Source organism: Hordeum vulgare, chromosome 2H, assembly GCF_904849725.1.
Source record: "Hordeum vulgare subsp. vulgare chromosome 2H, MorexV3_pseudomolecules_assembly, whole genome shotgun sequence".
Taxonomy (NCBI): Eukaryota; Viridiplantae; Streptophyta; class Magnoliopsida; order Poales; family Poaceae; genus Hordeum; species Hordeum vulgare.
In genome coordinates this window covers 528341045-528413133 of record NC_058519.1, presented here as the reverse complement: position 1 = coordinate 528413133, position 72089 = coordinate 528341045, and the positions used below count along the sequence as shown (strand labels likewise).

At 44.6% G+C, this 72089-nt stretch overlaps 1 protein-coding gene and 1 pseudogene across 1 annotated transcript; one reads left to right on the top strand and one right to left on the bottom strand.

Moving 5' to 3' along the window:
• Positions 1–36480: 36480 nt before the first annotated feature.
• LOC123428600 lies at positions 36481–37765 on the top strand (annotated as a pseudogene).
• Positions 37766–39363: 1598 nt separating this feature from the next.
• Positions 39364–43860, bottom strand: LOC123427012 (eukaryotic translation initiation factor 4B1). Its single transcript, XM_045110941.1, has 3 exons — positions 42449–43860; positions 40267–40650; positions 39364–39690 (listed from the first exon to the last, which is right to left on the bottom strand). Exons 1-3 carry the CDS (start codon positions 43645–43647, stop codon positions 39666–39668), a joined length of 1608 nt encoding a protein of 535 aa, XP_044966876.1. The 5' UTR covers positions 43648–43860; the 3' UTR covers positions 39364–39665.
• Positions 43861–72089: the final 28229 nt, after the last annotated feature.

The following is a 72089-nucleotide window of genomic DNA, read 5'->3' as shown; positions in this document are numbered from 1 at the left end:
CCTTCTCGAATCGCAAGAGAGAATGGAGAATTTTTGAATAGCCACTAAGTCACCTCAATGGGGATATGTATCTCCCCAACAAGAAAATCATACTTCAGCTTGACACGAGGAATAGGCCATTCAAAGCTCCCAATAAGAATCGATGAAGTCTTTTCGATAGCATTGAGGCAATGTACTTGATATCGTTTCTTCGGAAAGTGCACTGTGTGCTCATTACCGTTGACATGGAAAGTGACATTGCCTTTGTTGCAATCTATAACAGCCCCTGCAGTGTTTAAAAAGGGTCTTCCGAGGATGACAGCCATGGCATCTTCCTCGGGAATATCCAAGATAACAAAGTCTGTTAAGATAGTGGTGTTAGCAACCACAACAGGCACATCCTCGCAAATGCCGATAGGGAAAGCAGTTGATTTGTTGGCCATTTGCAGAGAAATTTCAGTGGGTATCAACTTATCCAACTCAAGTCTATGATAAAGAGAGAGCAGCATAACACTAACACCGGCTCCAAGGTCACATAAGGCAGTTCTTACGTAGTTTCCTTTAATGGAGCAAGGTATAGTGGGCACTCTGGGATCACCAAGTTTCTTAGGAGTTCCACCTTTGAAAGTGTAATTGGCAAGCATGGTGGAGATCTCAAGATCTGGTATCTTCCATTTATTAGTCACGATATCTTTCATGTACTTGGCATACAGAGACATCTTGAGCATATCAGTTAACCGCATTTGCAGAAAGATGGGTCTTATCATCTCAACTAAGCGCTCAAAATCCTCATCATCCTTTTTCTTGGATGGCTTAGGAGGAAAGGGCATAGATCTCTGAACCCATGGCTCCCTTTCTTTACCATGCTTCCTAGCAGTGAAGTCATTCTTATCGTATCTCTTAGTTTGTGGGTTATCAGGATTAACCGTAGGTTCAATCTCCACATCCTCATCATTGCTAGGTTGAGCATTATTATGAACATCACTGTCCATATTGTCACCAGGTTCATGTTCATCACCAGATTGTGTTTCTGCATCAGACGCAGAAATATCATTAGGTTCTTCAGGTGTGATAGTATTTGGTGAACTGGCATGTAGGTTTCTATCATCCTTCTTCTTCTCCTTAGGATGACTAGGTGTATCACCATTGATTCCTTGAGAATCTTGATCAATTCTCTTAGGATGACCTTCAAGATACAAAGGTTCCTGAGTCATTTTGCCTCCTCTAGTAGTGACTCTGACAGAGTTGTCATTTAATTCATTGAGCAAGTCATTCTGAGCTTTAAGTACTTGTTCTACCTGAGTAGTAATCATAGAGGCATGTTTACTCAGAAGCTTCAGATCATTGACATTTCTGTCTACACAAGCACTTAAATGGCTAAGCATACGAGTACTTTGTTCCAAGTGTCTGCTAACATAATCATTGAAACTCTGTTGTTTGGCAACAAAGTTGTCAAATTCATCAAAGCATAGGCTAGCAGGTTTGTCAAAAGGAATATCACTCTCGTGAAACCTACGCAGAGAATTCACTTCTACTACTTGTATCGGGTTATCGAGACCATGGATCTCTTCGATAGGTGGTAGATTTTTGACATCTTCAGATCTAATGCCTTTCTCTTGCATAGATTTCTTGGCTTCTTGCAAATCTTCAGGACTGAGGAATAGAATACCTCTTTTCTTAGGAGTTGGCTTAAAAGGTGGTTCAGGAATAGTCCAAGCATTATCGTTGATCAAGATGTTATTCAGTAGGGTCTCAACTTGTTCTATAGTTCGTTCCCTAAAAACACAACCGGCACAACTATCTAGGTGGTCTCTAGAGGCATCAGTAAGTCCGTTATAGAGGATATCAAGTATCTCGTTCTTCTTAAGAGGGTGATCAGGCAAAGCATTCTGTAGCTGGACGAGCCTCCCCCAAGCTTGTGGGAGACTCTCTTCTTGGAGTTGAGCAAAGTTATATATTTCCTGCAAGGCAGCTAGCTTCTTATGGGCAGGGAAATATTTCTCACAGAAGTAATAGACCATATCCTGGGGACTACTCACACATCTAGGAGCAAGAGAGGTGAACCAGGCTTTAGCATCATCCTTTAGAGAGAAAGGAAACAGCTTAAGGATATAGTAGTGGCGGACCTTCTCCTCACTAGTGAAAAGGGTGGCTATATCGTGTAGTTTGGTAAGATGGGCTACGACCGTCTCAGACTCATAACCGTGAAAAGGATCAGATTCGACTAGAGAGATTATCTCAGGATCGACAGAGAATTCATAATCCTTATCGGTGATAAAGATAGGTGAAGTGGCAAACTTCGGGTCGTATTTCATCCTAGCTTTCAGAGATATTTCCTTCCACTTGAGAAGTAATTTCTCAGCGTCATAGGCATCCTTACACGCAAGAAAATCCTCAGCTATCTCTCCCTCCATAACGTAACCCTCAGGTATATCAGGCAATTCATATCTAGGAGAGCTAGATCTAGCAGGAGCAAAAGCAGGTTCTATCTCAATAGTATCGGCAGTTTTAGAAGCATCACGAGCATTGGCAGTAACTCTAGCAATATGAGCATCAAGGAATACCCCTAGTGGCATATCAGGCAAAGTAGCATCTCTAGCAGTATCAAGCATAGAACCATCAGGCAAAATAGCATCTCTTGCATCATCAGGCAAAGCAGTATCAAGCATAACATCTTTGGCAGTATCAGGCATAGCATCTCTAGCAGTATCGGGCATAGTATCAAGATTTCTAGCAGGAGGTTATGTCGCAAACTTACTCATAACTGAAGGTGAATCAAGTGCAGAGCTAGATGTCAATTCCTTACCTCCCCTCGTAGTTGAGGGCAAGACTTTGGTTTTTGGATCCTTCAGATTCTTCATAGTGATCAGCAGATATAAATCCCAAGTGACTCAGAGAATATATCAATACCTCCCCGGCAACGGCGCCAGAAAAAATGTTGATTCCATGACAGCAGACATTCCCCTGCAACGGCACCATAAGAATGCTGCTAGCACTCTCCGGCAATCGAAACTAGAAGAATGTTGTTGACGGCCCACGAGCGCGTGGGATCGCAGCAGTTTTCGAGGGTAGAGTATTCGACCCAAATTTGTTGATCGCCAAACAGGAGGTGAGAGGATACTCTCGAGTATTAGCAGCTGAATGTGTCAGATTCAACCACACCTGAAAGATCAGTATCTGCAAGCAAAGTAGTAACAGTAAAGTAGTATGATAGCAATGGTGTCAGAAACGATCTATTGACGGCAGACTATTCCTAACTGTCGTATCAATGGCGCCAGAAGTTGCCCCGTTGACGGAAATTGTTTGTTCCCGTCAATGACCAGCGAATAAAAATTGTAGCAGGTAGCAGTAGTGTAACGAGTAGCAGCAGTGGCAAGGAACAGCAGTAGCAAGTAGCAACAGTAGCAAGCGACAGTAGTAGCAACAGTAGCAGTAGAGCAAGACAAGTAACAGCAGCAGAGCAAGACAAGTAACAGCAACAGAGCAAGACAAGTAACAGCAGCAGTAGGACAAACTCATAGGCAATGGGTCGGTGATTTGTTTGGATGATATTCATCATGCAACAGTTATAACACGGAGAGATATGTGGCTAGCTCCCGTTCGTCAATGTGATGTACGCATGCATTCCGTGTGTCATCATACGTGCTTAGGGAAAAGAACTAGCATGACATCTATTGTCCATCCCTCCCGTGGCAGCGGGGTCCAAAAGGAAACTACGGGATATTAAGGTTCTCCTTTTAATAAAGAACCGGACCAACGCATTAGCACTTGGTGAACACATGAACTCCTCAAACTATGGTCATCACCGGGAGTGGTTCCTGTTATTGTCACTCCGGGGTTGCTGGATCATAACATAGTAGGTAACTACAACTTGCAAGATCGGATCTAAAACACACATATGTTGCTGACAACATAATAATTTCAGATCTGAAATAATGGCACTCGGGCCCTAGTGACAAGCATTAAGCATGGCAAAGTAGTAGCAACATCAATCTGAGAACATAGTGGATACTAGGGATCAATCCCCGTCAAAACTAACTCGATTACATGATAGATCTCATCCTACTCATCACCGCCCAGCGAGCCTACGAATAGATTACTCACGAACGACAAAGAGCTTCATGGAATTGGAGAGGGAACAAGGTTGATGATGACGATGGCGACGATTTCCCCTCTCCGGAGCCCAAAACGGACTCCAGATCTGTCCTCCAGATGAAGAACAGGTTGTGGCGGCGCCTCCGTATCGCAAACGCGACGAAATATTCTCTCTTGATTTTTTCTGGGACGAAAGTGAACTTATAGAGCTGAGATTGGGGGCGGCAGAGCCACGTGGGCCCCACAAGCTTGCCATCCCCCACCAGGGGGGTGGCGGTGGCACGACTTGTGGCCCACTGGTCCACCTCCTCCGGTGGATCTTTGCGCAGGTATTTTTCAAATTTTCCAAAAGTATTCCTTGTAAATTTTCAGGACGTTCTGAGAACTTTGATTTCTGCATAAAAATAACACCAAGGCAATTCTGCTGAAAACAGCGTCAGTCCAGGTTAGTTCCATTCAAATCATGCAAATTAGAGTCCAAAACAAGGGCAAAAGAGTTTGGAAAAGTAGATACGATGGAGATGTATCACACATACTAATAGATCTTACATATTTGGAAGCAATTTTTATTTCTTGCACCGATGACAACTTACTTGAGGGATCTTATTCAATCCATAGGTAGGTATGGTGGACTCTCATGGCAAAACTGGGTTGAAGGTTTATGGATGCACAAGTAGTATCTCTACTTGGTGCGGGAGTTTTCGCTAATATGAGGTGGAAGCAATCGTTACATGCTAAGGGATCTCTAGTTATATAACATTGTTCAGATCCAAGCAAACACAATTCATTATGTTGTCTTCCTTGTCCAACATCTACTTCTAAACATGCAATAGTTTAGTGAGTGTTCACAATCATAGATGGGGCCCAAGATGATATACTTATATGTGAACCTCTCTTTCTTTATTACTTCCTATTAATTGCAGCAATGACCAAGGTCTACGTTTGTCCACCCACAACAAGTTTCAATCATCATTCTTCTTATATGTGAAGCCATCACTTCCCATAAGATCATTACATGATCTTTCATGCTTTTGTTCTTTCATCATTCTTTTCTTTCAGATCATGGTATGAAGCAAGGCCCTTAACTAAAACACTATTTATTATATGACTCACGAACTTGAATACATCGGGGGTGACACCAAGCAAAACTCAAGCCTAAAATACTAAGAACTTTATTCTACTAGAGAAAGATAAAACCAAAAAGGAATGAACTAAGAAAAGGTAAAGGCAAAAGATGTGATGGTGATACGATACTGGGGCAACTCCCCTAAGCTTGGCACAAGCCAAGGGGATTGCCCATACCCATGCTTAGTTGTCTTCCTTTGGAGGTGATGGTGGTGGAGTTGTTGCAGAGGTCTTGAACTTGTTTAATTTCCTCTTGAGCATAAAATTCTGCTCCTTCAGATTATTAATTTCCTCTTCAAGCCTCAACACCCTTTGGCATAATTCCTGCTTACTCTCCTACAAAAGACGAGAAGGGATAAACAAAATCTTAGGCTTGTTCCTTGAGTCGGGGAGGCTTAACTTTTTGAACTCCACGTATGTGTCTCCGGGTTGGGGTAGAGGAGCCTCCTCTTCATCGGAGCTTGTTCCTTCCTTCCCCTTGGGATCATAATCTTCTTCCTCATCAGTGGTCCAACCATAGTGATCCAAGTCCCCATAGATCTTGGGATTAGCAAGGTAATCGGCCACATAGCTCTCCCCCTCTGAATCTTGAGATGACATCTTGCTTTAAATCTGCGGCAGAAAACAAGCTCGAAACGAAAACAAAGGAAATTTGCGCGATACGAGGGTCACACCTTTCGAGAGAATATATAATGATTTTTTTCGACCAGAAGGAGTACTCCGCAAGAAAACGGAGTCCGAGAGGCACACGAGGTGGTCACAAGCCCCCCAGGCGCGGCCAAGAGGTGGCCCGCGACTGGCAGGCTTGTGGCCTCCTGGTGCACTTTTCGGACTGCTTTCAATTTTTCTATTTTTTCAAAAATTCCAAAACGGAGAAAACATCCTACTGGAAAAGTTTTGGAGTCTGTTTACTTACCGAATCACATACCTCTTCGTTTTCGGAGTCTGGAACAGGCTGATAAATATCCCTTATGTACTCCTCCGGAGTTATGCTATTGATATTATTGCTTTCAACATTTATGGGAGTACCTCAGATATAATGCTTGATTCTTTGCCCATTTACCACTCTCGGAAAATTACCTTCCGTATTGTTGATCTTGATGGCACCGGAACGATATACTTCCTCAACAATGTAAGGACCTTCCCACTTGGAGAGAAGCTTGCCTGCAAAAAATCTTAAACGAGAATTATATAGCAAGACATAATCACCTACATTGAACTCACGCTTTTGTATCCTTTTATCATGCCACCTCTTAACCTTTTCTTTGAACAACTTGGCATTTTCATATGCCTGAGCTCTCCATTCATCAAGCGAGCTAATGTCAAATAACCTCTTCTCACCAGCAAGTTTGAAATCAAAGTTGAGCCCTTTGATTGCCCAATAAGCCTTATGCTCTAGCTCAAGAGGTAAATGACATGCTTTACCGTATACCATTTTGTACGGAGACATGCCCATGGGATTCTTATTGGCAGTTCTATAAGCCCACAGTGCATCATCGAGCTTCTTAGACCAATTCTTTCTAGACCTATTGACAGTCTTTTGCATAATTAGTTTAATCTCTCTATTGCTTAGCTCTACTTGACCACTGGACTGAGGGTGATAGGGAGAAGCAACTCTATGGTTGACATCGCACTTAGCAAGTGTTTTACGGAAAGCACCATGAATGAAGTGTGAACCACCATCAGTCATTAGATATCTAGGGACTCCAAATCTAGGGAAAATAACTTCCTTAAGCATCCTGATAGAGGTGTTATGATCAGCACTACTAGTTGGGATAGCTTCTACCCACTTAGTGACGTAATCAACAGCAACTAGGATATGAGTATGCCCACTGGATTTTGGAAAAGGTCCCATATAATCAAAGCCCCAAACATCAAATGGTTCAATGACAAGTGAATAATTCATAGGAATTTCCTGACGTTTACTGATATTACCTATTCTTTGACATTCGTCACAAGACAAGACAAACTTACGGGCATCCTTGAAGAGAGTGGGCCAATAGAAACTTGATTGCAATACCTTGTGTGCAGTTCTAACTCTCGCATGGTGTCCTTCGTAGGCCTCGAAGTGACACTTCTGTAGGATATGTTCATGTTTAGGTACACAACGTCTAATAACACCATCTACTCCTTCCTTATAAAGGTGAGGATCATCCCAAAAGTAATGTCTCAAATCAAAGAAGAATTTCTTCTTTTGCTGGTATGTGAAACTAGGTGGTATATATTTGGCAACGATATAATTTGCATAATCAGCATACCACGGTGCACTACGTGAAGCATTGATGACATTCAGTTGCTCATCAGGAAAGCTATCATCAATAGGTTGTGGGTCATCAAGAACATTCTCCAACCTAGACAAGGTATCTGCTACTCGGTTCTCAGCACCCTTCCTGTCGACAACATGCAAATCAAATTCTTGTAGCAAGAGAACCCATCTGATAAGTCTAGGTTTAGCGTCTTTCTTTTCCATGAGGTACTTAATAGCAGCATGATCAGTGTGAATAGTGACTTTGGAATCAACTATATAAGATCTGAACTTTTCACATGCAAACACGACTGCTAAAAATTCCTTTTCAGTAGTAGCATAGTTCCTTTGGGCACTGTCTAGAGTTTTACTAGCATAGTGAATAACATTCAACTTCTTATCAACTCTTTGCCCTAGGACATCGCCAACAGCATAATCACTAGCATCACACATGATTTCAAAAGGTAAGTTCCAATCAGGTGGTTGAACAATAGGCGCAGTTATCAAGGCCTTCTTAAGTATTTCGAAGGCTTCCTCACAATCATCGTCAAAAACAAAAGGAATATCCTTTTGCAAGAGATTGGTAAGAGGCCTAGAAATATTAGAGAAGTCTTTAATGAACCTTCTATAGAAACCAGCATGACCAAGGAAACTTCTTATACCTTTGATATATGTGGGGCATGGCATTTTCTCGATCGCATCAACCTTAGCCTTATCGACTTCAATATCTCTTTCAGAAATTTTATGTCCTAAAACGATGCCTTCATTAACTATAGAGTGGCACTTCTCCCAATTCAAGACAAGATTGGTATCTTTACATCTCTGCAAGACTCGATCAAGGTTGCTGAGGCAATCATCAAAAGAAGACCCGTAAATGGAGAAGTCATCCATGAAAACCTCAACAATCTTTTCACATAAGTCACAGAATATAGCCATCATACATCTTTGAAAGGTAGCAGGTACATTACATAAGCCAAAAGGCATACGTTTGTAAGCAAAGGTACCGAAAGGGCAGGTGAAAGTGGTTTTCTCCTGATCAGATTGTGCAACTGGTATTTGGGAGAAACCAGAATAACCATCTAGAAAGCAGAAGTGTGTGTGTTTGGACAGTCTTTCTAGCATTTGGTCGATAAAAGGCAAAGGGTAATGATCTTTCCTAGTGGCCTTATTCAATTTCCTAAAATCGATCACCATCCTATAGCCAGTAATAATCCTCTGTGGGTTCAATTCATCTTTATCATTAGGGACAACGGTAATACCTCCCTTCTTAGGGACGCAATGCACCGGACTCACCCAATCACTATGAGCAACAGGATAGATAATGCCTGCTTCCACGAGCTTTAGTATTTCTTTTCTTACTACCTCTTTCATCTTAGGATTTAATCTTCGTTGATGATCAGCAACTGGTTTGGAATCAGGATCAGTTTTAATCTTGTGCTGGCATAGAGTGGGACTAATACCCTTAAGATCATCGAGTATATCCAATAGCAGCATGGTGCTTCCTCGGAGTTTTTAATAACTTCTTTTCTTCATGCTCTGAGAGGATAGCACTAAAGATAACAGGATATATCTCTTTTTCATCAAGATCAGCATACTTAAAAGTATCAGGCAACTGTTTAAGAACGAAGACAGGATCACCCTTTGGTGGGGGTGGATCTCCAAACAGTTCAATAGGCAAGTTATTCTTAAGGACAGGATGTTGTTCAAAGATAACTCTATCTATCTCATTCCTTTCATCAATATGCATATCATTTTCATGCTCAATCAAGCATTGCTCTAAAGGATCAGTAGGAGGCACAACAATAGAAGCTAGGGAAATAATTTCATCCTTACTAGGCAACTCTTTTTCATGAGGTTGTCTACCAAACTTGGAGAAATTGAACTCATGTGACACTCCTTCAAAGCCAACAGTGACAGTTTGCTTTTCAAAGTCAATATGAGCATTGACAGTATTGAGGAAAGGTCTGCCAAATATGATGGGACAAAAGCTATCATGAGTGGTAGCAAGAACAAGAAAATCAGCAGGATACTTCGTTTTACCAGACAAGACTTCAACATCCCTAACAATTCCCAAAGGGCAGATAGTATCTCTATTGGCAAGCTGAATAGTGACATCAATAGGTTCCATCTCGATAGGTGCAATCTCGTCTTTAATTTCATCATATAGAGATTGAGGTATTGCACTAACACTAGCACCCACGTCACATAAACCATGATAACAATGATCTCCTATCTTAATAGAAACAACAGGCGTGCCAACAATAGGCCTATGTTTGTCTCTAGCATGAGGTTTAGCAATTCTAGCAGCATCTTCACAGAAGTGAATATTATGGCCCTCAACATCGTCGGACAGGAGATCTTTGATAATAGCAATGCTAGGTTCAACTCTAATTTTCTCAGGGGGTGTAAGTGTTCTAATGTATCCCCTACGTATCACAGTTGAAACTTTAGAATGATCTTTTATCCTAATAGGGAAAGGTGGTTTCTCAATGTAAGCACTAGGAACAATAGGATCATTATAAGCGATGACTTTCTCTTCAACTGGATTGGGTTTAACTACATTGACTTCTAAGGGAGGACGATATTTAAACCACTTCTCTTTAGGGAGATCAATATGAGCAGCAAATGGTTCACACAATGAAGCTACTATCTCAGAGTCAAGTCCATATTTAGCGCTAAAATCACAAAAAGTATTTGTTTCAACAAAGGATTTAACGCAGTCAAACTTGAGATTCATACCTGACTCCTTACCTCCATCAAACTCCCAATCTTCAGAGTTGCGTTTAATTCTTTCCAATATATTCCATCTGAAGTCAATATCTCTCTTCATAAAAGAACCGGTACAAGAAGTGTCAAGCATGGTGCGATCATCATGAGAAAGCCGAGCATAGAAGTTCTGAATGATAATTTCTCTCGAGAGCTCATGGTTGGGGCATGAATATAACATTGATTTAAGCCTCCCCCAAACTTGAGCGATACTTTCTCTGTCACGAGGCCAAAAATTATAAATATAATTCCGATCACGATGTAATAGATGCATAGGATAAAACTTTTGATGAAATTACAATTTCAAACGGTTGTAGTTCCATGATCCAGTATCATCACATAGCCTATACCATGTCAATGCTTTATCCCTCAAAGATAAGGGAAATACCTTCTTCTTGACCTCATCCCCGGGCAAACCTGCAAGCTTAAATAAACCACAAACTTCATCTACATAGATTAGATGCAAGTCGGGATGTGATGTTTCATCTCGTGTAAAAGGATTAGCCAGCGGTTTCTCAAGCATACCCGAAGGAAATTCATAACAAGTATTTTCAGTAGGTGCAGCAGGTTGAGGAGCAACTCCTTGTGCTTCCGTTCGAGGTGAAGATACCCCGAACAAGCTCCTCAAAGGATTAGTTTCCATAGTAAGAAGTGACAATAAATTTCAGCACACTATATAAATGTTTCCTTACCAAAGGCGCTTCACTCCCCGGCAACGGCGCCAGAAAAGAGTCTCGATGACCCACAAGTGTAGGGGATCTATAATAGTCCTTTCGATATGTAAGAGTGTCGAACCCAACGAGGAGCAGAAGGATTTGACAAGTAGTTTTCAGCAAGGTATTCTCGGCAAGCACTGAAATTATCGTTAACAGATAGTTGTGTGGTAAGATGATTCGTAGCAAGTAGCAAGTAACAATAGTAACAACGGTGAAGCGAAGTGTCCCAATCCCTTTTGTAGCAAGGGACAAGCCTGGACAAACTCTTATAGGAGGTAAAACGCTCCCGAGGACACATGGGAATTTCTGTCAAGCTAGTTTTCATCATATTCGTATGATTCGCGTTCGCTACTTTGATAGTTTGATATGTGGGTGGACCGGCGCTTGGGTACTGACCTTACTTGGACAAGCATCCCACTTATGATTAACCCCTCTCGCAAGCATCTGCAACTACGAAAGAAGAATTAAGACAAAGTCTAACCATAGCATTAAACTAGTGGATCCAAATCAACCCCTTTAAACTAGGGTTTAAGCTTCTGTCACTCTAGCAACCCATCATCTACTTACTACTTCCCAATGCCTTCCTCTAGGCCCAAATAATGGTGAAGTGTTATGTAGTCGACGTTCACATAACACCACTAGAGGAGAGACAACATACAACACATCAAAATATCGAACGAATACCAAATTCACATGACTACTTATAGCATGACTTATCCCATGTCCTCAGGAACAAAAGTGACTACTCACAAAGCATAATAATATTCATGACCAGAGAGGTAATGAGTAGCATCAAAGATCTAAACATATAATCTTCCACCAAGTAATCCAACTAGCATCAACTACAAAGAGTAATTAACACTACTAGCAACCTTACAAGTACTAATCAGAGTCGCGAGACGGAGATTGGTTACAAGAGATGAACTAGGGTTTGGAGATGAGATGGTGCTGATGAAGATGTAGATGGTGACGAGTCCCCTCCGACGAGAGGAGTGTTGGTGATGAGGATGGCGATGATTTCCCCCTCCGGGAAGGAAGTTTCCCCGGCAGGATCGTCCTGCCGGAGCTCTAGATTGGTTGTGCTCAAGTTCCGCCTCGTGGCGGCGGCGATTCCTCCCGAAAGCCTCCTCTTGATTTTTTCTGGAACGAAACCCTTCTTGTAGCAAAAGAGGGGAGCCAGAGGGCCAGTTGGGACTCCACAAGCCCCCTAGGCGCGGCCAGGGGGAGGCCGCGCCTAGCAAGCTTGTGGCCTCCTGCTGGCGCCCCTCTGGTACTTCTTCGGGCCAGTAGTTTTTATAAAATCCAAAATAAATCCTCATTGATTTTCAAGGCTTTTGGAGTTGCGCAGAATAGGTATCTCAAACTTGCTCCTTTTTCAGGCCAGAATTCCAGCTGCCGGCATTCTCCCTCTTCATGTAAACCTTGCAAAATAAGAGAGAAAAGGCATAAGTATTGTACCGTGAAGTGTAATAACAGCCCAAAAAGCGATAAATATCAACATGAAGTCATGATGCAAAATGAACGTATCAGGGCTCCTCCTCTCGAACCCTTTGGGTTTGGTGATGACTTGTAGGAAGAGGATGATGAGGAGGAGGAATGGGAAGATGAGGAGGAGGTGACCGAGATAGAGGAGGTGGCATTCACCGCCGTTGCAAGACCCACCGTGCGCTCGACAAACTATAGCGAGGACGAAGATATTCTCTTGGTTCTTGCTTGGGCACATGTGGGGTTGGATGCAAGCACCGGTACCGATCAAACCGGTAAACGCTATTGGCAACGCATAGAGGACGTCTATTGCAAGATCAAGCCGAAGACCGGTGGGTACATCCATCATAGTTACCGGTCGCTTCAAGGCCGGTGGGAGTTTATGAAGCCCCATTGTGCTCGTTGGAGTGCGGCAATGGACCAAGTGAAGGATGCACCGCCTAGTGGAACCGTGGAGAGTGACTATGTGAGTACATATATGTTTTTCACATTGATTTTTTATGCTATTGTTATGTGAGTACATATATGTTTACTATGCTATTGGTGGGTTTGTAGGAGGCAATTTCCGACTTGAGGTACAAGGAGATGGGCGCTTCCAAGGGCAAAGCATTCCCATTTAAACGTGTTTGGAAAATTCTTCAAACTTATGACAAGTGGAAGTTGAGGGATCAAGAGACCGCACCCAATAAGTCGGCAATGCTTAGGATGTATGATAGTGAAGAGGAGGGAAGGAACGAGCACAAGCCCGCTAGAAACAAGAAGGATAAGCTAAGGAAGAAGATGGAAGGAGAGGTGTCAAGCATAAGGGAGTAGATAGAACATATGATGAAGTCAAGGGAGGCATTGACAATGAAGACATTGGAGACAAAGCTTCTTATCAACGAGAAGAAGAAAGAGGTGAAGCTTGCACAAGTTGAAGCAAGGCGTGAAGATGCCAAACGCAAGGCCAACTTGGAGGAGAGGATGATCAAGGTCAAAGAAGCAAAGGCATGGAAAGAACTCATGGTGGAAGAGAAGGAGCACATGATGATGTCCAAGAAGGACATGGATGAAGACCAATTGATGTGGTGGAAGGAGTACAAGGAGGACATCGCGGAGAGGAAGAGGATATTACGTGGTGCATCCTCTACTCTTCGAGGTGACACTCTGATCAGTGGTGGTGGCGATGGTGGTGTGGAGGACTCCACCACCGGCGACAATGGAGGTGCTTGATGGACGTGGAAGTGGTCTAGGAGATGGCGCGAGGTGCAACTTTTTGGTGATGGTGCCGATGAGAGGGGGAAGATGATGATTGTGTGATGTAAACTATTAAACCATGCATCAATGATCTTCATTTCCGTGTTTGTTTGAAGGTATATTGTGTTTTTCTAGTGAAAATTGTGATATGTCAAATGACAGTTTTAAGGGTTGGGTTTGGGGCAAAGACTAGAACCCTAAAACCCAACCCTTATAATAGAATATTCTGTTATAAGGGTTGGGTTTGAGGGTTCTAGTCTTTGCCTCTGTTTTTCAACCCTTAAAAGTGTCAACAATGGCCAGTTCTCAACCCTTAAAACTGGTTTTAGATTTAAGGGTTTGAGGGCTCTACTAGACATGCTCTTACATATTAGGCATCAAGATCTATGGACATAGATCGAGACGCCTCATAGGTCTTTCACAAAGCACATACCTTGACAACAACTTGAAGAAGTTCAATATGGAGAAGGCTAAGAAGGGGTTCTTGCCTGTATTGCAAGGTGTGAGGTTGAGTGCGACTCAACTACCTACCACGGCGGAAGATAGAGAAAAGATGAGTATCATCCCCTATGCTTCAGCCATAGGCTCTATCATGTATGTCATGTTGTGTACCAGACCTGATGTGAACCTTGCCATAAGTTTCGTAGGGAGGTACCAGAGTGATCCAGGAGTGGATCACTGGACAGCGGTCAAGAATATCCTAAAGTACGTGAAAAGGACTAAAGATATGTTTCTCGTCTATGGAGGTGTCGAAGAGCTCGTCGTAAAGGGTTACGTTGATGCTAGCTTTGACATAGATCCGGATGACTCCAAATCACAAACCGGATACGTGTACATTTTGAATAATGAGGCAGTTAGTTGGTGCAGTTGCAAGCAAAGCATCGTGGCGGCATCTACATGTGAAGCGGAGTACATAGCTGCTTCGAAAGCAGCACGGGAAGGAGTCTGGATGAAGGAGTTCATCACTGACCTAGGAGTTATTCCAAGTGTGTCGGGTCCGATGACTCTGTTCTGTGACAACACTGGAGCTATTGCTATTGCAAAGGAGCCCAAGTTTCACAAGAAGACCAAGCACATCAAGCGTCGCTTCAACTCCATTCGTGGATACATCCAGGATGGAGATATAGATATTTGTAAAGTACATACGGATCAGAATGTCGCAGACCCGTTGACTAGACCTCTTCCACCAGAAAAGCATGATCAGCACCAGAACTCTATGGGTGCTCGATTCATCACAATGTAACTAGATTATTGACTCTAGTGCAAGTGGGAGACTGTTGGAAATATGCTCTAGAGGCAATAATAAAGTTATTATTATTATATTTCCACTTCATGATAATTGTCTATTATTCATGCTATAACTGTATTAACCAGAAACTGTAATGCATGTGTGAATATATAGAACACAATGTGTCCCTAGTGAGCCTTTAGTTGGCTAGCTCGTTGATCAATAGATGATCATGGTTTCTTGATCATGGACATTGGATGTCATTGATAACGGGATCACAACATTGGGGAATGATGTGATGGACAAGACCTAATCCTAAGCATAGCACTAGATCGTGTTGTTCATCTGCTAAAGCTTTTCTAATGTCAAGTATCATTTCCTTAGACCGTGAGATTGTGCAACTCCCGGATACCGTAGGAGTGCTTTGGGTGTACCAAATCTCACAACGTAACTGGGTGATTATAAAGGTGCACTACGGGTATCTCCGAAAGTGTCTCTTGAGTTGTACGAATCGAGACCGGGATTTGTCACTCCGTGTGACAGAGAGGTATCTCTGGGCCCACTCGGTAATCCATCGTCATAATGAGCTCAGTGTGACTAAGGAGTTAGTTACGGGGTGATGCATTACGGAACGAGTAAAGAGACTTGCCGGTAATGAGATTGAACAAGGTATAGGGATACCGACGATCGAATCTCAGGCAAGTATCATACTGATAGACAAAGGGAATTGCATACGGGATTGATTGAATCCTTGACATAGTGGTTAATCCAATGAGATCATCGTGGAACATGTGGGAACGAACATGGATATCCAGACCCCGTTGTTGGTTATTGGCCGGAGAGATGTCTCGGTCATATATGCATGTCTCCCGAACCCGTATGTTCTACACACTTATGGTTCGATGACGGCAGGGTTATAGGGAAATACTGTACGTGGTTACCGAAGGTTCTTCAGAGTCCCGGATGAGATCCCGGACGTCACGAGGAGCTACAAAATGGTCCGAAGGTAAATATTGATATATAGGATGTGAGGTTTCACACACCAGAAGTGTTTCGAGCGTCACCGGTAACGTACCGGGACCACCGGAAGGGTTCCAGGGGTCCACCGGGAGGGGCCACCAGCCCAAAAGGCTAGCATGGGCCAAAAGGTGGAAGGGAAGCAGCCCAGAGTGGGCTGGTGCGCCTCCCACCTAGGCCCAAGGCGCGGCAAGAGAGGGAAGGGGGGAACCCTAGCGCAGGAGGCCCAAGGCCCACCTAGGGGTGCGCCTCCACCTCTGTGTGCCCTGGTCGCCACCTCCCTGGCGCAGATGGGGCTACCGCATCCCTTAGGGTGGGAACCCTAAGGGTGGGCACCTCCTCCCTCTCCCCCTATATATAGTAGAGTTTTTGGTTGATTTGAGACATGAAAACTCTCTTTCTCGGCGCAGCCCTTCCTCTCTCTATCCTTGTCCTCCGCATAGCTTAGCGAAGCTCTGCCAGAGAACCACGTAGCTCCACCGCCACCATGTCGTCGTGCTGCCGGAGCTCTCCCTCAACTTCTCCTTCCTCCTTGCTGGTTCAAGTTGTTGGAGACGTCACCGGGCTGCACGTGTGTTGAACGCGGAGGTGCCGTAATTCGGCACATATATCGGAATCCACCGCGATCTGAATCGTGCGAGTACAACTCCATCAACCGCATTCATAGTAACGCTTCCGCTTAGCAATCTTCAATGGTATGAAGATGCTCTTCCCCTTTGCTCATTGTTGGTTTCTCCATAGATAGATCCTTGTATGGCGTAGGAAATTTTTTGAAATTACTATGATCCCCAACACGAGCATCGGGTTACCAGTGTGTCGCCCCATCGGGCCGCAACGCCGCCACCCCGTGGTTATCCCCTCGGCTGCACCACTACGCAATGCCGGTACGCCGCCCTATTGGGTCGTCGCGTTGCGGCACATGGTCTACCCGCCGCCCCGAGGCCTTCCTGTCGTGGTTTTGTCACGGCAGATGTCCTCGTGAAAGGACTTAGTACTGGAGCCATCGCACCCTGGTGGCGACTCAAAGGGGTTAAGCGGGAGAGACACGGCGATTTACCCAGGTTCGGCCCCTCTGAGGAGGTAATAGCCTACGTCCTGCTTTGGTGTGTATTGATATGGATTTGATTACAAGGAAGGCGTAACTCGCCTAAATCTAGCACTCGATGATTTCTAACCCTCCTCTCCCCCTCCAGACTCGCCTTTATATATAGGTCGAAGCCTTAGGGTTTACAAGAGTCCCTTCCCCTTTACAAATCGTGACCACCATGGTCTCTAAGTCGCCGTCTTGCAGAGCCCAGAGACCTTCCATAAATCATAACCATCCTGCGACTTTGAACCGCCCAGGCTGAGGCCCAACTAGCCCTAAAGGATGAATCTCCTTACTAGTAACCCGGCCCATATTCGGCGAGTCACTTAATAGGCAATATCCCCAACATTAGGCCCCAAATTGACTTGAATCTTCATGCCAATGCTTCCGTTTTAGTTGAAGGTGATTCACTCCTTTGTGTTCCTTCATACGCCAGAAATTTTAACTCGCCAACTGGTACTGGAAAAAGTTTTTGAGCCGCCAATGCATTTCCCGTCAGCACTTTCCTTAGCCCTCGATTTTCTGGAACTCCAACACAATCCCAACGGATCTTTTAGTGCATCATTATCCCAAAATTTTCGGACGTCATCATGGCGAATCTTTTCTTCCTCGACGGTTCCCGCTCACGGCGCCTCGATCCCCGCGCCCGTCCTGATAAATAGGCCGAAGGGACAGGGCTGACACCGGCCACCTACCAGTCTCGTCAGTCCCTCCATCATCATCACAGCGAGAAGAGACGCCCCGCATCCCGAAGGCATCGCCGCCGGCCGCAAACTCCACCCCCGTTCGAAGAACTCCAGTGCCGCCCGCAAGCCGTCGCCGTTCGGGGAGCTCCGGCGCCGCCCGCAAGCCGTCACCGTTCGGAGAGCTCCGGCGCCGCCCGCAAGCCGTCGCCGTTCGGGGAGCTCCGGCGCCGCCCGCAAGCCGTCGCCGTTGCCAGGCTCCGCCGCCGCCGAAGGTCCCTTCATTCCCCGGGACCCCTGCGCTTCCCCAACAGCCTCCATCACCGCCGATCTTCCTCAACCAAGATCTTCAGGTTAGGCTCCTGTTTCCCCTTCTTTAAGGGTAGATTTACTTCTTGTTGATACTTCCGCCATTGCCATGGTTCCGAAGCTCTCCGTTCGTAACCATCTATTACCCTCGAACCGATCAGTCTGAGCGCCATTAGGGCACCCAGTGCCTTGAATAGTCTTATCCATCTGTGCTCTTGCGAATTTTCCAAATACGCCAGTTTCTTCAAACATGGGGCATCACCCTGATCACACATCGTTCATGTTTTAGCCATGTCCGTAAGTTTTTATATCTGTTGAACAGATCCATTCCTCTTTCACTGTTTGTAAAAAGCTGTTTGGAAACTTCGTCCTTCCCTTAGTGTTTCGGAAAGAATAAATTTTACCACCCATAGTAGCGTCGCTTCTGAGAATAGCCCTGCTCCGATAGGTCGCCACATCAGCCCAACCCGGCCTCCCAGTCCGGCGGGTTAAGCAAGAGCTGATCCCGATTCACATAGTAAATGTTCGAGACATGTAATACCATTTTCTTGCCTATTTGTAGCATGGGTGCCGTTTTCAAGAGCGATTGGCTTCCTACCAAAGTCGATGATGCTGTTTTGGCGAATTACGTGAAAGCGGGCTGCTTGGACCCTCAAGACGTCATTGGATGGCGCACCGGGTTAGGAGAAGACCTCCCCAACCCCAAGGAAGGGGAGATAGTAGTTTTTGTGGAACACTTGGAACGGGGTTTTAAGCCGCCCGGATCTAAATTCCTTAGAGACGCCCTGAACTTTATGAATGTCCAACTCCAGGATTTGGGACCCAATTCCATAAGCAACCTAAGTCAATTCCAAGTCCTTTGCGAAGCTTATTTGCGGATCGAGCCTTCCGTCCCTCTGTTTTGGTACTTTTTCCACTTGAATCGCCAGACGGAATTCCACAATGGCCCCAGTTTGGAACTCGGCGGGGTCAACGTCCAGCGTCGCAGGGACAGTCCGTTCCCTTCACTCACTATGCCTAGCCATCCCAAAGGCTGGGGTGAATCTTGGTTTTATTGCAAAGAAACATCCCCTGCCGGCGAGAACAAACTTCAGGGCTACAGGCCAAGCCGCCTTCCGGTCAACTTCAAGCTCCCTGACAAGCTCACCGAGGAAGAAGAGTCGGACTTCGTCCCAATTCTGTCCGAACTGAGATCCTTGACTAACAACGGTCTCACCGGGGTTGACCTGCTCCGCTGCTGGGTCGAATGGCGGATCCTTCCTCTGAGCCGCCGAGAAGGTCTGATGTGCGAATTTGACGGTACTCTAGATCATCCCCAATGCTACTTTCACACAGCATTAACGGAAAAGTACATCGTCGCCATCATCAAGAAGCTGACCGGCGAACCTGCAGCAAAGTGTGGCCAAATCGGCCTTAAGCCCTTCTGCAAGATTAACCCGGCGCCCAAGGTAACCAAAGCTAACTCGCCCTCAACTTTTATTCCATCTGTTTTATTGCCATCATGACTTCATGCCATATATCTTTCCAGAAAGGCGACAAGTTCTGGTCTAGGAGACCTAAGAAACAAGCCATGAAGAGTGCTAAGCCGCCTTCCAAGAAAAACAAGAGCAAAAGTAAATCGGTTGCGGCCGAGCCATCTGAAGTCGACGAATCTCAAGCTGGCGACGCACTCTCAGAGGTACCAATCCGTCCTCATTTTCACTCACCACCTATCACCTTTTAACTTTTATTTATCGCTCACTCCTCTTATAATAGAATGAAGATAACGAAAACCAAGAAGACTCTGTCGAGGTAATTTCCGTCTCCTCCGATTCATCTCCTTCTCCACCTAAGCCGGCCCGGCGAATATGTGGGAAAGTACCTCTCTCACATCCAAATGCCCATTTGGACCCAAATTTCTTACTGAAGAAAACGCAGCACGCCTCGAAACGGAAAACGCGAAGTCATTCTGGCGACCTAACACCTGGCTTGCCAACAACGAACAAAAGAAGACCAAGCGAGGTACCTCCTTTTTTTTATTTGAGCAACCATTGTTCGTGCTGCTTTGGATCACAGTCATAACCCGCCTGTATTATCGATGTATAAATTCTGCAGGATTCTCCCCCTACTTCTGGCGACTCAGTGATGTCGACCCTTCCACCAGTGATCCGAGTCCCGGGGTAAGTTTCTTGCCCTGATCCTTGAGAATAGAACTCTTTTTAATTTTTTAACACACCTATCTCTTTCATTAGGGCGCAAGCCAAAAAGAGGAAGACCAGTGGATCAATCCCTGACGCCACTTCTGAGCTTCCAAGGAAAGCTACTCCGACTCAAGAAGATCCGAGTCAAAACGAGCCGACAATTCAAGCAAACCCTCCTGAGTCGCCCAAAGGATCAACGGATGTCCCTAGATCACCGGTCGTAATGGCGACAGCTGATGACCTAGATGTTGTAGTCATTACTGGTTTTGGTTTCTCCAAGCCGGCAGCGACAATCCTCTCCAAACATATAGCATCCCCTTCTCCATCAATTCCCGAGTCTGGGCCTTCCAAGGCGAAACTTTCTGACTATGCAAGTCTGGAGTTTAAAGAACTCTGTTCTGGCTTCGCAAGTCGCCTGGAAGCGAGTTATGAAATGGAAAAGAATCTGCTAAAGATGTTAAATAACAAGCATGAGGTAAACTTTATACTCTATATTATTCCCAGTAACCCCCAAGGGCCGGGTCATCAGTAAAATGATGAGCCGGGTCTTTTAAAAGCTTCGCGACCAGTAACCCCCAAGGGCCGGGTCATCAGTAAAATGATGAGCCGGGTCTCGATTTCTGTATAATTTCCCTTGAGAAATTATACATTAGCCCCCAAGTGTCAGGGGTATTGCCTTGCAATAATTCTGAGACTTGTCTTTGTTTTAAATTTTGAACAGGAAAGCCTTGCCCAGACCGAACTGGCCCTGGGCGACTTAAGGAAAAACTTGGCTGACCAACAAGATGCCCGAACTCAGTCGGAAGACAAATATAAGTTGGCTCTGGTTGAACTGGAAAAGCTCAAAGCCGAGTTAGAAAGAACTCAGGCTGACCACAGCGCGGCTTTGACGAGAGCCGAAAAAGCAGAAGCAAAGCTGGCAACTGTGCAGCAGGAGCTATCCGGCTTAAAGCGCCATATCTCCAACATGACACAAGCCATCTTTGGTAAGCTTTACCTAACTCTCTAATCTTATCCTCTTCCTTGGGCAAATTCCTTAATGTTAACTTACCGGTTATTCAATCCCAGGCTCGAGAGTCGCCAATCTGCAAGACGACTGCGTGTTGATGCTGAAGGCGATCTATACACTGACGGAACAACTGTACACAGGCAGTGTGCTGACTGTTAAAGCCGTGATAGGTGCAAAAGAGCCCATAACTTCCATCAAGAAGGTGCTTGGATATCTATCCACACTTCCTCCCCAGATCGGCGAGTTAACCCAGTCAGCCGCCCGGAAGGGTGTCCTGACGGCTCTGAGTCGCTGCTTGGCGTACGCTCCGGAAATTAATTTGGAAGAAGTAGCTGCCGGCTTCCCTCAGCTTAAAGATGACGGCTCGGAGTTCGTGGAAGAAGACTACCAGAAGGTTGTCAAAGATTCTCGGCTGGCCGCAACTCAACTCGTCGCCAGCCTTGACTTGACAAAATATCAGGCGGCTTATGATGATAAGAATAAGAAAATCAGCCCGCCAACCTTCGTGGTGACCAACCTAATCCCTCGGCGACCCAAGAATCCCTTCGACTGGGAAACAGACCTGGCATCAATCTTGACCGATGAAGACGATTTTGCCTCTTTGTCCAGATGCAATTGGGTCTTGGGCGATTTACAAATCGAAGCTGGTCAGAGTTCACGCCAGGACTTAGCGGAGTAGATTTTCCTTGAATTTGGCCCAAGAGCCATGTAATAGTCAGTACTATCTTTTGATGACATCTTCTGCGAAAAAACCCTTATACCGCTTTTGAGGCGGTTTAAAATATTTTGTTAATCCTTATCAGAATCGCCTGTAATGCTCAATCCGCCAAGGATGAAACCTTGAACACATTATCTGTGAAAACAAAAAGAACTACAAATAGTTTCAACGAATATGCAGTGAGGACAAAATTACTCGTTATGATTTGACCTTGGAGATTTGGTCGCGACAGGGGGAGGCGAGTCAGAAAGCTCGTGCACCCACCCTTAATGCAAGTTTCGTCGGCTCATACGGTCGCGACAGGGGGAGGCGAGTCAGAAAGCTCGTGCACCCACCCTTAATGCAAGTTTCGTCGGCTCATACGGTCGCGACAGGGGGAGGCGAGTCAGAAAGCTCGTGCACCCACCCTTAATGCAGGTTTCGTCGGCTCATACGGTCGCGACAGGGGGAGGCGAGTCAGAAAGCTCGTGCACCCACCCTTAATGCAGGTTTCGTCGGCTCATACGGTCGCGACAGGGGGAGGCGAGTCAAAAAGCTCGTGCACCCACCCTTAATGCAGGTTTCGTCGGCTCATACGGTCGCGACAGGGGGAGGCGAGTCAAAAAGCTCGTGCACCCACCCTTAATGCAGGTTTCGTCGGCTCATACGGTCGCGACAGGGGGAGGCGAGTCAAGCTCGTGCACCCAGCCTTAATGCAGGTTTCGTCGGCTTATTCGGTCGCGACAGGGGGAGGCGAGTCAAAAAGCTCGTGCACCCACCCTTAATGCAGGTTTCGTCGGCTCATACGATCGCAACAGGGGGAGGCGAGTCAAAAATCTCGTGCACCCACCCTTAATGCAGGTTTCGTCGGCTCATACGGTCGCGACAGGGGGAGGCGAGTCAAGCTCATCACCCACCCTTAATGCATGTTCTGTCGGCTCATAAGGTCGCAACAGGATGTCATGAAATTGCTCTTTTTTTGAAGAAGAAGCCCCCAAGTCAGGGAAACATTATATTATTCCATAATGAAACTGAAAAACTTACAAAGCATGGAGTTTTAAGAACTCATGTGTAGTAAGGCCGCAAATGGGCAATAGTCCAAGGGCGAGTTGACTCAGCCCCCGTAGTCGGTCGATCAGGCCGAAGATCCATCAAGTAGTAAGAGCCATTGCGGAGGTTCTTGCTGACAACGAAAGGCCCCTCCCAAGGGGGCGAAAGCTTATGCATGCCTGCCCGATCTTGTATCAGTCGAAGCACCAAATCGCCTTCCTGGAAAGTCCGACTCTTCACCCGGCGACTATGACAACGCCGCAGATCTTGCTGATAGATCGCCGAACGAGCCGCTGCTAAGTCACGTGCCTCTTCCAAGGCATCCAAAGAGTCCTGACGCGCCAGCTCGTTGTCTCGCTCCACATATGCGGCGACTCTAAGAGAATCATGCCTCATGTCGGTAGGGAGGACGGCTTCTGCTCCATAGACCAAAAAGAAAGGGGTGAACCCCGTGGACCGATTCGGGGTGGTCCGGATGCTCCATAATACCGAAGGTAACTCCTCCACCCAACATCCTGGAGTTCTTTCCAGGGGAATTATGAGCCGAGGTTTGATCCCTCGCAAGACTTCCTGATTCGCCCGCTCGGCCTGCCCATTTGACTGCGGGTGAGCAACTGCAGAGATATCAAGCCGGATATGTTCACGGCGACAGAAATCCAGCATCGCTCCTTGGGACAAGTTAGTACCATTGTCCGTGATGATACTGTGTGGATATCCAAAACGGAAAATCAGCTTCTTCAGAAATTTGACCGCAGTCTCCGCATCGCAAGCCCCAACAGGTTCCGCCTCAATCCATTTAGTGAATTTATCAACCGCCACCAATAAGTGAGTTTTCTTGTTGGAGGACATCTTAAAGAGACCAACCATGTCCAGCCCCCAGACCGCGAAAGGCCAAGTAATGGGGATCATCCTCAATTCTTGAGCCGGCACATGAGCCTGTCTCCCATATCGTTGGCATTCCTCACACCGCCGTACTATATCTTCTGTATCTGCGTGGGCCGTCAACCAGAAGAAACCATGTCGAAAGGCTTTTGATACCAAAGAACGTGACCCGGCGTGATGTCCGCAGTCTCCAGAATGGATGTCATTTAGGATTATGCATCCTTCCTCGGAAGAAACGCACCGCTGAAAGACCCCTGAAGCACTTCGTTTATATAGCTCGCCATTAATGATGACCATGGACTTGCTACGCCGAACAATCTGGCGAGCCAAAACTTCGTCAGTGGGTAACTCGCCACGAGCAAGATAAGCTAGATAAGGAAGAGCCCAATCCGGAGCGACATGGAGAGCCGCCACAAGCTGAGACTCGGGATCTGGTATCGCCAATTCCTCCTCCGTGGGTACAGTCACAGACGGTTTATGCAGGACATCCAAGAAAACATTAGGGGGGACCGGTTTTCTCTGTGAGCCGAGTCGCGAGAGGGCATCAGCTGCTTCGTTGAGTCGCCGATCAACATGATCAACCTGGTACCCATGAAAATAGCCCGCCACGTCAGATACAGCTCGCCTGTAAGCCGCCATCATAGGATCTCGAGAGTCCCAGGTGCCCGAAACCTGTTGCGCCACCAAATCTGAATCCCCAAAGCATCTGACTCGGGTTAGGTTCATCTCTTTTGCCAGTCGCAAACCGTGAAGCAGAGCTTCATACTCTGTCGCATTATTTGTGCAAGGGAACATGAGCCGGAGGACGTAGCAGAACTTATCTCCTTGAGGGGATATCAACACCACACCCGCCCCCGAGCCCTCCAACTGCCTGGATCCATCAAAATAAATAGTCCAATAGGTAAGGTCAGGCCGATCTTCCGGGGCCTGAAGCTCCGTCCAGTCATTGACGAAATCAACTAGTGCCTGGGACTTGATGGCCGTGCGGGGGGTATACTGTATGTGATGTGACCCAAGTTCTATTGCCCATTTGGCGATTCGCCCTGTTGCCTCGCGGTTTTGGATGACGTCACCGAGGGGCGCGGAACTGACCACGGTGATCGGGTGTTCCTGGAAATAATGTTTAAGCTTTCGACTCGCCATGAACACCCCATAGACCAGTTTCTGCCAATGTGGGTATCGCTGTTTGGAAAGAGTTAACACCTCACTGATAAAGTACACCGGGCGTTGCACCGGGTATTCCTTTCCTTCCTCCTTTCTTTCGACGACCACAGCTACGCTGACCGCTTTGGAATTCGCGGCGATACACAGGAGCATAGGCTCCTTTTCAATCGGGGCCGCCAGGACCGGCGGGTTAACCAATTGATGTTTCAAGGCCTGAAATGCCTCGTCAGCCTCCTCTGTCCACACGAATCGGTCGGACTTTCTCAACAATTGATAAAGAGGAATCGCCTTTTCTCCGAGGCGGCTCACGAAACGACTGAGAGCCGCAATACGACCCGCCAATCGCTGAACTTGATTAACATTCGTCGGCTTGCCGAGGGAAGTAACCGCTTCAATTTTGTCCGGGTTAGCCTCGATGCCGCGCTCCGATACCAAGAAACCCAGTAGTTTTCCCGCAGGTACGCCGAAAACGCACTTGGTAGGATTTAGCTTCATCTGATATACCCGTAAATTATCAAAGGTTTCCTTAAGGTCTTTCAGAAGTGTCTCCTCCCGGTGGGTCTTGATCACAATGTCGTCAACATAGGCATGGACGTTGCGGCCAATTTGGCTATGAAGACAATTCTGGATGCAGCGTTGGTAAGTCGCCCCTGCGCTTTTGAGCCCGAACGGCATGGACACATAGCAAAAGGCCCCGAAGGGGGTTATGAAGGCGGTCTTCTCCTGATCTTCCACAGCCATTTTGATCTGATGATAACCTGAATAGGCGTCCAAAAAGCACAATCATTCGCATCCCGCCACCGAGTCAATGATTTGGTCGATGCGGGGAAGAGCGAAAGGATCCTTGGGACAAGCTCTGTTGAGGTCTGTATAGTCAATACACATACGGAACGTGCCATTCTTCTTGAGTACTAACACCGGGTTAGCTAGCCATTTGGGGTGAAAGACTTCCACGATGAACCCGGCGGCTAAAAGACGGGCGACTTCCTCTCCAATCACCTTCCGTCGCTCCTCGTTAAACCTGCGAAGGTATTGTTGGACAGGTTTGCATTTTGGGTCAATATTAAGATGGTGCTCAGCGAATTCTCTCGGTACACCCGGCATGTCAGAGGGCTTCCATGCGAAGATGTCGCGATTCTCACGGATGAATTCGATGAGCGCGCTTTCCTATTTGGGGTCCAGACCCGTTCCAATGGTAAACTGCTTGGATGAATCGCCAGGGACGAAGTCGACTGTCTTTGTGTCATCCGTTGGTTTGAACTTGAGGGGCGACTCGGAATCTGTAGTCGGCTTCTTGAGCGGTGACATGTCTGCCGGGTCAACATTGGCCCGGTGGTTTTTTAGCTCTTCCGCCGCGCACGCGACTTCCGCATAGGTCGCGTCTCCTTCCTCACACTCCTTTGCAATTCTTCTATCTCCGTCAATCGTGATGGGCCCTTTAGGACCAGGCATTTTGAGCTTGAGGTAGACGTAGCACGGGCGGGCCATGAAGCGAGCGTAAGCCGGTCGCCCGAACAGCGCATGGTAAGGGCTTTTTAGTTTGACCACCTCGAAGACCAGAGACTCCGACCTGTAATTCTGCGCAGTTCCAAACGCTACTGAGAGCCTGACCCGGCCTATGGGATAAGCCGATTTGCCCGGGACGATGCCGTGGAAGACCGTGGTTGAAGGCATCAAGTCTTTCTCTAATAGATTCATCCTCCGGAAGGTGTCGAAGTATAGGATATTAATGCTGCTGCCGCCATCCATTAGTACTTTCGATAGAGTGTAGCCCCCCACTTGGGGAGCCACGACCAATGCCAGGTCGCCCGGGTTATCTATTCTCGGCGGGTGATCCTCTCTGCTCCATGTTATGGTATGTTCGGACCAGTGGAGATATCTGGGAACTGCCAGCTCAATTACGTTGTACGCCCGGTGATTTACCTTTTTATCACGCCTGCAAGCATTAGTGGTGAAAACATGATACTGCCCATTACTTAGCTGTTTAGGATTGTTGCGGAAGCCCCCATGGTCATCCTGGTCCTGCGGAGCCCCCTGTGGGGGCGGCTGCTGGAAAACTCCCGGCGGGTTGTACCGCCGTTGACGGTGCACCGGGTACTGGCCGCCGCCTGGCTGCGGGCCCCCCTGTGCCTCTTGTTCGGGAAAACCGCCGAAGGGGTTGTGCCTTTGGTTGGGCGCGGCGAGTTGGTCCTGGCGACGGTTCGGATCTTCGCTTTGGCTCTTCTTGATTGCCTCGGCCCCCGAAATTCTCGCATCACGAAGCAGTTCTCCCAAGAGTGGCCCGCCGGGCCGTCGGCCGTGGCGTGGTGCGGGCAAGGGCCTTTGAGTAGCTCTTCGTAGTTACGCGGTCTTTTCCCACTGAAGCCTCGATTCTTCTTTTTGCCGTCGTTGGCGTTGGTGTTGGCAACCAGATCCGAGGGCTCTTCATGTGTCCTACGCTTGCCGTTGGTCCCCTGGTTGTGACGGTTGCGGCCTTGGAGGCGGGTGTGGTTTTTGGTTGAATCGCCCTTCTTGGGCGAGTTACCCTTACCATCCTCGCCGGGATCCTTGGTATCATCAGCCTCGTCGTACCTAGTGAGGGTATCCATCAGCTCGCCCATATCCTGAACTTTCCGTTTGAGTCGCCCCAGTTTCTGGACCAGCGGTTCATAGTGGCAGTTGTGCTCGAGGATAAGCACAGCTTGCGCTGCCGTGATGCCATCCGATGAATGGATAATTTCCGCGACTCGCCGCGAACAATGGTGGGCCGACTCATCCGGGCGTTGCACGCAGTGTTGCAAGTCGACGGTTGTCATCGGCCGTTTACAGGTTCCTTGGAAGTTTTTGATGAAACGCTCCTTCAACTCGGCCCAGGACTGGATAGAATTGGGGGGTAAGTTTTTCAACCAAGTGCGCGTCGATCCCTCGAGCATCATGGTGAAATATCTGGCGCAAACCGCCTCGTTCACGTCGAGCATGTCCATGGCGATCTCATAGCCCTCGATCCAAGATGTTGGTTCGAGATCTGGTGTGTAATTAGGCACCTTTCTTGGTCCTTTGAAATCCTTGGGCATTCTTTCGTTTCGAAGGTCCAGGGACAAGCAGGGCACCCCAACTCGTCCTCCGGTCCCCGCGGGAGGAGTCTGAACCTCTTGAATGTTGGGTGGACCACTGCCCGGCGGGTTCCGCTCGGGCGGGTTGTCCTGCGGGAAGTGTCGCGGGGCACTGTTTACGGCTGGCTGATCCTCCGGCCAACCCCTGGTATAGCTCGCCTGGGGGGTGGAGTGCAATCGCTCGGGGCTGTGTGAGAACTGCGCGTTTTGGACCACCGCCGTTTTCAACATCTCGATGGCGTTCCTTGCTTCGATCTCAGCTGGGGTGTTGCCGTGGATCGGAAGAGACTCCAGATGGCGAGTTGCGGCAAGCACGTTATCCACCGGGTTAGAGAAGTGGCCTCGAGGGGTACGGAAACGAGGAATTTGACCCTCAGTCAGCTGAATCGGCAGGTTAGGAGGGCGGCTCCCATCCCGGGTGTTTGGGGAGTGTCGAACAGGCGAGTCGGATTGAGATCATGGGGCAGGCGTCCCTGGTGTCTCCGCTGATGGACGGCGTCGGATGCGCGCTGCTGTCTTTCAAGCCGCCAGTTGTCGGTGTTCAATCGCGTCCTTTCGGCCGTAATCTGGGCTTGTCGAGTTTCCATCGTGGCGGACTCCGTCTCAGCATCCTGATGGGCCTTTGCCACCGCCTCCCTCAATTTTGCTAACTCTGCATTTATCTCTTCTTGGTTCTCTGGCGTGAGGGGGGTTGACATTAGTCTTGTGATCTCCGCCGCTAAATCCACCAGGACTGCTGACGCACTTCTGGACGTCCCGCCGGTTCCATCGCCTCCGGCGGGATTCTGTGCGGGTTGAGTCGCCCCGGCCATGTAGATGGCGATCTGGCGACGGGTTCGATCGAGGATTTCCGGGTCCATGGCCAATGACAAGCCTCCGAGACCGTCTCCATGAAGGGACTGGATGGAATCTGAATCGCCCATGGATGATTCGTCGTCAGAGTTGACGGGGGTAACCTCCTGAGCCGCCGCGTGCTCTGGTTCCTCCGACCTCTGCGTGAACCCCACAAAGACCGGGTGGGTCAGATTCCGTGTTATGACTGGATGAACGTACCTGGCCGGCTCGACAATGTCGGAGGAGGTGTCCGACTCAGGAACAGATGACCCGATCATGCCGATGAAGACGTTGATCTTGCCGAAGGGGACCCTGTAGCCTGATTCGAGAGAATTCGCTTCAGGTCCCCATCGCTGGTTGTCGATGTAGGCTATGCCGCGTCGGCTCCAAGTCATGAGCGCCGTCGCATAACTCCCAAACCCCAGTAGGGCTCCCTTTGAGAACTCAACTCCACCGTGCGTAGGCCCCAAGGTGGGCGCCAACTGTCGTGGTTTTGTCACGGCAGATGTCCTCGTGAAAGGACTTAGTACTGGAGCCATCGCACCCTGGTGGCGACTCAAAGGGGTTAAGCGGGAGAGGCACGGCGATTTACCCAGGTTCGGCCCCTCTGAGGAGGTAATAGCCTACGTCCTGCTTTGGTGTGTATTGATATGGATTTGATTACAAGGAAGGCGTAACTCGCCTAAATCTAGCACTCGATGATTTCTAACCCTCCTCTCCCCCTCCAGACTCGCCTTTATATATAGGTCGAAGCCTTAGGGTTTACAAGAGTCCCTTCCCCTTTACAAATCGTGACCACCACGGTCTCTAAGTCGCCGTCTTGCAGAGCCCAGAGACCTTCCATAAATCATAACCATCCTGCGACTTTGAACCGCCCAGGCTGAGGCCCAACTAGCCCTAAAGGATGAATCGCCTTACTAGTAACCCGGCCCATATTCAGCGGGTCACTTAATAGGCAATATCCCCAACACTTCCCGTTGTCGCCCCGACTCGCGCGCTGTCGTTGTGTCCCCCCTTCGGGCCGTAGCCACGTGGAGCGCGGTCCACTCCGCCGTCCCCGCGCGTCGACTTCCTATGGTATGCGCCGCTCCATCTCCTTTGGCACGGGAACGCCATCATCCGCGCCGGTCTTCGTCACGTTGTCGGGTTCTTCCTCGCCTTCTTCGAGCATCGTCGCCGCGTACCTAACCAATCACCGCCGCCGTTGTGAGGCCACCGTCAGGCCGTCGTCAGGCCGTCGTTAGGCCGCCATCGCTGCTCTCCTTGGCCCCGCAGCTCTCTCAACCGAGCCACGCCGCCCGTCCACCTCCTTCATCTTCGTCGAGCACGAGCTCCTCGCTAGTGTCGACGTCGTCTACCCCGACTCCTCGACCTGACGTACATCTTGTGGAGGTCCCTCATCTACGCAGGCCCGGTGCTGGCAACACCGACGTGTGCCTTAGTCCCGGGTGTGTTCCCATGCCTGGAAACATCGATGCGTGCCTTCGTCCACGATGTGTCCCCGGGCTTGGCAAACCCGACGCGACGCGTCGTCAACTACGTCTTCTTCCCGACGCACCACTTCTTCAACACCAATGCGCCGATGACTAACTCGGTGCCTCCTTGCGCTCGCGGCTCCACGGCGACTTCCTCGACACCGGCTACCTTGACTCGACATCGACCACGGCGTTCTTCGCATGTCTACCTCGACCACGGATACACCACCCTATGCTCTCGGCTACCTCGACATCGGCACAAAGGGCTACCGTCTTGCTTGAGCAACCTCGTCGGCTTCCACTCCAGCCACAACTTTCACGTTGCATTGACCGTTACGCATGTGGGGGGATGACCATCGGTTTACCTTCGGATTCTTCTCCAGTCTCACCGTCTCGTCGCTACCATTGTGAGTGCGGGGGGTGTTGAGTATATTGCTTATTAGGAAATATGAGATAGACTAGGATTTGTCCTACCTTGTCTTGTACTCCAAGTTCGTCATTGTACTCCTATATATATGCCCATGAGGCTCAAGCAATACGACAACTATTCCACCAATCCCTCTATTATCCCCTTCAACACAATAGTATAGGAATCATTGTGAGTGAAAAAGGCTTGTAATGAGTGCATCAACGGCAGCACTCAATTCGTAACACAAGCCCATTCGATGGCAGTAGCACCAATACCCGAGAAGGCCCAACCCAAAATGGGAAAGAAAGACCCATACTAGATGATGACCATATATTCACTCTGAATTTTTGAGAGATCCACTGAAAGAAAAACTGCGGAGTAGAGCAATGAAGAGTGCAACCATAAACTACACGAAAACCCTATGACTCATGTACATATGTCCTTGCTACCCCATCCCTTTTTTGAATAAGGTATCAGAAGGACGGCTGGAGTGGTGCCATCCCCTCCCGTGTACAACCCCAACAAATTTGTGGTGTCCGTAGGAGAACTCGAATTTGGAATTCCATGGTTTGTACATCCAAACAACAATTGGAATCGGGTGCTACCCTCTGATTCCAACAGTAAATCCCATGCATTGCCAAACAATAGAATTTGAATTGGAACCCATTTCCTTTCTATCTTGGATTTGGAATTTCCAGTTCAATTCAATTCCAAACAGTTTTTCCTACATCCAAACACAGCGTAAGTGAAAATGCAACTATTAGGAATGGCTCTGCATGTCCTCACAAAATAAAGAATGAATTTGTGGAGAGCGGCGTTTCGGCTCTCGGGTGCATCTGCACCCGCTCCGACAGAAAAAATCAAAAGAAATACTAAAAAAAATCCAACTTTTTTTGTGTGGTAGATAATTAGATGTGTGAGGTCTGCTTCAATTTTGAGTTCATTTGGGCATCTGAGGCGCTCTCAGCAAAAAAGACAAAATCGGAGCCTGTGAAAAAGGTTAACTATTTACATTTTTTTACCCGATTTGTCTTTTTTGCTGAGAGTTACTCAGATGTCCAAATGATATGAAATTTGGAGTGGACCTTACGCATCAAATTGTCTACTACAGAAAAAAAAAATAGGAATTTTTTGAATTTTTTAGTATTTCTTTTTATTTTTTTCATGAGCGGGATCATCTCAGCCCGTGCTGAGAAGATGATTTTCGGAATTTGTGGCATTGCTACTTGTCTTCTCATCGTTGCTTGCTATGTAGGGCTTCTGTGCTTCACATAGAATTTTTGATGGATTTTAATTCTTATAAAAAAATGTATTGGTCTTTTCATTCTCATAGGAAACCAATTCCCCAGAACTTTTCCTAAATAATCATTTGTACTTCATTTTGGAGGAGAGTTTCAACCTCAAACCTCTTTGTATAGTTCCTATGTTTCTGTGGCAACATATAAGAAACACTTTAGTGCTAATTCTGGGGGTTTATACTATTACTATGGCATTCATGTGTACATACCATTTTAATTATGCGTTTTTTTGTTCCTATAGTCTAGGAATCATTGTGAGTGAAAAAGGCTTGTAATGAGTGCATCAACGGTAGCACTCAACTCGTAACACAAGCCCATTCGATGGCACTAACACCAAGACCCGAGAAGGCCCGACCCGAAATGGGAAAGAAAGACCCATACTAGATGATGACTATATATTTCACTCTGAATTGTTGAGAGATCCACTCAAAGAAAAATTGCAGAGTAGAGCAATGAAGAGTGCAACCATAAACTACATGAAACCCCTATGACTCATGTACCTTTGTCCTTGCTACCCCCTTCCTTTTTTTGAATAAAGTATCAAATTTATGTTTAAAACTCTCAATGATATAAGACATCTAAAAAACAAGGAAATTAAAAACAAGGTTCACATAGAGCCAAACAAACTCAATACCCAAGATGAAGTGAAGTCGTGCTGCCACGACCACTACATCGTCGGAGTCGGGCTCACACTTTATTTAGCACTCGAGAAGTCGTTGTCCTAAGGTTCAGCTGGCCCAATGCATTGGAACAAAAGACACCAATATAGAAGCCTTGTGTAGATCAAAAATTTCTGAGTCAACCCATCCTCTTAACAAAATTTCTGTCAGCTTTGCCATGGCGACAAAGATAGCGTTATTGCAATGGAGAGGAGAACGAACCATGAGAGAGTGATTCGTCATATCAAAGAGAGACTCGAGGAGGGGAAAGGGTGCCACAACCTCATCACGGCTCAAAATGGTTATGGGGAACATCACCCCAATCCCAAGGGTCGACCTTTCATCGCCAAAGTCGTTGCCTATCCGCAGCACCACCACCGCAAAAAGAGCACAAAGAAGAGGATCATCACTTTAACACCAACATAAAGACACATGAAGTGCCCTCCCAAATTCGAAGGACCTCAGCCAACTTACACACCCGTCTCTCAGAGCGAACGTCGATAGATGAGAGAACCACCACTTTGGCAAGAGATGGAAGAAAATTATTCTTCGCCCCCGTTGCCGCCTAAACCGAAGTACCGAACAACCAAAAACCTAACCAAGACAATAGATTATTAAGAACACATGCAAACAAGTCCCAAGGTCCCCCCCCTCCCATCGCCATCCGAGTATCGGTGAAAGCGAGGAAACTCCGATGACACATGGTGTTATTAAGAACACATGGAAACAAGTCCCAAGGTCCCCCCCTCCCGTCGCCATCCGAGTATCGATGAAAGCGAGGAAACTCCGATGACACATGGTGTCGGATTTCCCTCACCTGTGTTTTTGGGTGAGAGTGTGGTTGCGATGGAGGAATTTTGGCCACCGCCACATGCAAAAACGTGCAGATGGTTCGAACTTTGGAAGAAGAGGAACCATCGTTTCGTTGTCGCCGAAATTAAATTAATGTGCGGGTGGCCAACTTTGAACGATGGGAGGATTGAACGGTGCTATTCACTTTTGCTCTCCGCATGGACGGCTTGATGCGCTACATCGTATGAAAAATCGTCCACAACACGTCGGGTTGTGTATGTAGTTACATTAGCTTGTTGCTTCTCTGTATACAAGTGACAGATTGTGTCCTCTTATCTGTACTACTAAAAGCATGATAGGGCAGATCCATCTAGACATATTAGTCGTTGATTATCCAATCTAATGGTTTTAAAAGAACTAACGAAACACTAACGAAGCACCAACGAAACGTCGCACCTAATCTCCCGCTATTTGTAATTACTACTTTGCCACCGCCTATCCTGGCACGCAAACGTAGCATGTCTGCCTCTCCTTCCCCATGATCCTTCTCACGATCTTTTCTTCCACATAACTGCAATGTCGCTCCTCCCCCACCCGCCCCACAGTCGCGCTCCCGTTCCCAACACCGACGTAATCCCAAAAAGTAGGCTTACCAATTTCAAAGGAGCAGGCTGCGCGTGGGGCGGCCATCGCCGACGGAGACTACGCGCGAGCCTGTGGCGCAGCGGCGCCCGCTCCCATGTCCTCTCCGTCTGCATCAGTCTCCTCCCTAAGCACAAACTGGGCGCACACCGTCGCCTGCGAGCCCGCGGCACGGCGGCGCGGAGGTAACTGGTCTCCTCCGGTTAGGCCCGGGCCTGGGCATGTGGAGCCGATGCGCTGGCACAGGGGGCTAGCGTACGCGAGCAATCATCGATTTGTTTATCCCTACGATTGACTCTCTAATTTGCATCTGTTAGTAAAGGGAGCAGGTTGCTTTGTTTCTTATCTGATCTAATGTCTGCTTTACTTTTTTCTTGGCTCTACTAATTCTCCATAGGCTCCAATTGAGAGAGAAAGAGAAGATTAGTACTTAGTACTGCTCCATTATCTACTAATTCCAGTAATCAAGTCCAATACAGGTTGCATCAATCAGGGTCAGTAATCAGTACTACTAATTTTAGAGAAGACCTATATAGTGTAGCGGTACTACTCCATCGTCAATCTTTGTTGCTGGATTTCTTTCAGGCTTATGTTCTGCTAGGCCATGGTCGCTCTAAGCTCCTAGCCGGCTTTTCCAGGTTTGTTTTTCTAAGTTTCATGCCTTTGTGTTTTAAGATGTCAACCCAAAGGTATTTGTAACCTTCAAAACATAAGGAAGAGAAGATTAGCAGGTGATTTTTTGTATTCTCAAAAGGAAGTCATTCAAGAAATTTTAGGAGAAATATAAGTTGCACTTGGCACTTGAACCCTTAAGCTACTGTTGACGAACAAAGGGCCTCACTTTTTTATATTGAACAGGCCCCAGCCAAGTCCGGCTCTGCCTCCGGTCCTCCTACCTTGCTTGTTGTGTGTGTGTGAGAGAGCGAGAGCTTGATGTTGTATGCTTGCTGGCTGTCATTCATGGCCTGCTGCTACTGCTTTGCTATATATATTTGTATAAGGCTTGCATCTTGTATGCAGCTATGCTTTGTTATATATACCGTTGATGTTGTTGATGTTGAGCTCCTGATGTTGTTCATGTATTAGCCAGGGACCGGGTCCAAAGACACACAACATTCAATTATGATGATCTAGGAATCACTATTTTGATCTTATGTCATCTCACACATAGATTATTTTTCGTTCTTTATATAATATTTTATTAATTATTTATATATACCCGTCGTATCGTCGTATTGTTGTGTATAGAAATTGATGTATCCCAATTTTAGGATCGATGTATCCGTGTCGTCGGTGCTTCATAGTACCCATGAAGCATGAGGCCGCAATAATCTATTTATAGACATGCACACGTTCCATCAAGAAGTTGCATTTGCAATTTTCTTATATATTCATTGATGACAATAGAGATATAATCTGCCAAAACTAGGAACTCAATAGCCACTAGAGTTCGGATGGTGTAGCTTGATCACATAAATGGAATAGTATTATGTTCCATTATTTAGTCGAGCAATGCTAAAGTTGGATAGTATCAAGTGATTGAACACACTGAAAATGATAACATATGCCAGCTTTGCAAAGTAGCCAAACTTTATTTTGAGCCTCCACCAATTTATTGTTCTCGTTGTGTTGCTCGGATAAAACAAAATGCATCGTACTATACTGCTGCTACACAGACTTGTCACAATTTCTGTATCATGTGTTATAATGAGGCTCACGGTTCCACAATTCAGGTGGAAGGAAATCAATTTCCTAAGGATAAACTTCATACTTGAATCTATGTTGCGTTATGTGTGATAAATGTGAACGCTGGCAGCATCAGATTTGTCCAGCAGCAGGTATGGTGAAAAGAAGAAAAAGAATTAGTTTGCACTGAATACACAGGCACATCATGATTGTAGTGTGCGGTACAAAAATATGTATGTACATACTGAGTTGATTACTCCCTCAAATGTAAATGATGAACTGCAGGAATTTTAGCTTGTACACATGAACCTGAACGTGCAAACAACAGGAAAATAATAATAATAAAAGTTTGTCGTGGGAACTGATTTTTGTGTGGAGTTTGGTGCTCTTGTTATCATCTAGCATCAGATGATTTTGATGGAATTTAGGTTGACCCTTTGCTGATCAGCGGACTCCACTTTATAAAATAAATTGATTATTTTCTCTAACATATATTGTTGCTAATGGGTTCATGCTTTCCTCAGATTCTCGTATGCTGAAAAGTTTGCCAAAGCTGAGTCGCCAGGAACTTGAAGTAGCATGTGAGGATTTTAGCAACATAATTGGTTCAACTCCGCAGACTGTAGTCTACAAAGGAACAATGAAGGATGATGGACCTGAGGTTTGTGTCATATCATTATGCGCCTTTGCAGGTCATTGGACTAGCCAACATGATCTCTTTGAACAAAACAAGGTAGTTCGTTTGTCTAAAATTGCAACTCAGAAACACCTTTTAACTCAAATAGTAAATAAATAAAATGGGATGCACATTGTAGGTTATTGATCTGGCAAGGTTGGATCATGAGAACATAGCAAAGTTTCTCGGCTATTGCAGAGAGAGTAACCCATTCTCAAGGATGTTAGTCTTTGAGTACGAATCAAATGGGACTCTATACGCGCACCTATACTATAAGTCTATCTCTTCAATTTCTTTACGACAGACTAAATATTTGCATTATCTATGTGACGTAGATTTGATCTCATTTGTTACTTCCTTTAGATGGGGCAGCGGCCCAATTCTCTTGGCTCAAGCGAATGAAAATAGCCATTAGCATCGCCCAAGGTTTAAGGTATCTGCACACCGAGTCGCAACCTTCTTTTGCTATATCCGAGGTGAACTCCAATTCAGTATACGTTACAGAAGATTTCATCCCCAACGTACTTACATGGTTTCTATGTACAATCTGAACTTTGAAATGGACTTCAGACAATTGGTCATGGCTTGACAGAAATCATTCTTATGAGAAGGTTGACGACGTTGTCTACTGAAGACCCACCGACGACGCGATGGGAGAGCTTCGACCAGTATGTCGGTGTGGGAACACAGATCCGCGTTGCCAGCCTACACAAGGCCATGGTCAACGCACCGAAGCAGGGTTCATCGTCCGTCTTCGTCACGTAAGCAAAGTGATCCACCTTTCCTCTTTCTCATCGGATTCATTTTATTGTGATATTGCATTGAAGTCAATCAATTTTTATGATTCTTTCAGTGTTAAAGTACATGAATTTTTAACTGAATAAATTGCGTGTATAGATATGTAGAGGATGAACCAAATAAGCGGATCTTTCAAGGTTAATAGCTTTGCATATATATTAAATAGATGCAATGGTACACCACCTTCATTATCATGCTTGCACTCACATGTTGTTCCATCAGAACCATGAATGCTGCCCAGAATTGCCATGCCTTCAGCTTTTGCTATAAGTTCCTATGTTGCTCCTTTGCAGGTGAATTTTCATGCGATTTCTACTTCTAAAAATGAGAAAATACCTTCAGATCAAAGCAGCGCATTTGTAGATTTCTGGGTATTGGTGCTACCCTGTCTCCATCCGTCTTACCGTCTTTGGTCACTGATTGTGAGATACAACGTTGTTTTACGACCTGAATTTATTTCTATTTTCTGTTGGCTTCATTTTAGTAAAGATGGGATGTGGAAAATAATAATATGTTTTAGTAGCTATATTTCTCTGGTTCCTACTATGGTTGTAGGTTAGATGTTTCTATTGGTTTGTCTTGTTGTAGAACCTGTCCCTGTTCATATATTACACATTTTGTGTAGCTATTAAGGAAGAAAGTAATGGACATTCACATGTCAGAGTCTCCCCATTAGCATTTGATGGCAGGGGCCGCTGCTTTACAGGAGATGGATGTGAAACCAAAATCATATTCTATCAACTTTTATTTAGTACATATTATCATTTAGCAATATGTTGGTTGCGCCTCCCTGTGATCAATGGAGATCTTCTGTGGATGTATTGTAGTTTTGTCATGCATTAAACTTTTGAATGGTTGACCATGGAAAAATCCAGTAGTTCTCATTTTCTTTATATATTTCTGGTTTCGAGGAGAACTCTTACTCCTCCTGGAATTACCACTTTAAACATTGTAGATTCCAATTTCTTGCGTATTTACATCAAAGACTGTTTTCAAACTTCTAATTGCAAGTTCTTTTAGAATGATGGACCAACTTAACGATTTCAGTTTCTAAGAAATGTATTCATATGCCTATTTGACAATTTCTCTTTCAATCCGAATGAATCACAGAAAATTGTGAGTTTTACCGAGTCCATGGAGAAATCTGTATGCTACAGTCAGGAAAATAGGGAGCAATCTACAATATATGATATTGAAGAGTGTAAATAGTAGTTGCACTTAATCATGTTGTATTAGGTATCACGCTGGAATTAGCTTGTCGAGTGACTCACTCTATTTTACCATAGGGATTCGGAGGATCAATCACTATATTTTATTGTTTATATGCAGTAGCATGCCTACAATGACATTTCAGTTTTAAAAATATAGATTGAGCAACATCATAAATATTGTGTATCTATTTAATTCATATATACCTCGGATCATTTTTCTATATTGATGTAGTCTCATTTGGTCAACATTTTAGCCGTGCGTTGCACCGGCAATTTTTCTAGTTAAAGAGAAGAATGTAGCTCACGCCGTCTCAAGTAGTTAAAGAGAAGAATGTAGCTCACGCCGTATCCACTTGAGACGGCGTAAAGCATCATTGCCGAACCTAGAGATCTCACGGCAAACCGACGATAGAACAGTATTTCCTTCGTACAGAAATTTTTATACTATATTTTTTTTTACAGAGGAAGTAGCACTAGCTTTAACGCTAAACCGAACTCTTTGTTAAAATTCTGTCTAGCAAAAATGTTGGCGCAGGCTTGATTTGCCCTCAAATTATCTATAGTTTGCCCTCAAATTTTGGAAGGTTGATGGTATTTGGCCACAATTCAAAAACCAGTTACGCTACTGTCTCCCAAAACACAGCTACACGATAATACGACCATGACCTGATAGTGACACTCCAGGAAATACTGCGTGTGGCGCAGAGTAATGAAGAAACACAAAGAAAAAGAACCTCTCAACCTACATACATATTGCAGGCGACTAACACATGCACATAACAGAATATCTAATTATCCTGCTTCATGAAACGAACAGCTTAACACAAGGATCCACGACTCAAGAGCAATAGTCAGTTAGCATAAATATTTGACAGGTCTTGTTTTGACACGGAACGGCAAAAGAAAGAAGCAAAAAGAAACCTACAGCGAAGGTGGTAACCAATAGCTTCACGCGGAGAAAACCTTTGTTGACAAAGGTTATCTCCAATCTTCTACCTCAGAACAAAATGAGAGTCAAGCACGACAAAAATTAAATGACTTATTCTTTCCCACTTTCAAAATCCTCTTTCCCACTTTCAAAATCCCAAAAAGGACGGCGACCAGAAGTTTCCTTTGACGGTTGATTCTTCAAACTCCTCTTCACCATCCCTGCCTTGCTGATGACCTGAAAACGAAACACCACGGAAACAATGAGCTGAGTGCACTAACAGTGATGACATCAAATGTAATGCTTGAAAAAGAAGTGTGATTTGCAGCATAATTCTTTCTCCTTAAATACAACAGATTATGGTACGATGAGTGCACTAACAATGATGAATCGAGTAATATTCGTTCTCACTCACTCACAAACAAGCAGCACACATAGCAAAAGATCGAGAAGCAGCAGGAACCAAAGTTCTATATGAACATGATAAATAGTACTCCCTCCGTCCCATAATATAAGAGCGTTTTTAGTGTAAAAAACACTCTTATATTTTGGGACAGAGGGAGTAGCATACTTAGCACACAATCTAAAAGCAGTTGGAATCAAAGTTCTATCCTCTTGGAACATGATATATATATGCTACATCATAGCTAAAGCGAGTCACTACTTAAATGATCCAGTATTCAGCTAAACATGGTGAAAGTAACATAATAGAACATACCATCTACATCCTCAAAGCATATTTACAAGATTTATACTATGAAAAAAATCTGGAAAACATGCATGATCAAATTTTAGCAAAGAAACTGCACAAACCTGTCTGAACCTCCGCCTCCACCAAAAGAGCCTCTTTCTCTGCTACCATGAAATCCCCACCTTTCTTCAACTGGTTTTGGATATGTTTCCACACCACCACGGGAACGAGGTCTGTCCATGTGGGCAACTGCAACATGTGGTTCCTCACCAGCTGGTGGAAATGCTGCAACCCTGCCCGCTCCAGAACTAGGTCTTTGCCCAAATCGAATTTTGTCATCCAACTCAACTGTAAGCAGATCAAGCTGCTTTTCCATCTGAGATATCTTCTCAGACACTTCTTTTGCTTGCTCAGAACCATCACCTACAATGGCCTCAATTTCCTTCAAGTCCACCTTGAGAAGGTTGATTTCTTCTTTCAAATTCTTCTCTTCTTCTGACTCCGGCCTGAAAAATAGGATTTAAGTAAACACCTAGAAGGTGAAATAATAGACTTCTCAAAGAAAAGGTATGGTTCAAGCAAACAGCAGCACCTAGAAGCTAGAAGAATAGGGCCTCTCGAATTACAAACATGTCCATTTGACAGGATGAAGTATCACCACAAAGCAGTTCATTTACTTCATCGGAGTGTCAGGTTAAATATAGGAAGTGCTGCTATAAATATCTGTATGAGTAGTTCCCTCATTTATTCTAGAAACGAGAGTCAACCACGAACGTGAGAAAGGTGGAACCAGACGTCCATTTATTCATATATATCAGGCCCATAATTTAATGAAAAGTACATGTGTCAAAATGATTCAACCATCATGTCAAGAGATCAGCTTATCAGAAAGCAAGACAGTAGTGAATCATCATAGGTTGAAACTAAATAGTACAAAATCAAGCTAAGTATGCATTTCTAGTTAAGCTTCCTTCACAGACATGTTTAGGCAATCACGAGTCCTAAGATAAAAATAAGAATCAATTAAACTCTTTACAATGTACTCCCTCCGTAAAGAAATATAAGAGTATCTTATATCTCTTAACATGGCTGTGATTGTAAAGTAGTGATCTTAACACTCTTAAATTTCTTTACGGAGGGAGTAGCAAATAAAGCAATAACAAGTCCAGCTAAAATGATTCGCATTCAGATTATTAACACAAAGGCCCTAAAGGAGACAGAAACAAATGCCGTAATTGTAAACTGTCACCAGCGAAGCACATGAACAAAATTAGCCAACACTTAACCAGATTGTGCATAATAAAACTACTTAAGTACTGAGACGACATAGAAAGCCCATATAAAAAATGGGCAAAATAAACATTTTTTTGTTATTCAAAATATACTCCATCAAATTATGGACCGGAGTAAGCAGTTAATTAGCTAGAAACTTTATAAAATTTACTTAACCTTGTATGATGTGGTTATCAAATTTTATGTCTAAAGTAGAATGCAGATTACAAAATGAAAATAAATAAATAAAATAACTCGGGTCACAGGATACTAGCAAATTAGCAAGACAAGAATATTTCGGGAGCCTTCTTCTCACAATCACATAATGCAGCATTTTGTATGAAAAAAAAATATGACTAAAACAAATATTCGACATACCTCTAGAATCTCAGTAACCTATAAAAGACTCTACATTCAAGGCTTGCTATCCATGGGTCATGGCATCAAAAAACAATGACATAAATTTATTGCCAAAAGGCATGCTATACTTGCAGAATATGACCGGCATTCCCTGCAACCCTCGCTCAGTTGCTTACATACTTTCATATCCACAAGGAAGTGACAACATCGAAAAGCTTAAATGCAATCGTCTAGGCAAACAGGTTTCCATATTACCACTAGATTCAGGACAAACAATATTATATTTAGCCATAGCATTGATGTAAATTTCAACATACAATACTCTACGTCAATTCAGATAACTTCATAATATCCACGATCCAAGATGAAAAGATGCCTAAAATCACCAGAAGTAACTTCACATTTGTTATTGTGGGATTTATAAAACAAATGTATTAGAAATTGAGCATTGATTTTCTGACAAAATTGCATATAAATTTTGTCATAGTGGTCAGTTTCAAACTTACAGCAAGCATACTCAGATATGCCAAAGGCCAGCCAGTTGTTGCTTAGCAAAATTATTTCTTTTGCGCAAGTTTATAACATTCTTACTCATTATGTCAGCACTTCCAGTTATATATTATGAAAAGAAGCACTACATGTTATCAAGAGGCGGGCTAAAATATAACATACCTATTAATTGAACGATGCTCCAGCTCAAGGTCAATTTTCCTCCAGTCTTTTCCTTTCTCCTGCAACACCACTTCCCGTGGCTTGGCATCACCGAATGGATTTACCTTTGGCCGTGCTCTTGGTGCTCCCTCACTCCCAACTGCAGAGACCTGTGATCCAGGGCTCCCAGGGCGGGAGGAATGTGCGCTGTTCGGCCTACTGGAGTGCGAGCTAGTAGGCCGACTGGTTTTCTTCTCAATGTCACCCTCCATCTTCCTCCAATCAAGGCCCTTCTCAGCCAGCACCTCCTCACGGGGCTTTGCAGCTCCGAAGGGGCTTGGTCTGCTACGTGTGACCTCAGCAGCTGGCACAGCAGCCGCTGAGGGATCACGTTTTGGTGGATTGAGGTTGAGGCGCGGCCTATCACCATTGTTGGTCATAGTAGGGGCAGAGACGCCACCGCGGACCCAGCGATCAGAGTCAGATGGCCCTGGTGAGTCACGGAAACCGCCACCAGATGATTCTCGGAAACCACCACCAGATGATTCGCGGAAACCACCACCAGATGATTCGCGGAAACCACCGCCTGGTGATTCACGGAAACCACCGCCGGTTCCAAGGCTAGGGTAGCGCGACGGGAGTGGCTTCTTGTCGCGCGACCAGTTGTCTATGTCATCTGAGCGGCCGAGCGGAGACGCGCCACTGAGTCTATCACGCCGGCCAGAGTCGGTAGGAGCCGGCGAGAAACTCTTGTTCTTGCCCCAGTCGTCCGACTCGTCGGCGCGGGAGCGCATATCGAGATCCGAATCCCTGCTGGGCCGGCGTTCGTCGTCGAATCCGCCGCCGCGCTCCCTGTCGCCGCCATAGGAGCGGAACCCGCGGGATCGGTCCTGCTCTTCCTCGGAGCGCTCCCTTGGGCCGGTGGGGAGCATCATCATCTCCTGCGGGGTGAGGCCCTTGGGCTCAGCGGGGGCGGCGCGGCGAGGCGCGCCGGCGGCCCCATAGGTGGTGAACTCCGAGAGGGAGAGGGTGGTGCCCTTCTTCTTCTTCTGCTTGCCGCCGCCGGCGACGACGGCCTCCTTGAGGCTGGGGAAGCTGGCGGCGCCGCCCGCGGCGGCGGGCGGGTCGGGCGCGGGGAAGGACGCGGCGTGCTCGCGCTCCTCGTCCTCGCGCTCAGCGTCGAGCGCCCAGGCGCCGACGCCGCCCCAGGGCTTGGCCATGGCGTCGGCTTCGCGCTGCTGCTGGCGAGATCTAGGGTTGGGTCGGTGCTCAGGAGCGAACAATCGAGGGGGCGATTCGTTTGGGTGCGTTGTTGGGTTGGGTGGGTCTGAGCTGGGGGGTTGGCTGTGCTTTTGATTCTGACGGAACGGGAGGCCGTCGTGACCCACTCGTGGACGGTCGTGGCTCCGCCGTCGGATCGAGCTCGGCTTTCCTCTGTTCTCTCCTGTCTGTATACGGCTGGGAATAATAAACAACGTAAAGGCGTCTCATGCTTATATCATCTGAAATCTCGTGATTTCCGTGTATACATTTTAAAAATACCTATATATTAGTACTTGATTCAGAGTTTTGTAAAAGATTCAAACTTAATATCAAAATTCACGGAAGTACTGAGTACCTCAAACATAATAAAACTTACATCGAAATTCCGAGTTCACCGAATGATCACTATCGCCACCGGAATGAGCCGTCGATGTTGTTATTATCGCTCTTCTATCGGAGAAGGTTTAACTTTGTTGATGACAGTCAGAAAAGTTTGATACACATGCTCCAAGGACCACCGCCCTCGAGCCGTTGTCGCTTTTATTGACCCTTTCAACAAATCTGAAACACTCCACATCAAATCTCTTCACACGATAAGAAACACTACCCTCACTGCCACGAGGAGATGGTGGAATTCTATGCCAGTGCTCCATCAATTACGTCCAGATGGACGAGCTCGAGGAGGATCGAAGCCCGAAAGATATACTCGATGATAAAGCGTAGTCATCTGTTCAAACATCAACATGCGAGGACTTAACAATCCTGACCTAACCTACTAGCCAGAGCAGGGCATCAAGATTTCACTCCCTCGTGAGGACCTGCAAGGGCACGAAGCTATCACAATTCACGATAAGTAGAGTATATTGATCCCACATGAAGGGATTGCACACTTAACTACCAACCACACAACTATGTCGACACACAAATGGTTACGTTCACAACCAAAGCGTTATGTGAAAATATTCTACTCAGTGGTAGCTAGCGAAAACAATAATAATGGTAGTTTTGTCTAATCAACTAAGCAAAAGGTAACACGTGAATAAAACAGTGAATGCTCTCAAGGTGTTCAAAATCATTACTACCCACACGTTCTACGGATATCTAAACCATTTTCATATATTTCTTTGTGGGTGGAACCTGGTACGGTATAGAACGTCAAGCGTAGTCAATTGTATCATGCATGCCACCATTGTTCCTTCCCTAACATGTTACCATTGGATAACTGATAGAAAAACAAATAATCATGTCGTTATTCATGGCATCATCAATACATAGGCATTATGTCTGCAATAAGTATACCGTTAAACTTACTAATGCCTACTATTGTTACTCCATCAATCAACCGTCATCGAGCATGCATCTACGATATTAAGTTCATAACAAACAGGGTAATGCTTTAAGCAAGATGACATGATGTAGACAAACCAAGACCAAATAATATGTCTAGACCCCATCATTTTATCCTTAATAGCAACAATATGAATACGTGTCTTGGTACTCCTCCCGAGACAGAATGAGGACACCGCATGATTGAACCTACAAGTATGCAACACTCCCTCTAAAGATCTACTCATCTACTTGGCCATAACAAACTTATACATTAGAAAGCATGCATAGCTATGAAATAACACATAATAAATCTCAGATTGGATCAATTACTTTCTGTTGGAAATATGCCCTAGAGGCAATAATAAAATAGTTATTATTATATTTCCTTGTTCATGATAATCGTTTATTATCCATGCTAGAATTGTATTGATTGAAACTCAAATACATATGTGGATACATAGACAACACACTGTCCCTAGTGAGCCTCTAGTTGACTAGCTCGTTGATCAAAGATGGTCAAGGTTTCCTAGCCATAGACAAGTGTCGTCACTTGATAACAGGATCACATCATTAGGAGAATGATGTCATGGACAAGACCCAAACTATGAACGTAGCATATTATCGTGTCATTTTATTGCGGTTGTTTTCTGCATGTCAATGTATCTGTTCCTATGACCATGAGATCATGCAACTCCCAGACATCGGAGGAATACCTTGTGTGTATCAAACGTCGCAATGTAACTGGGTGATTATAAAGGTGCTCTACAGATATCTCCGACGGTGTGTGTTGGGTTGGCGTGAATCAAGACTGGGATTTGTCGCCCCGTGTGACGGAGAGGTATCTCGAGGCCCACTCGGTAATACAACATCACAACAAGCCTTGCAAGCAATGTGACTAAAGAGTTAGTTACGGGATCTTGTATTACGGAACGAGTAAAGAGACTTGTCGGTAACGATATTGACCTAGGTATAGAGATATCGACGATCGAATCTCGGGCAAGTAACATACCGATGGACAAAGGGAATAGCGTACGGGATTAACTAAATCCTTGACACAGAGGTTCAACCGATAAATATCTTCGTGGAATATGTAGGATCCAATATGGGCATTTAGGTCCCGCTATTGTATATTGACCGGAGAGTGTCTCAGGTCATGTCTACATAGTTCTCGAACCCGTAGGGTTTGCACACTTAAGGTTCGGTGACGTTTTGACATTATTGAGTTATGTGTGTTGGTAACTGAAAGTTGTTCGGAGTCCCGAATGAGATCCCGGACGTCACGAGGAGTTCCGAAATGGTCCGAAGACGAATATTGATATATTGGAAGTCTCGTTTTGGTCACCGAAAAAGTTTCGGGCGTCACCGGTAATGTACTAGGGGTGCCGGGAGGGTGTCGGGAGGGTTCCGGGGGTCTACCAGGAGGGGCCCACTCACCCCAAGGACCACATGGGCCTAAGGGGTAGCGCACCAGCCCCTGGTGGGCTGGCGGACCAGCCCCTAAGTAGGCCCATTTAAAATTAGAAGGGAGGAGACCAAAGGGGAAGGAGTCCTCCCAAGACTCAACCTCCCTTGTGGGGGAAGGAGTCCTAGTTGGGGGAGGACTCTTCCCCCTTTGCTTCGGCCGAAACCCTCCTTGGAGGAGGGGCCAAGGCAACCTCCCCTTCCCATCTTCCTATATATACTAGAGGTTTTTTTAGGGTAGCTCCAACAAATATATCCACGGTTGCCTCTCTCTCCCTCTAGATCTGTTTCTCCTCTAGTCTAGTTCGGCAATGCTTAGGCGAAGCCCTCATGGATTAGTTCACCATCACCACCACCACGTCGCCGTGCTGGAGAACTCATCTACCTCTCCGTCCCTCTTTCTGGATCAAGAAGGCGGTGATCGTCATCGAGTTGTACGTGTGCTGAACGCGAAGGTGCCGTCTGTTCGACACTAGATCGGGATGGATCGTGATTGGATCGCGGGACGGATTGTGATGAGATCGTGGGACAAGCTGCGATTTGGATCGCGAAGATGTTCCACTACATCAATCGTGTTATATACGCTTCCACTTAGCGATCTACAAGGGTATGTAGATTCACTCTCCCCTCTCGTAGATGATCATCACCATGGATAGGTATTGTGTGTGCGTAGGAATTTTTTTGTTTCCCATGCAACGTTCCCAATAGTGGCACCATGAGCTAGGTCTATGCGTTGATGATATCTCGAGTAAAACACAAAAGAGTTTGTGGGCGTTGATGTTCAATTTGCTTCCCTCCTTAGTCTTTTCTTGATTCGGCGGTATTATTGGATTGAAGCGGCCCGGGCCAACATTACTCGTACGCTTACGAGAGACTGGTTTCATTGACTAACATGCAACTTGTTGCATAAAGATGATTGGCGGGTGCGTGTTTCTTCAACTTTAGTTGAATCGGATTTGACCGAGGCGGTCCTTGGAGAAGGTTAAATAGCAACTTGCATATCACTGTTGTGGCTTTGCATAACTAAGATGCGATCATACTAGATACCCATAGGATCCACGTAAAACTTGCAACAACAAATTAGAGGACATCTAACTTGTTTTTGGAGGGTATGCATGTGATGTGATATGGCCAAAGACATGATATGATATATTGGATGTATGAGATGATCATGTTGTAATAGTTAAATATCGACTTGCACGTCGATGCTACGGCAGCCGGCAAGAGCCATAGGGTTGTCTTTAATTATTTTGCGCTTGGTGATGCTTTGCTTTATCGCTAGTAATAGCTTTAGTAGTAACAACATAGTTAGCGCGACAACCTCGATGGCAGCACAATGATGGAGATCATGATGATGGAGGTCGTGGTCTAGCACCGGTGACGATGGAGATCATGTCGGTGCTTTGGTGATGGAGATCAAGAAGCACAACTTCATGGCCATATCATGTCACTTATGATTTGCATGCGATGTTAATCCTTTTATGCAACTTATTTTGCTTAGAACGACGGTACCATTATAAGGTGATCTCTCACTAAAATTTCAAGATAAAATTGTGTTCTCCCCGACTGTGCACCGTTGCGACAGTTCATCGTTTCGAGACACCATGTGATGATCGGGTGTGATAGACTCAACGTTCACATACAGCGGGTGCAAAACAATTGCACATGCGGAACGCTCGGGTTAAACTTGATGAGCCTAACATGTACAGACATGGCCTTGGAACACAAGAGATCGAAAGGTCGAGCATGAATCATATAGTTGATATGATCAACATGGAGATGTTCACCATTGAAACTATACTCAACTCACGTGATGATCGGACTTGAGTTAGTGAATTTGGATCATGCGACACTCGAATGACTCGAGGGATGTCAATTTGAGTGGGAGTTTATTAGTAATATGATTAGCTAAACTCAATTATCATGAACATAGTCAAAATGTCTTTGCAAATTATGTTGTAGCTTACGTTGTAGCTTTACTGTTTTTGATGTGTTCCTAGAGAAAACTTAGTTGAAAGATGATAGTAGCAATTATGCGGACTTGGTCCATAAACTGAGGATTGTCCTCATTACTGCATAGAAGGCTTATGTCCTTAATGCACCGCTCAGTGTACTGAACCCCGAGCATCGTCTCTGGATGTTGCGAACATCTGTCATACACGTTTTTGATGACTACGTGATAGTTTAGTGTGTAATGCTTAACATCTTAGAGTTGAGGCGCCGAAGACGTTTTGAACATCTCAGAACATATGAGATGTTCCAAGAGCTGAAATTGGGATTTCAGGCTCGTGCCCGCGTCAAGAGGTATGAGACCTCCGACAAGTTTATTGGCCTGCGAAGTAAGGGAGAAAAGCTTAATTGTTGAGTGTGTGCTCAGATTGTTTGAGTACTACAATCGCTTGAATCGAGTGGGAGTTGATCTTCCAAATAGGATAGTGATTGACATAGTTCTCCAAAGTCACTGCCACCAAGCTACAGAGCTTCGTGATGAACTATAACATATCAGGGATAGATATGATGATCCTTGAGCTATTCGCGATGTTCGACACCGCGAAAGTACAAATCAAGTAGGAGCATCAATAGTTGATGGTTAGTAAAACCAATAGTTTCAAGAAGGGCAAGGGCAAGAAGAGATACTTCATGAAATGTTAAACCCGTTGCTGGTCTAGTGAAGAAACCCAAGGTTGAACCCAAATCCGAGACTAAGTGCTTCTGTAATGAGGGGAACAATCACTCAAACGGAACTACCCTAGATACTTGGTAGATGAGAAGGCTGGCAAAGTCGACAAAAGTATATTGGGTATACATGATATTGATGTGTACTTTACTAGTACTCCTAGTAGCACGAGGGTATTAGATACCAGTTCGGTTGCTAAGTGTTAGTAACTTGAAATAAAAGCTACGGAATGAACGGATACTAGCAAGGGTGAGGTGATGATGTGTGTTGGAAGAAATTTCAAGGTTGATGTGATCAAAACATCAGACGCTCCCTCTACCATCGGGATTAGTGTTGAACCTAAATAAATGTTATCTGGTCTTTGTGTTGATCATGAACATGATTAGATCGTGTTTATTGTAATACGATTATATTCATTTAAAGAGAATAATGGTTATTCTATTTGCTTGAATGAATACCTTCAATGGTTTTAATCTCGATCGTAGCGATACACATGTTCATGATATTGATGCCAAAAGATACAAAGTAGTAATGATAGTACCACTTACCTGTGGCACTGCCGCTTGAGTCATATTGGTGTAAAACGCATGAAGAAGCTCCATACTTGATGGATCATTTGGACTCACTTGATTTGAATCACTTGAGATGTGCAAATCATGGGCAAGATGACTGACGGCCTCGTTTTAAGTGAGATGGAACAAGCAAGTGAGTTGTTGGAAATAATACATTTTGATGTATGCAGTCCAACGAGTGCTCAGGCACGTAGTGGATATCGTTATGTTCTTACTTCACTGATGGTTTAAGTAGATACCGGAGTATTTGCTTGATGAATCACAAAAGTCTGGAATATTGAAAAGTTCAAGCTATTTTAGAGTGAAGTTGAAGACCGTCGTGACAAGAGGATAATATGTCTATGATGTGATCGTGGAGGTAAATAAATCCGAGTTGCGAATTTGGTAAACATTGAAGATAATGTGAAAATTGTTTCACAACTCATGCCAGCTGGAACACCATAGTGTGATGGTGTGTATGAACGTCATAGCCGCGCCCTATTGGATATGGTGCATACTATGATGTCTCTTATCAAATTACCACTATCATTTTTGGGTTAGGCATTAGAGACAACCGCATTCACTTTAAATAGGTCACCATGTAATTTTGTTGAGATGACACCGTATGAACTATGGTTTGGAGAAATCTAAACTGTCGTTTCTTGAAAGTTTGGGGGCTGCAACGCTTATGTGAAAAAGTTTTAGCCTGATAAGCTCAAACCCAAAGCGGATAAATGCATCTTCATAGGACACCCAAAACAGTTGGGTATACCTCCTATCTCAGATCCGGAAGCAGTGTTTGTTTCTAGAAACGGGTCCTTTCTCGAGAAAAGGTTTCTCTCAAAAGAATTGAGTGGGAGGATGGTGGAACATGGTGAGGTTATTGAACCGTCACTTCAACCAGTGTGTAGCAGGGCGCAGGAAATTGTTCTTGTGGCGCCTACACCAATTGAAATGTAAGTTGATGCTGGTGATCATGAAGCTTCAGATCAAGTTACTAAAAACCTCGTAGGTCGACAAGGTCACATACTGCTCCAGAGTGGTACGGTAATATGTCCTAGAGGTCATGTTGTTGGACAACAACGAACCTATGAGCTATGAAGAAGCGCTAGTGGGCCCGGATTTCGATGAATGGCCGAAGATCATGAAATCCGAGGTAGGATCCATGTATGAAGACAAATTGTAGAGTTTGGAAGAACTACTTGATGGTCGTAAGGCTATTAGGTACACATGGATCTTTAAAAAGAAGACAAACGGTGATGGTCAATGTCACCATTAAGAAAGCTCAACTTGTCACAAAGAAGTTTCCGACAAGTTCAAGGAGTTGACTACGATGAGACTTTCTCACTCGTAGCGATGCTAAAAGTCTGTTGGAATTATGTTAGCAGTTGCTGCATTATTTATGATTTTTTGTAGATAGGATGTCAAACATTGTTTCCTCGATGGTTTACTTGAGGAAAGGTTGTATGTGATACAACCAAAAGGTTTTGTCGATCCTAAAGGATGCTAACAAGGATTCAAACTCTAGCGATCCTTCTATGGACTCGAGCAAGCATCTCGGAGTTGGAATATACGCTTTGATGAGATGATCAAAGCTTTTGGATTTATACAAGGTTTTTGAGAAACTTGTATTTCCAAAGAAGTGAGTGGGAGCACTATAGAATTTCTGGTTAGTATATGTGATTGACATATTTTTTATCAGAAATGATGTAGCATTTCTGGAAAGCATATAGGGTTGTTTGAAAAGCGTTTTTCAAAGGAAAACCTGGATTAAGCTACTTGACCATTGAGCATCAAGATCTATGGAGATAAATCAAGACGCTTGATAAGACTTCCAATGAAATGCATGCCTTGACAAGTTTTTGAATGAGTTCAAAATAGATCGGCAAAGAAGGAGTTCTTGACTGTGTTTTAAGGTGTGAATTTAAGTAAGACTCAAAACCCAACCACGGCAGAAGAAAGAGAAAGGACGAAGGTCGTCCCCTATGCCTTAGTCGTAGGCTCTAAAGTATGCTATGTTGTGTACCGCACCTGATGTGTGCCTTGCAATGAGTTAGTCAAGGGGTACAAGAGTGATCCAGGAATGGATCACTGGACAACGGTCAAAGTTATCCTTAGTAACTAGTGGACTAGGGATTATTTTTCTCGATTATGGAGGTGATTAAAGAGTTCGTCGTAAAGGGTTACGTCGATGCAAGCTTGGACACTAATTCAGATAACTTTGAGTAGTGAACCGGATTCGTATAGTGGAGCAGTCTTTTGGAATAGTTCCAAATGGCGCGTGGTAGCAGCATCTGTAGGATAAAATAGAGATTTGTAAAGCCCACACAGATCTAAAAGGTTCAGACCCGTTGACTAAAACCTCTCACACAAGCAAGACATGATCAAGCCCGAGAACTGTATGGTTTTTAGATTCATAACAATCACATAGTGATGTGAACTAGATTATTGACTCTAGTGTAAGTGGGAGACTATTGGAAATATGCCCTAGAGGCAATAATAAATTACTTAATATTATATTCCCTTGTTCATGATAATCATTTATTATCCATGCTAGAATTTTATTGATTAGAAACTCGAATACATGTGTGGATACATAGACAACATATTGTCCCTAGTGAGCCTCTAGTTGACTAGCTCGTTGATCAAAGATGGTCATGGTTTCCTGCCCATATACAAGTGTTGTCACTTGATAACGGAATCACTTCATTAGGAGAATGATGTGATGGACAAGACCCAAACTATGAACGTAGCATATGATCGTGTCAGTTTATTGCTACCATTTTCTACATGTCAATGTATTTGTTCCTATGACCATGAGATCATGCAACTCCCGGACACCGAAGGAATACCTTGTGTGTATCAAACGTCGCAACATAACTGGGTGACTATAAAGGTGCTCTACAGGTATCTCCGAAGGTATCTGTTTGGTTGGCTTGAATCAAGACTGGGATTTGTCACTCCGTGTGACGGAGAGGTATCTCGAGGCCCACTCGGTAATACAACATCACAACAAGCCTTGCAAGCAATGTGACTAAAGAGTTAGTTACGTGATCTTGTATTAAGGAATGATTAAAGAGACTTGCCAATAACGATATTGAACTAGGTATAGAGATATCGACGATCGAATCTCGGGCAAGTAACATACCGATGGACAAAGGGAATAGCGTACGGGATTAACTAAATCCTTGACATAGAGGTTCAACCGATAAAGATCTTCATATAGTATGTTGGATCCAATATGGGCATCCAGGTCCTGCTATTGGATATGGACCCGAGAGTGTCTCAGGTCATGTCTACATAGTTCTCGAACCCGCGAGATCTGCACACTTAAGGTTTGGTGACGTTTTAGTATTATTCAGTTATATGTGTTGGTAACCGAAAGTTGTTCGGAGTCCCGGATAAGATCTCGAACGTCACAAAGAGTTTCAGAATGGTACAGAGACGAAGATTGATATATAGGAAGCCACATTTTGGTCACCGGAAAAGTTTTGGGCGCCACCGGTAATGTACTAGGGGTGCCGGGAGGGTTCCGGGGGTCCACCAGGAGGGGCCCACTCACCCCAAGGACCACATGGGCCTAAGGGGTGGTGCAACAGCCCATGGTGGGTTGGCCTACCAGCCCCTAAGGAGGCCCATGCAAAATTGGAAGGGAGGATACCAAAGGGGAAGGAGTCCTCCCAAGACTCAACCTCCCTTGTGGGGGAAGGAGTCCTAGTTGGGGGAGGACTCTTCCCCCTTTGCTTTGGCCGAAGCCCTCCATGGAGGAGGGGCTGATGACCCACAAGTATAGGGGATCAATCGTAGTCCTTTCGATAAGTAAGTGTGTCAAACCCAACAAGGAGCAGAAGGCTCTGATAAACGGTTTTTAGCAAGGTAATAACTGCAAGCACTGAAATTAGCGGTAACAAGTGATGGTGTAGTGAGGTGAAACGTAGCAGGTGAAAAGTAACAAGTAACAAGTAACAAGTAATAGAAACGCTGCAGCAAAGTGGCCCAATCCCTTTTGTAGCAAGGGACAAGCCTGAACAAAGTCTTATAGGAAGTAAAGCGCTCCCGAGGACACATGGGAAATTTGTCAAGCTAATTGTCATCATGTTCACATGGTTCGCGTTCGTTACTTTGATAGTTTGATATGTGGGTGGACCGGCGCTTGGGTACTGCCCTTACTTGGACAAGCATCCCACTTATGATTAACCCCTCTCGCAAGCATCTGCAACTACAAAAGATGAATTAAGACAACGTCTAACCATAGCATTAAACTAGTGGATCCAAATCAGCCCCTTACGAAGCAACGCATAGACCGGGGTTTAAGCTTCTGTCACTCTAGCAACCCATAATCTACTTACTACTCCCCAATGCCCTCCTCTAGGCCCAAATATGGTGAAGTGTTATGTAGTCGACGTTCACATAACACCACTAGAGGAAAAAACAACATACATCATATCAAAATACCGAACGAATACCAAATTCACATGACTATTAATAGCAAGACTTATCCCATGTCCTCAGGAACAAAAGTAACTACTCACAAAGCATGGATATATTCATGACCAGAGAAGTAATGAATATCATAATGGATATGAACATATAATCTTCCACCAAGTAAACCAACTAGCATCAACTACAAAGAGTAATCAACACTACTAGCAACCTTACGGGTACCAATCGACGTCGCGAGACGGCGATTGGTTACAAGAGATAGACTAGGGTTTGGATAGGAGATGGTGTTGATGAAGATGTTGATGTAGATGACTCCCCTCCGACGAGAGCAGTATTGGTGATGACGATGGCGACGATTTCTCCCTTCGGGAGGGAAGTTTTCCCGACAGGATCGTCCTGCGGGAGCTCTAGATTGGTTCTGCTCAAGTTCCGCCTCGTGGCGGCGGCGCCTCCTCGAAAAAGCTCCGCGCTGATTTTTTTCCGGACGAAACCCTTCATATAGCAGAAGAGGGGGGCCAGTGGGCCACCAGGGTGCCCACAAGCCCTGTAGCCGCGGTCAGGGGGGCAGGTCGCGGCTACCAGGCTTGTGGGCCCGTGGCAGCTCCCCTCTGGCACTTCTTTCGCCGAGTATTTTTTATATATTCCCAAAAAATTCCACGTTGATTTTCAGGGCATTTGGAGTTGCGCAGAATAGATGACTCATACTTGCTCCTTTTCTAGTCCAGAATTCCAGCTGCCGGTATTCTCCCTCTTCAAATAAACCTTGCAAAATAAGAGAAAAGTCATAAGTATGATACCACAAAGTATAATAACAGTCCATAAAGCGATAAATATCAACATGAAAGCATGATGCAAAATGGACGTATCAACTCCCCCAAGTTTAGACCCCGCTTGTCCTCAAGTGAAAACCAAGATCCATAAACATGTCCACATGTTTAGGGATGAAGGTGTCGATAAAACATAATACGGACATGAGGGCATCATGATCACACATAGAACAACAATACATCATAAAGATTCTTATGGGAAAGTAACAATTCCTTCACAAAGCAAAGTATGAATCAAAAACCTTACCGAGAAGTAGCCAACAACAGTCCATAGTCATCGAAGCAATTGCAATTTATCATAACATTAGAAAGAGTCAAATAAGAGCTTGTAAAGCAAATCCACATACTCAATCATCTCTTTTGTTTTCCACAATTGTTACAACTCACGTGGTACTCATGGTATCAAAGTTTCAGTTGGACACAGAGAAAGATAGGGGTTTATAATTTTGCCTCCCAACCATTTACCTCAAGGGTAAAGTCAACAATAATAAAGCAAGAGTACTCATCTCCAAGTTGATATATGAATATAGATCTTTCCCTAGCATATGACGTTCACCAAGATGAAGACGGAAAAGGGAATTGGTGTTGATCACCATGACTTTCACAAGGACAAAGGTAAAGGTACAAGATAGGCCCTTCGCAGAGGGAAGCAGAGGTTGTCATGCGCTTTTAAGGTTTGGATATACGACCTCTTAGTATAAAGGAACGTCACTTTATATTGCCCCATGTGATAAAGAACTTTATTATGGAGTCTGTCGCTTTTATGTCTTCCTCATCACAGGTTCGTACAAAGCTTATTTTCCACACACTAATAAATCATACATACTTTAGGTAGCAAATTTTTATTGCTTGCACCGATGACAACTTACTTGAAAGATCTTACGCAATCCATAGGTAGGTATGGTGGACTCTCATGGCAAAACTGGGTTGAAGGTTTATGGATGCACAAGTAGTATTTCTACTTAGTACGGAAGTTTTGGCTAATATGAGGTGGAAGCAATCGTCACATGCTAAGGGATCTCTAGACATATAACATTGTTTGGAATCAAGCAAACACAATTCATTATGTTGTCTTCCTTGTCCAACATCTACTTCTAAGCATGTAATAGTTTGGTGAGTGCTCACCATTATAGAAAGTGTCTAAGATGATATATTTATATGTGAACCTCTCTTTCCTTATTACTTCTTATCAATTGCAACAATGACTGGGGTCTATGTTGGTCTATTCTCAACAAGTTTCAATCATCATACTTGTTATATGTGAAGCTATCACTTTCCATAAGATCATCTCATGATCTTTCATGCTATCGTTCTTTTCATACTTTTGATCACGACACGAAACAAATCCCTTGACTAAGATACTCTTTATTATATAGCTCGCAAGCTCGAATACATAGGGGGAGACACAAGGCAAAAGACTCAAACTAAACACTAAAGACTTATTCCACTAAGATAAGAAATAAAAACTGAAAAGGAAAGAACTAAAACAAAGGTAAAAGCAAAAGATATAAAGGTGATACGATACCAGGGCAACTCCCCCAAGCTTGGCACAAGCCAAGGGAGTTGCCTATACCAATGCTTAGTTGTCTTCCTTTGGTGGTGATGGTGGTGGAGTCTTTGCATCCTGGGTTTGGTCCTCCGTCTTCTAAGGCATAGGTGCTCCATCATGGAAAGATGAGCGAGTCTCCGAGATCCTCAAATGTGCAGCCAACCTTATTGATTTAAATCTATACTCATAGTCACAGTTTTGATTCTGCAGGTCATAGATCTGGGCTTGGAGATGATCAACTCTGTCATAGAGCCGAGAGAGGTGCTTCTCGATGTTGTTGACATCGATCTTGGGCTTGTTGGTGAACTCTGTGATCATCATGTGGTTGGCATTGAGTCCACGCTCCACCATCCCTTGGCACTTGAAGACTTGTTGCTCCATTGCTTCAAGCCTCATCTCCACGCTCCCGGTCTTCTTAGGCCCCTCAACATCACGGATGTGCAACATCCCCTCACTCATCTTGATAGATTGAGGGTGCTGCAACACTTCCGCGAGGTAAGGATTGATAACCTTCTCAAAGACCTTGTCCTTCGGAGCTTTTGGGGAAGCCATAGCAGTCTAGATCTGCAGCAGAAGCAGGCTCGAAACGAAAACAGAGGAAAACTGCGTGATACGGAATTCAAAACCCTCGGGCGTATATATAATGATTTTTTCTAGACCAGAAGGAGTGCTCCGCAAGAAAACAGAGTCCGGGAGGCACACGAGGTGCCCACAAGCCCTGTAGCCGCGGCCAGGGGGAGGCCGCGGCTACCAAGCTTGTGGCCGCCTCGTGCGCTCTCCGGACTGCTTTTTATTTTCTATTTTTTGATAAATTCCAAAACGGAGAAAATTTCCTACTCGAAAAGTTTTGGAGTCCAATTACTTACTTAAACACATACCTCTTCGTTTTCAAAGTCTGAAATAGGCTGATAAACATCCCTTATGTACGCCTGTGGAGTTATGATATTGATGATATTGCTCTCAACATTTATGGGAGTACCAGAGATATAATGCTTGATTCTTTGCCCATTTACCACTCTAGGAAAATTACCTTCCGTGTTATTGATTTTGATGGCACCGGAACGATATACTTCCTCGACAATGTAGGGACCTTCCCATTTAGAGAGAAGCTTGCCTGTGAAGAATCTTAAGCGAGAATTGTATAGCAGGACATAATCACCTACATTGAACTCATGTTTTTGTATTCTTTTATCGTGCCATCTCTTAACCTTTTCCTTGAACAACTTGGCATTCTCATATGCCTGGGCCCTCCATTCATCTAATGAGCTGATATCAAACAACCGCTTCTCACCGGCAAGTTTGAAATCGAAGTTGAGCTCTTTGATTGCCCAATAAGCTTTGTGTTCTAGCTCAAGAGGTAAATGACAGGCCTTACCGTAAACCATTTTATACGGCAACATGCCCATGGGATTCTTATAAGCAGTCCTATAAGCCCATAGTGCATCGTCAAGTTTGCTAGACCAATTCTTTCGAGATGTATTGACAGTCTTTTGTAAGATCAATTTGATCTCCCTATTACTCAACTCCACTTGACCACTAGACTGAGGATGATAAGGAGATGCAACTCTATGGTTGACATCATACTTAGCAAGCATCTTGCGGAAAACACCATGAATGAAGTGTGAACCGCCATCAGTCATTAGATATCTAGGGACTCCAAATCTTGGGAAAATGACTTCTTTAAGCATCTTAATAGAGGTGTGGTGATCAGCATTTCTAGTGGGGATATCTTCTACCCACTTAGTGACGTACTCAACAACAACTAAGATGTGAGTATACCCATTGGAACTCGGGAAGGGTCCCATATAATGAAAGCCCCAGACATCAAATGGTTCAATGACAAGTGAATAGTTCATAGGCATTTCCTGACGTTTACTGATGTTCCCTATTCTTTGGCATTCGTCACAAGACAAGACAAACTTACGGGCATCCTTGAAGAGAGTGAGCCAATAGAAACCTGATTGCAATACCTTATGAGCAGTTCTATCTCCAGCATGGTGTCCTCCATAGGCTTCGGAATGACACTTCTGCAGGATCTGTCCTTGTTCATGTTCAGGCACACAACGTCTAATAACACCATCTACTCCTTCCTTATAAAGGTGAGGATCATCCGAAAAGTAGTGTCTCAAATCAAAGAAGAATTTCTTCTTTTGCTGGCAGGTGAAACTGGGTGGTATGTATTTGGCTACGATATAGTTTGCGTAATCAGCATACCACGGTGCACTATGTGAAGTACAGATGACATTCAATTGCTCATCAGGAAAGCTGTCATCAATAGGTCGTTGGTCATCAAGGACATTCTCTAGCCTGGACAAGTTATCTGCTACAGGGTTATTAGCACCCTTTCGGTCAACAACGTGCAAATCAAATTCCTGTAGCAGGAGAACCCATCTAATTAGCCTAGGCTTAGCATCCTTCTTCTCCATAAGGTACTTAATAGCAGCATGATCAGAGTGAATAATGACTTTGGAGTCAACTATATAACATCTGAACTTTTCACATGCAAACACGACTGCTAAAAATTCCTTCTCCGTAGTGGCATAATTTCTTTGGGCATTGTCTAGAGTTTTACTAGCGTAGTGAATGACATTCAACTTCTTTTCAACTCTTTGAACTAGAACAACACCAACAGCATAATCACTAGCATCGCACATGATTTCAAAGGGCAAGTTCCAATCAGGTGGTTGAACAATAGGTGCGGTTATCAAGGCCTTCTTAAGTATTTCGAAAGCTTCCTCACAATCCTCATCAAAAACAAAAGGAACATCCTTCTGCAAGAGGTTGGTAAGAGGCCTATAAATCTTAGAGAAGTCTTTAATGAACCTTCTATAGAAACCAACATGACCTAGGAAACTTCGTATACCTCTGATATCTGTGGGGCAAGGCATTTTCTCAATTGCATCAACCTTAGCCTTATCAACTTCAATGCCTTTCTCAGAGATTTTGTGTCCTAAGACGATGCCTTCATTAACCATGAAGTGGCACTTCTCCCAGATCAAGACGAGGTTGGTATCTTTGCATCTCTGTAAGACTCGATCAAGGTTGCTGAGGCAATCGTCAAAGGAAGAACCGTGAACGGAGAAATCATCCATGAAAACCTCAACAATCTTTTCACAAAAGTCAGAGAATATTGCCATCATACATCTTTGAAAGGTGGCAGGTGCATTGCATAAGCCAAAAGGCATACGTCTATAAGCAAAGGTACCGAAGGGGCAGGTGAAAGTGGTTTTCTCCTGATCAGATTGTGCAACAGGTATTTGCGAGAAACCTGAATAACCGTCTAGAAAGCAGAAGTGTGTGTGTTTAGATAGCCTTTCTAGCATTTGGTCGATAGACGGCAAAGGATAATGGTCTTTCCTGGTTGCCATGTTCAGTTTCCGGAAGTCTATCACCATCCTATAGCTAGTAATAATCCTCCGTGGGATTAGTTCATTCTTATCATTAGGAACGACGGTGATACCTCCCTTCTTGGGTATGCAATGTACTGGACTTACCCAATAGCTATGAGCAACAGGATAAATGATTCCTACTTCTAGAAGCTTTAATATTTCTTTTCTCACGACCTCTTTCATCCTAGGATTTAACCTCCGTTGATGATTAGCAACTGGCTTAGAATCAGGATCGGTTTTAATCTTGTGGTGACATAGAGTGGGACTAATACCCTTAAGATCATCAAGAGTATATCCAATATCAACACGGTGCTTCCTCAAAGTTTGTAATAACTTCTTCTCTTCGTGATTCGAGAGATGAGCACTAATAATAACAGGATATATCTCCTTCTCATCAAGATAGGCATACTTAAGTGTATCTGGTAACTGTTTTAGCTCGAACACAGGATCACCCTTTGGTGGGGGAGGATCCCCAAGCAGTTCAACATGCAGATTATTCTTAAGAATAGGATATTGTTCTAAAACAATTTTATCTATCTTATCTCTTTCATCCATATGCATATCATTTTCATGCTCAAGCAGATATTGCTCTAAAGGATCCGTAGGAGGTACGGCAATAGAGACAAGAGCAATGATTTCATCCCTACCAGACGACTCTTTTTCATGGGGTTGTCTTCCAAACTTGGAGAAGTTAAATTCATGAGACACACCCTCGAAACTAACAGTGACAGTCTGTTTAACGCAATCAATGTGAGCATTGACAGTGTTGAGAAAGGGTCTACCAAATATGATGGGACAAAAGCTATCTTGTGCAGTAGCAAGGACGAGGAAATCAGTAGGATACTTCGTTTTACCACGCAAGACTTCTACATCTCTCACAATTCCCACAGGGCAGATAGTGTCTCTATTAGCTAGCGTAATAGTGACATCAATGGTTTCTAACTCAGCAGGTGCAATCTCATCTTTGATTTCATCATATAGGGACCGGGGTATTGCACTAACACCAACACCCATATCACATAAACCATGATAACAGTGATCTCCTATCTTGACAGAAACAACGAGCAGGCCAACTACATGTCCGTATTTGTCTTTCGCGTGAGGTTTAGCAATTCTAGCGGAGTCCTCGTAGAATTTGATAACATGCCCGTCTATGTCTTCGGCTAACAGATCTTTGATAATAGCAACACTAGGTTCAACTCTAATTTCCTCAGGGGGTGCAAGTGGTCTAATGTAACCCCTACGTATCACAGTTGGAGCTTTAGAATAATCCTTTTTACTAGCAGGGTAAGGTGGTTTCTCAGTGTAGGCACAAGGAACAATAGGATCATTATAGGCAATGACTTTCTCTTCAACTAGATTGGGTTTAACTATGTTGACTTCTACAGGAGGATGATACTTAAACCACTTCTCTTTGGGAAGATCAATATGAGCAGCAAAAGATTCACATAGAGAATCTACTATCTCAGAGTCAAGTCCATACTTAGCGCTAAAATCTCTAGAAGTGTTTGTTTCAACAAAAGATTTAACGCAATCAAACTGGAAATTCATACCTGACTCCTTACCTTCTTCAAGCTCCCAATCTTCAGAGTTACGTTTGATTCTTTCCAATAAATTCCACTTGTGGTCAATATCCTTCTTCATAAAAGAACCGGTACAAGAAGTGTCAATCATGGTACGATCTTCATGAGAAAGCCGAGCATAAAAGTTTTGAGTGATAATTTCTCTCGAGAGCTCATGATTGGGGCATGAATATAGCATTGATTTTAAGCCTCCCCCAAGCTTGAGCTATGCTTTCCCTGTCACAAGGCCAAAAGTTATAAATATAATTCCGATCAGGATGTACTAAATGCATAGGATAGAACTTTTGATGAAATTCCAATTTCAACCGATTGTAGTCCCATGATCCAGTATCATCACATAGCCTATACCATGTCAACGCCTTATCCTTCAAAGATAAAGGAAAGACTTTCTTCTTTACCTCATCCTCGGGCAAACCTGCAAGCTTAAATAAACCACAAACTTCATCTACATAGATTAGATGCAAGTCTGGATGTGATGATCCATCTCCTGTAAAAGGATTAGCCAGCAGTTTCTCAAGCATACCTGAAGGAATTTCATAAAAGATATTTTCAGTAGGTACCTTAGGTTGAGGAGAAACTCCTCGTGCTTCCGTTCGTGGTGAAGATACCCCGAACAAATTCCTCAAAGGAACAGTTTCCATAGTGACAAGTGACAATGAATTTCAGCACAGTATATAAATGTTTCCTTACCAAATTCCACTTACCAAAGGTGCTTCACTCCGTGGCAACGGCGCCAGAAAAGAGTCTTGATGACCCACAAGTATAGGGGATCAATCGTAGTCCTTTCGATAAGTAAGAGTGTTGAACCCAACGAGGAGGAGAAGGCTGTGATAAACGGTTTTTAGAAAGGTAATAACCGCAAGCACTGAAATTAGCAGTAACAAGTGATGGTGTAGTGAGGTGAAACGTAGTAGGTGAAAAGTAACAAGTAACAAGTAACAAGTAACAAGTAATAGAAACAGTGCAGCAAAGTGGCCCAATCCCTTTTGTAGCAAGGGACAAGCCTGGACAAAGTCTTATAGGAAGTAAAGCGCTCCCGAGGACACATGGGAAACCTGTCAAGCTAATTGTCATCACGTTCACATGGTTCGCGTTTGTTACTTTGATAGTTTGATATGTGGGTGGACCGGCGCTTGGGTACTGCCCTTACTTGGACAAGCATCCCACTTATGATTAACCCCTCTCGCAAGCATCCGCAACTACAAAATATGAATTAAGACAACGTCGAACCATAGCATTAAACTAGTGGATCCAAATCAGCCCCTTACGAAGCAACACATAGACTGGGGTTTAAGCTTCTGTCACTCTAGCAACCCATCATCTACTTACTACTCCCCAATGCCTTCCTCTAGGCCCAAATATGGTGAAGTGTTATGTAGTCGACGTTCACATAACACCACTAGAGGAAAATACGACATGCATTATATCAAAATACCGAATGAATACCAAATTCACATGACTATTAATAGCAAGACTTATCCCATGTCCTCAGGAACAAAAGTAACTACTCACAAAGCATGGATATATTCATGACCAGAGAAGTAATGAATATCATAATGGATCTGAACATATAATCTTCCACCAAGTAAACCAACTAGCTTCAACTACAAAGAGTAATCAACACTACTAGCAACCTTACGGGTACCAATCGGCGTCGCGAGACAGCGATTGGTTACAAGAGATAGACTAGGGTTTGGATAGGAGATGGTGCTGATGAAGATGTTGATGGAGATGACTCCCCTCCGACGAGAGCAGTGTTGGTGATGACGATGGCGACGATTTCCCCCTTCGGGAGGGAAGTTTCCCCGACAGGATTGTCTTGCCGGAGCTCTAGATTGGTTCTGCTCAAGTTCCGCCTCGTGGCGGCGGCGCCTCCTCGAAAAAGCTCCGCGCTGATTTTTTCCAGACAAAACCCTTCATATAGCAGAAGAGGGGGGCCAGTCGGCCACCAGGGTGCCCACAAGCCGTGTAGCCGCGACCAGGGGGGCAGACCACGGCTACCAGGCTTGTGAGCCCTTGGCAGCTCCCGTGTGGCACTTCTTTCGCCTAGTATTTTTTATATATTCCCAAAAAATTCCACGTTGATTTTCAGGGCATTTGGAGTTGCGCAGAATAGAGGACTCAGACTTGCTCCTTTTCCATTCCAGAATTCCAGCTGCCGGTATTCTCCCTCTTCAAATAAACCTTGCAAAATTAGAGAAAAGACATAAGTATGATACCACAAAGTATAATAACAGTCCATAAAGCGATAAATATCAACATGAAAGCATGATGCAAAATGGACGTATCAGGGGCCAAGGCAGCCTCCCCTCCCCTTCCTCCTATATATACTAGAGGTTTTTTAGGGCAGCTCCAACACATATAGCCACGGCTCCCTCTCTCTCCCCTCTAGATTTGTTTCTCCTCTAGTCTAGTTCGGTAGTGCTTAGGCGAAGCCGTGCTGGATTTGTTCACCATCACCACCACCATGCCACCGTGCTGGAGAATCACGGGACGGATTGTGATGAGATCATGGGACAGGCTACGTTTTGGATCGCGAATATGTTCCACTACATAAACCGCGTTATATACACTTCCGCTTAGCAATCTACAAGGGTATGTAGATTCACTCTCCCCTCTCGTAGATGATCATCACCATGGATAGGTATTGCGTGTGCGTAGGAAATTTTTTGTTTCCCATGCAATGTTCCCCAACACTTTCAATGAACAATTTGAACATAAACTCGCAATTCATCGGATCCCAACAAAGACATCACAAAGATTACATCGAATAGGTCTCCGAAAAGATCATTATATATATATATATATATATATATATATATATATATATAGAGAGAGAGAGAGAGAGAGAGAGAGAGAGAGATGGATATATATATATATATATAGAGAGAGAGATGGAGAGAGGGAGAGAGAGATCTAGTTACATGAGAAGGACTCGTAGGTCCCGGTAGAACTACTCACACATCATTGGTGAGGTACCAAGGTTGATGAAGATGGCTTCCATGATGGATTCCCCCTCCGGCCGAGTATCGTAAAAGGCCTCGAGATTGGATCATTGGGGAACAGAGACTTGATGCGATATTTTGTTTTTGTTTTGGGAGCTTCTCTAGGGTTTTTGGGATATTAGAGAATTCATAGACCAGAGAGGCGGTTGATTGGACACACGAGAAGGTCGCAATGGTGGAGGGCCTGCCCTACCCCCAAGGCGCGCTCCCTGCCCTTGTCATCACATCGTGTATGTTTTGGACTCCCTCTGAAGCTTCAATGTCTTGTTTTGGTCAAGAAAAAATCAAAAAAATCGCCATGTTTGGACTCTGTTTGGTATATAATTTTAGAAAAACAAGAACACGTAAAAAACAACAACTAACATTGGGCACTGAGTCAATAAGTTAGTTCTCAAAAATATGAGCATCCCCAAGCTTAATTCCTACTCGTCATCGAGTAGGTGAATGATAAAAACAGAATTTTTGATGTTGCTACCTAACATGTCTATCATGTAATCTTTTAGGTGTAAATGTTGAGAAACGATGTCTTAATAAATATTGGAATGATAATGTAGATGAATACCATCAAATAATCATTGTCTCTCAAAATAAAAACACTAAAGAATGTTATCCCCTATACATTTAATCATGTAAGCAATGGCATAACTCGATCTTCCTAATGAAAAGCATAAATCATGATCACCCAGTGCCTAACCAAGCACTTGACTCGTACCTTTTAATGCATTTCAGCCTTTCAAATTCACTCAATACCTGAGCGTGAGCCATTGACTTTCAACACTTTGGGTGGAACACAATGATGGTAGGGATTGATAAGGGAAGACAAAAGTTTGACAAATCCTCTCACCAACTCGGTGGATAATTAGGCTATGGACATGCCTTTCAATTGATATCGGTGCGAGCAGTAGGATTGCCATGCAAATTTTGATGCACTAGAGCTATAAGTGTATGAAAGATCTTTACCAAAACTAAGTGGGTGTGCGTCTAACTTTCTTGCTCATGAAGAATGCGGGCATTTGAGGAAGTCCGTCAATGGAATACGCAACGCAAGTTTTATATTGATTCCCACTAGTATATGAAAGTGACTAAATATGAGGACTCTCTATTTAAGGAACATGCAAGTGTGGAAAAGGATAATAATGTTGCGCCCTATATCTTTTTCTCTCACTTGTTTCATTGGGCTCTTTTTCACCTCCTTTTTGTGGGCACTTTTTGGCCTATTTTTTCATAACCTCACAGGTAAGGGAAACACTCTAATAATGATAATGATGATCATCACACTTCTATTTACTTACGACTCAATAAAACTGAAAACTATATAAATGCATATGAATGCCTTTGGTAGTGTACCAGGATGTGCAAGGATGCTAGCATAACATTTATAGAATAATGTTGCCACAAATATCATGTTAGATATATGGTCATTCAAAGAAAATGAGTATGGATGCTCAAGTCATATGAATGGTGTCGGTGTCAAAACTGGCAGACCTCGAGTAGGGGGGGCGAGGTGTTAGATCGAATCGTTGGGTAATAGTAGACATGGGACACAATATTTTCACCCAGATCCGGGTCCTCTTGAAGGAGGTAAAACCCATGACCTGCTCTTGTTTGTATTATGCGTCTACCAAGGTACAAAGTTGTTCTACCTCGAGATTGTAAGTTGTGATCTAAACTCTAAGGGTGATGATTAATGAATTTGTCTCTCTACGTACTAAACCCTTCGGCTTATATACATACTAGGGATATATATAGGGTTACACATGGTCGGTTGCCATCTAGGAAATACATGTTGAATCTACCAAGCTATCTTGGAGTGCACATCGGGTTCTTGAAGAAGTACGATGTTCCCATGCCACATTTTAGAGGCCTCTGGAGTGCTTCCTTTGATAATGGGCCATCAACCCGGCTTATGAACTAGACCGACCAAACCATGATCCCTAGTCTAGGACAACGACAAATGGTAACAGTGGAAGTTTCATGGAAATATATCTCAGATTGGTTATGGAAATGCCATGATAGGTAGGTATGGTGGTTGTTTTGGGGAAGATATAATAAGGTTTATGTGTGATGGAGCGTATCATATCACGTTGTTTGGATGCACCAGCGAAGTATGCGCTAAATCTCGAGGTGAGAACGGGCAATGCATGGTACCTAAGAGGCTAGAAAACTATGGAAAGGTAGGAGTGCTTACGGTCCACAAACTCACATTAAACACAAGGGACGCAGTTACTTATTGTGTCCTTTATTAACTCTCTCGAAGCGAAGTACTAATCGCATGCCCCTACAAAGGAGGTTGAGGAAATTAACAACCGCACACCCCCGGCCAAACAACACACAAGACTTTCAATCAAGGATACTCAACACTCCAAGTTCCTAGTTACGCCCCAACCGACATTTTAATGAATAGTGAATCACAAACCTCAATATCATTATTCTTACTAATCATCTTTCACCAGCTAGTAAGCCCCATATTATAACTTCAATACCGTTGATCATACATTTCACATTTAGGGATCCATGCGAAAGTTTTTATTGTATCCCCCTTTTATACCTATCATTTTCCGACTAAACATAAAACTCGTGCAAATTACCACTTCCTATTCACACTCTCAAAAAGATATAAGTGAAGCATGAGAGTGCACATGATTTATATAAAATATAATTTTCGTCGTGCTCTAAAGAATTAAGTGAAGAACATGAGCATAAGTTGTCTTAACTCAAAAGGTATAAGTGAAGCATAATGAGCATTCTAGTAAATTCCAATGAATTTGTGTCCCTCATAATAGGTGTGTGCAGAAAAAATGATTGTGATAAACTAAAAAGGAATCAAGAGAACATATAATACACGACGCTCCAAGCAAAACACATAGCATGTGATGAATAAAAATATAGCTCCAAGTAAATTTACCGATGGATTGGAGACGAAAGAGGGGCTGCCAACCGGGGCATCCCCGAGTTTAGACGCTTGAGTCTTCCTTGGATATTACCTTGTGATGGCTTGGAAATCCCCAAGCTTAGGGTCTTTCCGCTCCTTATGTGTTTATCCATCGTGATCGCACTCAAAACTTGAAAAACTTCAGCATGCAAAACTCAATAGAAACCTCGTGAGATATATTAGTATAATAAAGAGATCAAACACCTTAAGTATTGTCATAAATAAATTCATAATGGTTCTTGCATAATATCTACTATATTCTAACTCCTTCATGAATTATACCCCCGGAACAATCAATAGAATCATTAAAACAAGCACACTATATGATAAACATAGAATCTGTCTAAAACAGACCAATTCATAATGATCTATACTACAACCATACTTGTGTAACTTCGACAATTAGAAAAAATAGGAAAACATGGTCAATTTGCATCTCAATATTGAGTAAAAAATTTAGCATTTTTTCACATTATAGTAAATTATGTAAATTCAAATATTGGGCACAAAAGTTTTTTTCCGCATCGTATCAATTCAAGTATTATCCAAATCATCCTAAAGGGTTTACTTAGCAGAAAACTCAATAGAAAATATATATACATAATTACTACAGTAACAATAACTATGTCGACTCAAGAAAACAAAAACATAAAGCAAAGAATAACTATTGGGTTGCCTCCTAACAAGTGTTATTGTTTAATGCCATTTAGCTAGGCATAATGCAAGGTTCATGTTTTGTCATCATTCTCAATTACTCAATCAAGCAACGAGGCTTCCTAGGAGGTTTAGCAAGCATATCTTTAATCATAATGCTCCTGGGTATAAAGTCAAAGAATTGTTTATAAAGCATAGGTTCCTTGATTTTATCAATGTAGTTAGGGTGGACACCAACATTTTCAAATCCTTTTTTCTTTACTAGAAGAGTCCCCCTTATTAGGCTAAGGAGCCTTGGACACATAAAAAAGTTTACTTTTTTGTTGATAGGAGGTTCATCATTAGAAGTTGTAGGTGCAAAGGCGGAGCCCAAAGCATCGAGTACTTTTTCTATCTGGCGGGACTTTGTTCAACTCTATCGATGATGGGTTCTTTTTTTCCTTTTGTAATTTTAAAGCTTGTCCCACTGTAGAGCCTAGCTTACTCAATTGATTATGAACCTTTTTATCCAACTTCTCAATATGTTCCATATTTGGCATTTTGTTTTCAATGATGTCTAACCTTTGCATAAGGTGTTCCAAAGTTAATGTCATTTCGTTGATAATAATTGGTGGGGATCCCACTAAATTCCCCATGGCATTGAAAGCGTCCAAAGGATGAATACTTATAAAATTTTCCCTCGGTAATAGTGTCAAGCACAAATCTATACCAAGTAGTGACACCAACATAAAAAAATATGGATAAGGGCAATGATGGATTGCTTTTGAGTAGATTTATTTTTAACATTGCAAATCCTATACAAAGCATCTTTCAAACTCGGTCCTCCCATTGTTTAAAATTCAGCGATTCATTCCCAGAAGTAGAAGGAACAAGCAAAGAACTAGCCATAGTAACAAGCACACAATATATTTTTGGTATTCTTTTATATAACTTAAAATAAAAGCAAGTGTAGGATCGATAGAAGGTACGTCTAGAGGGGGGGGGGTGAATAGACTACTTGACAAGATTAAAATCCTAGCCTTTTCCCAATTTTATGGTCTGCAGATTTTAGCAATTCTAACAAGTTTAGTACACCCTACACATGCTAGTTAACATATATGGCAGTGGAAAAGTAAAGACTTTGCACATGTAAAAGGGAGTAGAGTTTAGGAGACCAAATGCAAGGAGGTTGACACGACAATTTTTGCCATGGTTCTGATAGGTGGCGCTATTGTACATCCATGTTAGTGGAGACTTCAACCCATGGATGGTAATGGCTGTGAGAGTCCATGGAGGGCTCCACCCACAAGTGGTCCATGAAGAAGCGGCCTTGTCTATTCCACCAGGGCTTCCGCCCATGAAGGACTAGCGTCACTCACGGTAGATATTCATGAAGTAGGTGATCTCCTTGCCCTTACAAACATCTTGGTTCAACTCCACAACACGAAGTAGGAGGCTCCCAAGCGACACCTAACCAATCTAGGAGGCACCACCCTCCAAAAGGTAATAGATGTGGTAGAACGATGAACTCCTTGCTCTTGTGCTTCTAAAGACAGTCTCCTCAACACACAACCACTCTCTCACAGAATAGGCATGGATAGGAAAGATTAATTTGGTGGAAAGCAACTTGGGGAGGCTAGAGATCAAGTTTCAAATGATTGGATTGGAATATCTCTGTATCAACACATGAGTAGGTGGCTCTCTCTCAGAAAAATGGATCTGACACTGAAGTGTGTGTTCTGAGAGCTTCCTCTACGAATGAGAGGTAGGGGAGGGGTATATATAGGTAGTCCCCAAAATCCAACTTTTACACCTAAAGTGGTCAACTCGGTGACACCGAAGTCATGAACTCGGTGGTACCGACTTGCACTACAGGGAGCAACTTTTGAATCTCGGTGGAACCGATATACACAACTCGGTGACACCAAAAAGGTGGCTAACGGTCACATGACACAACTTGGTGACACCTATATGCAAACTTGGAAATTCCGGTTTTGTGTACCGAGGAAACAGAAAGTTGGTCTCCTAAACTCGGCAGCACCGACATGGTTTCGGTTGCACCGATTTGGTGGCTTTGGCTAGGGTTCTGTCTCGGATGAAAAATCGGTAGGGACGAATTGAGAAAGTTGGTGGCACCGATTTGAGTATGTGGTTTTGGACACAATGGTTATGTGGGAAATGACTGAGTATTTTTGGTGGCTATCTCTGAGCACTTGAGCAACCAGTTCATTTTAATACCTCACCCCCTTTTAATAGTATTGGCTTTCCTATGGACTCAAAAGTGATTTCTCAGAAATAGAAATTTGATTCGGTAGAATGGAGAATGAAAATCAGGCCCCTGGGAGAAATCGGTTGGACTGAGTTTTGTTGGGGAACGTCGCATGGGAAACAAAAATTTTCCTACGCGCACGAAGACCTATCATGGTGATGTCCATCTACGAGAGGGGATGAGTGATGTACGTACCCTTGTAGACCATACAGCAGAAGCGTTAGTGAACGCGGTTGATGTAGTGGAACGTCCTCACGTCCCTCGATCCGCCCCGCGAACAATCCCGCGATCAGTCCCACGATCTAGTACCGAACGGACGGCACCTCCGCGTTCAGCACACGTACAACTCGACGATGATCTCGGCCTTCTTGATCCAGCAAGAGAGACGGAGAGGTAGAAGAGTTCTCCGGCAGCGTGACGGCACTCCGGAGGTTGGTGATGACCTTGTCTCAGCAGGGCTCCGCCCGAGCTCCACAGAAACGCGATCTAGAGGAAAAACCCTCGAGGTATGTGGTCGGGCTGCCGTGGAAAAGTCGTCTCAAATCAGCCCTAAAACCTCCGTATATATAGGTGGGAGGGAGGGGACCTTGCCTTGGGGCTCAAGGAGCCCCAAGGGGGTCGGCCGAGTCCAAGGGGGAAGGCTCCCCCCAAACCGAGTTGGACTTGGTTTGGTGGGTGGGAGTCCTTCCTTCCCTTCCCACCTCCTCTTTTTTTTCTCTTTGATTTTCTTTCCTAGGTGCATAGGGCCCTTTTGGGCTGTCCCACCAGCCCACTAAGGGCTGGTGTGCCACCCTCAAGGCCTATGGGCTTCCCCGGGGTGGGTTCCCCCCCGGTGAACTCCCGGAACCCATTCGTCATTCCCGGTACATTCCCGGTAACTCCGAAAACCTTCCGGTAATTTTGTTGTTGCATGTTTTACGTGGTGACCAAGGGTATCTAGTAGGATCGCATCTTACTTACGCAAACACCACAACGGAGATATATGAGTTGCTATTTAACCTCATCCAAGGACCTCCTCGGTCAAGTCCGATTCAACTAAAGTTGGAGAAACCGTCACTTGCCAGTCATCTTTGAGCAAAGGGGGTTACTCGTAACGATGAAACCAGTCTCTCGTAAGCGTACGAGTAATGTCGGTCCAAGCCGCTTCAATCCAACAATACCGCGGAATCAAGAAAAGACTAAGGAGGGCAGCAAAACGCACATCACCGCCCACAAAACCTTTTGTGTTCTACTCGAGAAGACATCTACGCATGAACCTAGCTCTGATACCACTGTTGGGGAACGTCGCATGGGAAACAAAAATTTTCCTACGCGCACGAAGACCTATCATGGTGATGTCCATCTACGAGAGGGGATGAGTGATCTACGTACCCTTGTAGATCGTACAGCAGAAGCGTTAGAGAACGCGGTTGATGTAGTGGAACGTCCTCACGTCCCTCGATCCGCCCCGCGAACAATCCCGCGATCAGTCCCACGATCTAGTACCGAACGGACGGCACCTCCGCGTTCAGCACACGTACAGCTCGACGATGATCTCGGCCTTCTTGATCCAGCAAGAGAGACGGAGAGGTAGAAGAGTTTTCCGGCAGCATGACGGCGCTCCGGAGGTTGGTGATGTTCTCGTCTCAGCAGGGCTCCGCCCGAGCTCCGCAGAAACGCGATCTAGAGGAAAAACTATGGAGGTATGTGGTCGGGCAGCCGTGAGAAAGTCGTCTCAAATCTGCCCTAAAAGCCCCATATATATAGGAGGA

Bases quoted from the DNA above. Each gene is read 5' to 3' on its own strand.
- LOC123427012 (XM_045110941.1), bottom strand. From the start codon at position 43,647: ATGGCCAAGCCCTGGGGCGGCGTCGGCGCCTGGGCGCTCGACGCTGAG. The intron at 40,651-42,448 runs GTATGTTATATT...CCTATTTTTCAG, and splicing joins GAGCATCGTTCAATTAATAG to GCCGGAGTCAGAAGAAGAGA. The intron at 39,691-40,266 runs GTTTGTGCAGTT...TTTCGTTTTCAG, and splicing joins GGAGGCGGAGGTTCAGACAG to GTCATCAGCAAGGCAGGGAT.